The following is a 60,948-nucleotide window of genomic DNA, read 5'->3' as shown; positions in this document are numbered from 1 at the left end:
CATTAATCAGTGAAATGGTTAGTGGAGGAAGTGATTATTCTAATCTGATCAGAATAATATGGCTTGTAACTGCGTCTGCCGAAGCACCGCATCGTTACTCACTGGCTGCCGGGCCGGTTTGAAGGACGCTGCGCTAACCTGACGTTACCTGAGATATACTGAGCTATGACGCTTCCTACACCAACACTGTGTCCACGGTCCATGTCCATACAGACTCACCAGATAGGCGCCCACGGTGCCCTGTGCCAACATGAGCGCACATTCCGACACAAGGAAAATCTTGATGTTGGAAAAACACGAGTTTTTTTTCTGATTGTCATCCTGCTCCGGTTCGTCGGTGCTGCTCCGCTCTGTGCAGATCTGGTTTTTAACCTGCATCCTTCGGCTCAGGTTCCGGTCGGTTTTGACGGCATGAAACTGAACGGGTCAGGTCCGGCGCAGAGCATTTGATTATGGTGGCGAGCTTCCCTCCAGAAGAAATGCGAATATCTGCGAGTCTGTGGCTCGTCTAGGCTGGAATATACAGCGAGAAATACTGCTGTCCACTCAGCATTACGCACAGTCCGTCAGCGACCTCTCTTCACCGCCTGTCCAGCCAACTACATCATATTTAAATACGTAGGCCACGCATGTGCATGTATGACGGTTTCTAACATCCGACGTAGAAGTACAGCACGCTAGTCTCCTCCTCCGAGATTTAAGACCACATCCCAGGACTGGGTTTGGTGTGTCAGGCCGGTTCGGATCTGCAGCTCTGCGTACTACAGGCGGCGTGATATTTACGCTCCTCCCATCCACGGACCAGCAGGACGAGAGCGGTGTAATCCCTATGTCTCTCTCTCTCTCTCTCTCTCTCCCTCTCTCTCTCTCTCTCTCTCTCACACACACACACTCTCTCTCTCTCCTTCCTGTCTTCTGTAACGTGTTTTCCCACATCATCATTTTGAGCTCAACCATTGCCTCAGAATGGATCCACTATCCAATTTACACAGAAACGTATTGGATATATGGGGTCATAGCACAAATGTTCCCAACTATTAATGTTGTGTCATTGCAAATGTACTCATTTGCTGTGTGATGCTGTCCTGTGCTGCTAATGCTGCTCATACTATTTTGTGATACTCAACACATTCCCGTTGTGAAATTTATTTTCATTACACTATAACTGAGCAGAAAATCTGTGTGAAATGGCCATGCAGCACTTTTTCTCTGATTGTTCATCATCAACAACATTAACAGTCAAATGAAAATGCTTTAATTTAATGCTGTATAACTTTTGATTTGTGATAAATCAAAGTTACGTTCAGACTGTATAAGGAGTCGGGGTAAATCAATAAACAGGCACTTCTGCTGTGTGTCCAGTATGAATTTTGTTTAGGTGTTGTCCCTTAGGCCAACATGAAGGACATTTAGGCACAACATGAGACATGAAAGTGTCCTATATCGGCATAAGCACATTATGATTGGCCTAGGCATGTGCAAGCTAGTGTTATGTTATGCCAATAGTAGTTTCACTTTAGCTAATCTATCTTGACTGAAGTGTATTCTGCCAGATTCAGAATTTTAAAAAAAATTCAACATTTCCACACAAGAACTCAATTACGCACAACAGCAGCCCACAGAGCTGGAGCTGTCCTACATGAAAACATTCACTATGCAGCACATTTGTATCTGTGTGGACAAAGGCTCGGGGAGCACCACAGTCCCAACCATGTTTATTTTATGATTTCTAATCTTCACTTCAAGCTGCTAGATTTTAACACTTAAGGTAATATGAGTCTCGTCCAAGTGATGTTATAATGAGAAGGTGGTGCGTGTCTTGTTAAAAGGCATAGTAATATATAATAAATTTCTCTTATGTAAACTGAATTTTTGACCTTAAGCAACTGCAGAGATGCTTTTGTCCTTGAATGCATAGATTGTTTCCTTAACTTCCTTTAAAAGTCACACTACTGGTATTACTGGTGCAGTGCAAGGTCTCTTGTTACTAGGCAGGTGGTAATAAAACTCTCCATTGTGCTATTTAAAGTGAAGGCCTCCTGGAATTGCAGTATTGATGTAATAGCTCAATTAGAGAAGTAGCACCTCCAAAAGGGCTCCTATGTGTAAATACTCCCATCAGCTGTGACGTCAGCTCGAGTTTTATGTTAGCAAATCTAATAATATACTGGTTGTTTTTAATATTATTTAGACACGTTGTACCTGATAGAATATTTATTCAAGGCCTAGCACAAAATTAGATTTTTTTAATTACATTTTTTTTTTTAGAGACGTCCGAGTTAATGTCTGGTTTGTGTCAGCGAAGCACATACATTCTGTCATACAGAAAAATGCAAATGGCAGCAAAGTGGTGCCACAGAGATGGTAGTAAAAACTAAGAGTGAAAATCTTCCATCATAACTGTGAAATAAAAGAGTACTGAATGCCAAGGTCACTTACCAGTCCCCCTGCAGCTTTTGGCTCACAATATTCCTCTGACCATTCAGATGCTCTATCAGGACCAATTCAATAGCCTCTGAAGCAGCACAATCTATCAGGCAAACTGTGGAGTCAGCAGGAGGCGAGTCCATTTCTCATGGAGTCACTCACAGCACCCAGGGTGATTTAAGATAAACCACAGCGCCTCCTGATGCATCGTTCACAAACCAAAGATGTCATTTGTCTCTTAACCATAAGTCCACTGAAAAAATAATGCAATTATGAAATTCATTTGTAACAAAGAAATAAATTATTACAACAATGATGTCAGCTTATTCTGGATGCCAAAATCTTTCATACTATTTGTAGGTTTTGTTGCTTGGTAAGTGACTGGGACAGCGGATCAGTTTGAAGACCACTTTGATTGTACTGACACCATGCTGACTTTATGCTGAAAATATCTGACCTTTTGTTTGTTTTTACTTTCTCAGTATTTTAGCAAAATTACACCAAGATAAAAATGCACACAAAGGTGCAGCATCAATATTTCTAGACAGTGTGTACCAATTTTCTGTATAATAATGATGCAAAAATAATACTATGTGCATCAATCACATATGTTTTAGGTATGGGTAAGTGTAAAGAAATGTAAGGTACAGAATCACTAATAGGTTTTTTGGGTATATGAGTTTCATATGAGCAGTAGAACATGGGAAAAACGTGACAAATGCTGTGCATGTGGGTATGACCTTGGCTAAATTAATTAGCACACCACAGATCAGTACAGGAACATTGCCTTGCATTGGTGTAAAATGTCAAAAAAACAATTTAAAGTTGCAGCTGAAACCCAGTTTCATTAAGTACGTTTATATTCCCACAAGTTATGGACACCATTTTGGAGCACGCTAGTAACTGTATGTGTAATGTGAACACCACATTCTGGGTTCAAAATGATTAGCGATCACAATGTTAAAACCTAAAGCTCCAGCAGATCCCTGTGACCCTAGTTACAAATAAGCAGGTATAGATAATGGATGGATGGATGGATGTTAAAACCTGAATAAGACATTATGCCAATGTTTGGAAACATGGGTGTTAACGGGAGTAGAAACAATAGAACTGTGGCATAGCAGCTTTCAGATCAGAGTGGCAATGACTTTCATGAAAACCAAAGTGATAATGTACACAATATTTTGTGTATGACCCAGACTTTAAAATCAAATTATATTTAATTTATAGATATCAGATACTGTAAAAGCAGTGATTGTTTCTCACAATGGAAAGAGACTGTTTAGCACCTGGTGGAAAAATGTGTGATTAACTAATTATAACTGATTATTTAAAAAGTTGAAGATTGCTTTTCTGTTGATGTTTCATACAACAACCAGCTCTAAACTTTGTAATGATAGTTTCACTGATTCAAATTTAAAAATAATAGTCTTATTCCTAAGGACAGACCTACGATTTCAATGGAAAATGTATTGCAAGTAGTGTTAAAATTGATAATTGATTGCATCTAAGGTGAATTCTATATACTATGTAAGATGTTTCATTAAATATATTCAACTTCCATCTAATGACCAGTCATAACAAACGCTGTTTAAACTGTAGGTTTGTCCATGGGGCCCTCCCTTCAGAGGTTTACCTAGGCCTAGCTGTGTGGACCCCAACCCATAATCCTCCTGCAGACACACCTGTAGAGGAGAGTATAAAGACCCTGGACTGAACTGAACCAGACATCACAGAGTCTCTCCACAGCAGCTCTCCACAGCTACACAGCCTCCAGACTGACCGTGAAGATGACTGCCCCTGCAGGCCTGTTGCTGCTGCTCCTGCTTGGCCTTTCTCAGGCTCATCCTCTCCAGGAAGGAAGCAGAGAAGAAAACCCAGATACCGTCGACATCACTACCCAGATTCTGATGACCAACAATGGCACCAATGAGATCCTGCTAGAAGGGGACATGCTGGTTCCCAGAACCAGAAACGCCCTGAAATGCTATAACCAGAACTGCCGGTGGAAGAAAGGCTCCAATGGCTTGGTGATGATCCCCTACACCATTAGCAGTGAGTTCACTAGTTCAGAAAGGCAAGTCATCAGCCAGGCCATGAACGCATTCCGCAGCACAACCTGCATCCGCTTCGTCCCCCGTCAGAACGAGAACGACTACATCAGTATCGAGAACCTGTCTGGATGTTACAGCTCTCTGGGCAGAGTTGGGGGCAAACAGGTGCTCTCTCTCAACAGGCAGGGCTGCATCTACCAAGGCATCATCCAGCATGAGCTCAACCACGGCCTGGGCTTCCAGCACGAGCAGAGCAGGAGCGACCGCGACAGCTACGTCAGGATCAACTGGGAGAACATCGCCCCACAGAATGCCTACAACTTCAACAAGGAGGACACCAATAACCTCAACACTCCCTATGACTACTCCTCCATCATGCACTATGGAAGAACAGCCTTCTCCATCCAGGGGATGGACACCATCACCCCCATCCCTAACCCCAATGTCCCAATTGGTCAGAGAAATGGCTTCTCCCAGTGGGACATCACGAGGATCAAACTGCTCTACGGCTGCTAATGACAAAGCTGATGCCAGATGCAACAAAGTCAAACTTTTTCAGTAAACAATCAAAAGTACGTTACAGTAGACAACAGAATAAACGGTCCTAAAATGTCTTTAATAAAGCAATAATGAGCAATGACTGGTAGTTGTGTCATTTATTTTATCTGTGGTTGTTGCTAAAAACCTTTTCACTATTCAAATGTGTTCACTAAACAATGTGATGGATTTTAAAATGATCTCCAAAGTATTAGAAGTTTACAAATTTGGAGCAAATGTTAGGATGTGGTACTAAATATACTGCACAGGTAATAAACTGAGGCAGCACTGACATATTTCCATCCATCATTACCCAAAACACTTCCCTTGGTCATGAGGGGAGAGAGCTGGAGTCAGTCCCTGCCAACACTGGGTGAGAGGTGGGGTCCACCCTGGAAAGATGGTCAGTTGTTCTCAGGTGTGACTCCTAGATACAATCATATATGAAAGTATTGGATCGAAATAAAACTGATAACCAAAGCTGATGCCAAATGCAGCAATGTCCAGTTTTTAAGTTTCCCCTTTTCAGTATTTAATCAAAGCTACTATGATATCTGTAACTAACGGTAAGGATTACAGATCCAGTTACTCTCAGGCAAGAGAATAAATGAGTCTCACATGCCTAAAATAAAGATAAGGCAAAGTGACTGTATCAATTTGTTTTTTATTTGGGGTTGTTGCAACAAAACTTTTAAATTAAAAAAAGAAATGCTACTATGTATTCTATCAGAGTTATAGAATTTAGCTTCTATCACCACTTTTCTACAAATGTACAGACCTAAAATGTGTGCAATGAAATGCAAAATGAGTCTTTTTATTGTTCAACTACTTGTGTGTTCCTGAAAAAATGTACATAATTTGAGCCTGGCACAAAGTTGCAAATTCCAGCAGGTGCTTACAGAGCACAGGAAGACAAATCTTCCAGCTGGAACTGGTTTTCCTGGTGTAAACTACTGCAAAGTAATAGGAACACTAACAGCCTCTCAGAGTGACATCTGAACAGACAATTTATCCTTTTTTTTCTGTTTACCTCAGTGAGAGGCAGCTTCTGCATGTTCATCGCATCCTTTTTCATCTTCATCTGGCACTTCTTACCACAGCCTGCCAACTCTATCTGCCATTACTTGAGCACATTTTTACAGAAGACGCTGCAATAAATATGTGTCAATAATCAAATTAATAACTGAACTCCTTTTATTTGCTTCACTTTAAGGGTCCAGGTATTAATAATTCACTTCATGAACTTCCTTCTTGGTAGCCAAGAAGAGCTCAACCAGAATATCTCTTGTGGTGCATAAGATTAAATAAGAACCTACAAGTTGGGCACAAAAATATGAGCCCAAGAAAAACGAAATTCTGAACTTAAGTCGCACATTTATTACCAAGACAATGACACACCATCCTCAAATTTTAACTCAATTCACAGAAAGTCAGCTGACAATATACTTTTACCATTTCAAATAGTTAAAATAACGCTTCAACCTGTACATTTGACACTAATCAGTTCTTCAGAGCCAGTGCTGTCATCACAACTGGATTGAAAATTAAACTAACACACCCAAACCGAGTGTCCAACAGCTTTTGTCCAGTTGTCTGTCTCTACCAGGCTTGCTGCCCCTCAATAACAGAAACCCAGTCCTGGTTGGTACCGCATCGACCGACACGAATGTATGAAACTGCCCGATATATCCCATCATCAGTGACGGAACGCTTCACAGGGGTGGGATAAGATCCCCTGCTGGGAGGCCTCCCCATGGGTCCGCAAAGGAAACGCAAAGATGGACCTTACCAGGATTTGAGTTTCTGCTTGGGAGTGAAACTAGGCAAAGAGACAACCCAGAGACTGAACCCTAAAGTACAATTATTATAAGTACAATTATTATATTTGTTATATTATAAGATTGTATTTGTATTAAAATTTAGGTGGTGATAGTCAACAACAGGACAACTACTCTGAACATTACAACATAAAGTAACCCCTGCTTTGGAGATTCAAAGTCTGATCATATCAAGATTTCCATTCCAACCCCACCACTTACTAAGAGAAAACTGACCTAGGTCCTGTGTACCTGATACAGAGCTCATATAAACATACAGGCTGTGTTCCACCACAAACATGTCAGCACACATACAGAGTTCAACAGGTGAGCTCAGTCAAATGGATCAGAGCTTCACACACAGGCTACCAACACTTCTGATGGGAGATCTGTAGATGAAGGTGGGCGGGGGGGGGCTTGGTGACAACATTGCCTCCTCATGGGTTTCATTAAATTTGGACAAAGCAGAAAGAAACAATCATGATCTGTCCAAAATTGGTCAGAGACAAAGGCAAGAAAGACCTCAAACCCAGCAAGAGTCAGAAAGACTCAGCTCAGCTAAGCTGTAGTCCTGTACACTATCTCAAACTCCTAATTTTCAACAAAACAAGTCAGTTTCCACAGTTTTTAATGCAGCTCTAACACATGAGTGAAAGAGAGATGAGTGCTGTCCTCTTCACCCAACTCCCTTCAATGTTCAACAACACAACAGACCTACTGACCCAGGCGGCTCCCCAACGATAGAAACCTAGTGCTGCCTAGCTTAGGCTGTCACTCACCTTCCAGGATCAGTTTTCATGGTCCTTCTGAATCTAGATGTGGTCAACCTGGAATCTTTATCAGACCATCCAGCAGCCAAAGCAGGTTAGTGTCTTACCAATTTCATGACGCTTCATTTTCCAGCAACTGCCAACACAGATGTGGACACAGACAGACATCTTTATGCATGCAGACAGTCATGCAGACACTTAGGCATGTTAACATATATATTTATGCACCTTTTTGGACAGACACCCATGCAGCCAGTGAGGTCAAAGTTCAAGCAAGGAGCGAGAGGGGAAATAATAAAAGAGAGAGAGAGATGGAGCAACACCATCACAACCACCTCCCTGCACCAACAGGCCTATTGAAGCCAAAACAGACAGGTCAGACCTCTAAGCACCACAACAGGCAACAGACCTCTCAACACTGCTGACCCATCCAACTCCAATACACAACCACCAATAGGCCTATCAGAACCAAAACAGACAGGTCAGACCTCTAAGCTCCACAACCAACAGGCCTATTGAAGCAACAATAGTCAGACCTAGCATCACAACAGACTGGCCTCTTAGCAGCTCCAAACTCATCAAACTCCAATGCACAACCACCAATAGGCCTTTTGAAATCAAAACAGGTCAGACCTCCTTGTACAAGCCACACAGCCACCTCCAAACCACAAGAACATACAAGGCTATTGGAGGCAAACAAGTCAGACCTCCTTGTACCATAACAGGACTCTCAGCACCACTGACACCATATAAAACAACCAACAAACCTATATGAGCCAAAAAAACGAATGAACAGTTCTTTTGGCCTCACCAGCTCGGTCACCACTAACTAGGTGGAAATTAATGAGAATTAATTCATTTAATAGAAACGAGATAAAAAGCAGTTAAAATGACATATCTGATTATTAATAGAGACATATGAGAAATGAAAAGGCAGTAAAAAAACAACACCAAATTATTGGTAGAGACATGAGATGACAATGCATTCAAAATTACAAACAACTGATTATTGGTAGAGGGGCAGATGAGAAATGACAAAGGAGTCAAAATAAGAAGATTGGGGATTTTTTATGTTTTGTAATTATGATGACATATTTTAAGGTAATGTTTGTTTTGTGCTTCCACATAAGAGCGATGTGAAAGTATGAAACATACCTATCCTGCTGTTCACTTTCTGTGTGTACCTGTTGGAGTGTGAGGTAAGTTGTATATGGCGACCACTGTTGACCCCTCACCTTCACCATCATCATGGTCTGGAAGAGTGAGGGACAGCTTCTTCCTGGACCTGAAAGGGAAAAAACAGGTAAAAACAAATAATTCTCACCTTCATTCACCATATTTCTCTGAGAAACACACTCCATCTTACCCAGCTGGTGTGTCCCAGATATCATCTGCTCTGGAAACACAGAAATGTGCTTCCCTCCAACTCCATGTGTGTGCTGATCCCTCATCAATCAAATCAATCAATTAATAATTGTATTTGTCACCTGCAGCTGTTTACAACCCTGATACATGCATATGAAAACATTAAAATACAGTCAGCACATTGATCATGTTCATATAGCGAAACATTGCACTTGATAAAAAACAGATAATACATTAACATAGAATAGCACAGAGTCATTATTGTCACCTGAACTCTTCCCACTATAAGATGTAGGGTCCAGTGTCCTGAAGAGAAGGACTGTATTTTGCATTAAGAATATTATGATGTAAATGGAACCAAGCTTCTTTTGGAAGCATTGTACTGACTCTAGTGAGTCCATGTGCTTCCACTAGATGGAAGCAAAATATTTAATAATTATGTTACTCTAATATGTCCTTATAATGCAGAGATCTGATACCAACCTTTTAATATCAACTGCACTGTCATTTGTGTGAAGTGCTTACTTTGATTCTATTTTTTCCTATCCTTCTTCTATATGCCTGCTTTATGTACAGTAGGTATTTCAAGAGATCACCTCACATTCAAAGTCTGTCATGTATAAACATTACACTGATGTTACACGGCCAAGGATCTGATTTTTCAAAGAAAATAACAATCATCTGTTTTTCTTGCAACATACAATTTTTCTCATTCAGACGGTTGTAAAGCCAATAGAAGCTTCTGCACATATTTCAGAATATCAGTTTACCAAACTTTTTTTAACAATCTAAGCAGCACGGCACCGGTCTTGGCAATGTCAGTCGGTTTTCTACAGACAGCCATTGTTCCCAGAGGATGAATCCTAATAACTCTGGTGAAAACTTTTCATCCAGTGCCACAATCAAACCAACCTGTGAAAGAGTGTAGAGGCTGTGATGGACCAGCATGTTTTTTGAATATCTAAGCATTAAAGCCTGTGTGTTAAGCATAAGCATTCTAGCAATTGTATTAGGAATCACGTTCATTCGAACGTGTATATAGTCACATAGCTATAATCTGTTTCAATTAACTATTTTGCAATCATTATCAAAAAGCTAAAAATGATCCTCAACATTTCAATAAGATCAGACTCATGATGTGAAATTGCTTTTCTCGTTGAAAAAATAACCAAGTAAATGATTATAACCATTAATTAAGATAGTTGATGATTATTTCTGAGGCGATTGACTGATATATTAATTAACTGGTTATAATTAAGGGTTATACATTAGAAGCACAATCAGTGATCCAAAGTTCAAAACAATGAAGAATGCATTTGAAGCATTGACAAATTTATCAAAAATGTACTTATACTGAATTGAATTGGTTGAATAATATGTAAGACGTTTGGTTAAACATACCTCACTTGGTAAATTAACTCAGGCCTTCCATCTAATGACCAGTCATAACAAACCCTGTTTAAACTATAGGTTTGTCCATGGGGCCCTCCCTTCAGAGGTTTACCTAGGCCTAGCTGTGTGGACCCCAACCCATAATCCTCCTGCAGACACACCTGTAGAGGAGAGTATAAAGACCCTGGACTGAACTGAACCAGACATCACAGAGTCTCTCCACAGCAGCTCTCCACAGCTACACAGCCTCCAGACTGACCGTGAAGATGACTGCCCCTGCAGGCCTGTTGCTGCTGCTCCTGCTTGGCCTTTCTCAGGCTCATCCTCTCCAGGAAGGAAGCAGAGAAGAAAACCCAGATACCGTCGACATCACTACCCAGATTCTGATGACCAACAATGGCACCAATGAGATCCTGCTAGAAGGGGACATGCTGGTTCCCAGAACCAGAAACGCTCTGAAATGCTATTACCAGAACTGCCGGTGGAAGAAAGGCTCCAATGGCTTGGTGACGATCCCCTACACCATTAGCAGTGAGTTCACTAGTTCAGAAAGGCAAGTCATCAGCCAGGCCATGAACGCATTCCGCAGCACAACCTGCATCCGCTTCGTCCCCCGTCAGAACGAGAACGACTACATCAGTATCGAGAACCTGTCTGGATGTTACAGCTCTCTGGGCAGAGTTGGGGGCAAACAGGTGCTCTCTCTCAACAGGCAGGGCTGCATCTACCAAGGCATCATCCAGCATGAGCTCAACCACGGCCTGGGCTTCCAGCACGAGCAGAGCAGGAGCGACCGTGACAGCTACGTCAGGATCAACTGGGAGAACATCGCCCCACAGAATGCCTACAACTTCAACAAGGAGGACACCAATAACCTCAACACTCCCTATGACTACTCCTCCATCATGCACTATGGAAGAACAGCCTTCTCCATCCAGGGGATGGACACCATCACCCCCATCCCTAACCCCAATGTCCCAATTGGTCAGAGAAATGGCTTCTCCCAGTGGGACATCACGAGGATCAAACTGCTCTACGGCTGCTAATGACAAAGCTGATGCCAGATGCAACAAAGTCAAACTTTTTCAGTAAACAATCAAAAGTACGTTACAGTAGACAACAGAATAAATGATCATAAGATGTCTTTAATAAAGCAATAATGAGCAATGACTGGTAGTTGTGTCATTTATTTTATCTGTGGTTGTTGCTAAAAACCTTTTCACTATTCAAATGTGTTCACTAAACAATGTGATGGATTTTAAAATGATCTCCAAAGTATTAGAAGTTTACAAATTTGGAGCAAATGTTAGGATGTGGTACTAAATATACTGCACAGGTAATAAACTGAGGCAGCACTGACATATTTCCATCCATCATTACCCAAAACACTTCCCTTGGTCATGAGGGGAGAGAGCTGGAGTCAGTCCCTGCCAACACTGGGTGAGAGGTGGGGTCCACCCTGGAAAGATGGTCAGTTGTTCTCAGGTGTGACTCCTAGATACAATCATATATGAAAGTATTGGATCGAAATAAAACTGATAACCAAAGCTGATGCCAAATGCAGCAATGTCCAGTTTTTAAGTTTCCCCTTTTCAGTATTTAATCAAAGCTACTATGATATCTGTAACTAACGGTAAGGATTACAGATCCAGTTACTCTCAGGCAAGAGAATAAATGAGTCTCACATGCCTAAAATAAAGATAAGGCAAAGTGACTGTATCAATTTGTTTTTTATTTGGGGTTGTTGCAACAAAACTTTTAAATTAAAAAAAGAAATGCTACTATGTATTCTATCAGAGTTATAGAATTTAGCTTCTATCACCACTTTTCTACAAATGTACAGACCTAAAATGTGTGCAATGAAATGCAAAATGAGTCTTTTTATTGTTCAACTACTTGTGTGTTCCTGAAAAAATGTACATAATTTGAGCCTGGCACAAAGTTGCAAATTCCAGCAGGCGCTTACAGAGCACAGGAAGACAAATCTTCCAGCTGGAACTGGTTTTCCTGGTGTAAACTACTGCAAAGTAATAGGAACACTAACAGCCTCTCAGAGTGACATCTGAACAGACAATTTATCCTTTTTTTTTCTGTTTACCTCAGTGAGAGGCAGCTTCTGCATGTTCATCGCATCCTTTTTCATCTTCATCTGGCACTTCTTACCACAGCCTGCCAACTCTATCTGCCATTACTTGAGCACATTTTTACAGAAGACGCTGCAATAAATATGTGTCAATAATCAAATTAATAACTGAACTCCTTTTATTTGCTTCACTTTAAGGGTCCAGGTATTAATAATTCACTTCATGAACTTCCTTCTTGGTAGCCAAGAAGAGCTCAACCAGAATATCTCTTGTGGTGCATAAGATTAAATAAGAACCTACAAGTTGGGCACAAAAATATGAGCCCAAGAAAAACGAAATTCTGAACTTAAGTCGCACATTTATTACCAAGACAATGACACACCATCCTCAAATATTAACTCAATTCACAGAAAGTCAGCTGACAATATACTTTTACCATTTCAAATAGTTAAAATAACGCTTCAACCTGTACATTTGACACTAATCAGTTCTTCAGAGCCAGTGCTGTCATCACAACTGGATTGAAAATTAAACTAACACACCCAAACCGAGTGTCCAACAGCTTTTGTCCAGTTGTCTGTCTCTACCAGGCTTGCTGCCCCTCAATAACAGAAACCCAGTCCTGGTTGGTACCGCATCGACCGACACGAATGTATGAAACTGCCCGATATATCCCATCATCAGTGACGGAACGCTTCACAGGGGTGGGATAAGATCCCCTGCTGGGAGGCCTCCCCATGGGTCCGCAAAGGAAACGCAAAGATGGACCTTACCAGGATTTGAGTTTCTGCTTGGGAGTGAAACTAGGCAAAGAGACAACCCAGAGACTGAACCCTAAAGTACAATTATTATAAGTACAATTATTATATTTGTTATATTATAAGATTGTATTTGTATTAAAATTTAGGTGGTGATAGTCAACAACAGGACAACTACTCTGAACATTACAACATAAAGTAACCCCTGCTTTGGAGATTCAAAGTCTGATCATATCAAGATTTCCATTCCAACCCCACCACTTACTAAGAGAAAACTGACCTAGGTCCTGTGTACCTGATACAGAGCTCATATAAACATACAGGCTGTGTTCCACCACAAACATGTCAGCACACATACAGAGTTCAACAGGTGAGCTCAGTCAAATGGATCAGAGCTTCACACACAGGCTACCAACACTTCTGATGGGAGATCTGTAGATGAAGGTGGGCGGGGGGGGGCTTGGTGACAACATTGCCTCCTCATGGGTTTCATTAAATTTGGATAAAGCAGAAAGAAACAATCATGATCTGTCCAAAATTGGTCAGAGACAAAGGCAAGAAAGACCTCAAACCCAGCAAGAGTCAGAAAGACTCAGCTCAGCTAAGCTGTAGTCCTGTACACTATCTCAAACTCCTAATTTTCAACAAAACAAGTCAGTTTCCACAGTTTTTAATGCAGCTCTAACACATGAGTGAAAGAGAGATGAGTGCTGTCCTCTTCACCCAACTCCCTTCAATGTTCAACAACACAACAGACCTACTGACCCAGGCGGCTCCCCAACGATAGAAACCTAGTGCTGGCTGGTACATCAACCGATAAATCCGAGTGTCAGTGACAGAACGCTTTACAGGGGTGGGATACGATCCCCCGTTGGGAGGCCTCCCCAAGAGACTGGAAATGAAACGCAAAGTTTGACATCACCAGACACTGAGTTTCTGCTTGCGAGGGAAACTTGGCAAAGAGACAGTGCAGAGACTGAGACTGAACCCTCAAGTACAACCAACATTGGATTTCTATTAGAATTTGGATGGTGATGATTGACAAAACTATTCTTAACATTAAAGTAACAACATAAAGCAAAGAAAAGCCAGTCTCAAACCAATTTGGACAGACAGAATCATGAAACCCAAGACTATCACCATCCTGATTTAGGCCGCATATGCTAATCTGGAAGACTAGTTCAGATGTTAGTAACTAGGCTGCTTACTGTCTAGAACACAAGACAAAAACAGACTCTACAATACTTCCCTTAGAAGGGTGTCTAGAGTCCTGACAATAATCCAGCTCCAGAAGATGGTGGTTTGATGGTCAGCAGCTAAACTGCTCCCCCTGTAAGACTTCAGACAGAGACGAGCAGAGGCATGGTGGTGTTCAACAGCCAGTGCTTGTTGGACGCTGGGTTCTTCAGTCTCAAGGAAGCAAGACTTGAGATTTGGTTGGTGCTCATCACTGCACATGCACCTAGAAGATCCTTTAAAATATTTAGTGCAACATCATTTTCTTAACTGGAATTTTATCCAGAACATCAACTAACATGGTTAATGTTGGATAAAAACCAGGCTTCCCAGAGCGGTCACAACCAACAACTAACACGAGCAGGTTAAGTTTTAGCTTAGGCTGTCACTCACCTTCCAGGATCAGTTTTCATGGTCCTTCTGAATCTAGATGTGGTCAATCTGGAATCTTTATCAGACCATCCAGCAGCCAAAGCAGGTTAGTGTCCTCCCAATTTCATGACGCTTCATTTTCCAGCAACTGCCAACACAGATGTGGACACAGACAGACATCTTTATGCATGCAGACAGTCATGCAGACACTTAGGCATGTTAACATATATATTTATGCACCTTTTTGGACAGACACCCATGCAGCCAGTGAGGTCAAAGTTCAAGCAAGGAGCGAGAGGGGAAATAATAAAAGAGAGAGAGAGATGGAGCAACACCATCACCACCACCTCCCTGCACCAACAGGCCTATTGAAGCCAAAACAGACAGGTCAGACCTCTAAGCACCACAACAGGCAACAGACCTCTCAACACTGCTGACCCATCCAACTCCAATACACAACCACCAATAGGCCTATCAGAACCAAAACAGACAGGTCAGACCTCTAAGCTCCACAACCAACAGGCCTATTGAAGCAACAATAGTCAGACCTAGCATCACAACAGACTGGCCTCTTAGCAGCTCCAAACTCATCACACTCTAATGCACAACCACCAATAGGCCTTTTGAAACCAAAACAGGTCAGACCTCCTTGTACAAGCCACACAGCCACCTCCAAACCACAAGAACATACAAGGCTATTGGAGGCAAACAAGTCAGACCTCCTTGTACCATAACAGGACTCTCAGCACCACTGACACCATATAAAACAACCAACAAACCTATATGAGCCAAAAAAACGAATGAACAGTTCTTTTGGCCTCACCAGCTCGGTCACCACTAACTAGGTGGAAATTAATGAGAATTAATTCATTTAATAGAAATGAGATAAAAAGCAGTTAAAATGACATATCTGATTATTAATAGAGACATATGAGAAATGAAAAGGCAGTAAAAAAACAACACCAAATTATTGGTAGAGACATGAGATGACAATGCATTCAAAATTACAAACAACTGATTATTGGTAGAGGGGCAGATGAGAAATGACAAAGGAGTCAAAATTAGAAGATTGGGGATTTTTTATGTTTTGTAATTATGATGACATATTTTAAGGTAATGTTTGTTTTGTGCTTCCACATAAGAGCGATGTGAAAGTATGAAACATACCTATCCTGCTGTTCACTTTCTGTGTGTACCTGTTTGAGTGTGAGGTAAGTTGTATATGGCGACCACTGTTGACCCCTCACCTTCACCATCATCATGGTCTGGAAGAGTGAGGAACAGCTTCTTCCTGGACCTGAAAGGGAAAAAACAGGTAAAAACAAATAATTCTCACCTTCATTCACCATATTTCTCTGAGAAACACACTCCATCTTACCCAGCTGGTGTGTCCCAGATATCATCTGCTCTGGAAACACAGAAATGTGCTTCCCTCCAACTCCATGTGTGTGCTGATCCCTCATCAATCAAATCAATCAATTAATAATTGTATTTGTCACCTGCAGCTGTTTACAACCCTGATACATGCATATGAAAACATTAAAATACAGTCAGCACATTGATCATGTTCATATAGCGAAACATTGCACTTGATAGAAAACACATAATACATTAACATAGAATAGCACAGAGTCATTATTGTCACCTGAACTCTTCCCACTATAAGATGTAGGGTCCAGTGTCCTGAAGAGAAGGACTGTATTTTGCATTAAGAATATTATGATATAAATGGAACCAAGCTTCTTTTGGAAGCATTGTACTGACTCTAGTGAGTCCATGTGCTTCCACTAGATGGAAGCAAAGTATTTAATAATTATGTTACTCTAATATGTCCTTATAATGCAGAGATCTGATACCAACCTTTTAATATCAACTGCACTGTCATTTGTGTGAAGTGCTTACTTTGATTCTATTTTTTCCTATCCTTCTTCTATATGCCTGCTTTATGTACAGTAGGTATTTCAAGAGATCACCTCACATTCAAAGTCTGTCATGTATAAACATTACACTGATGTTACACGGCCAAGGATCTGATTTTTCAAAGAAAATAACAATCATCTGTTCTTGCAACATACAATTTTTTTCATTCAGACGGTTGTAAAGCCAATAGAAGCTTCTGCACATATTTCAGAATATCAGTTTACCAAACTTTTTTTAACAATCTAAGCAGCACGGCACCGGTCTTGGCAATGTCAGTCGGTTTTCTACAGACAGCCATTGTTCCCAGAGGATGAATCCTAATAACTCTGGTGAAAACTTTTCATCCAGTGCCACAATCAAACCAACCTGTGAAAGAGTGTAGAGGCTGTGATGGACCAGCATGTTTTTTGAATATCTAAGCATTAAAGCCTGTGTGTTAAGCATAAGCATTCTAGCAATTGTATTAGGAATCACGTTCATTCGAACGTGTATATAGTCACATAGCTATAATCTGTTTCAATTAACTATTTTGCAATCATTATCAAAAAGCTAAAAATGATCCTCAACATTTCAATAAGATCAGACTCATGATGTGAAATTGCTTTTCTCGTTGAAAAAATAACCAAGTAAATGATTATAACCATTAATTAAGATAGTTGATGATTATTTCTGAGGCGATTGACTGATATATTAATTAACTGGTTATAATTAAGGGTTATACATTAGAAGCACAATCAGTGATCCAAAGTTCAAAACAATGAAGAATGCATTTGAAGCATTGACAAATTTATCAAAAATGTACTTATACTGAATTGAATTGGTTGAATAATATGTAAGACGTTTGGTTAAACATACCTCACTTGGTAAATTAACTCAGGCCTTCCATCTAATGACCAGTCATAACAAACCCTGTTTAAACTATAGGTTTGTCCATGGGGCCCTCCCTTCAGAGGTTTACCTAGGCCTAGCTGTGTGGACCCCAACCCATAATCCTCCTGCAGACACACCTGTAGAGGAGAGTATAAAGACCCTGGACTGAACTGAACCAGACATCACAGAGTCTCTCCACAGCAGCTCTCCACAGCTACACAGCCTCCAGACTGACCGTGAAGATGACTGCCCCTGCAGGCCTGTTGCTGCTGCTCCTGCTTGGCCTTTCTCAGGCTCATCCTCTCCAGGAAGGAAGCAGAGAAGAAAACCCAGATACCGTTGACATCACTACCCAGATTCTGATGACCAACAATGGTACCAATGAGATCCTGCTAGAAGGGGACATGCTGGTTCCCAGAACCAGAAACGCCCTGAAATGCTATTACCAGAACTGCCGGTGGAAGAAAGGCTCCAATGGCTTGGTGACGATCCCCTACACCATTAGCAGTGAGTTCACTAGTTCAGAAAGGCAAGTCATCAGCCAGGCCATGAACGCATTCCGCAGCACAACCTGCATCCGCTTCGTCCCCCGTCAGAACGAGAACGACTACATCAGTATCGAGAACCTGTCTGGATGTTACAGCTCTCTGGGCAGAGTTGGGGGCAAACAGGTGCTCTCTCTCAACAGGCAGGGCTGCATCTACCAAGGCATCATCCAGCATGAGCTCAACCACGGCCTGGGCTTCCAGCACGAGCAGAGCAGGAGCGACCGCGACAGCTACGTCAGGATCAACTGGGAGAACATCGCCCCACAGAATGCCTACAACTTCAACAAGGAGGACACCAATAACCTCAACACTCCCTATGACTACTCCTCCATCATGCACTATGGAAGAACAGCCTTCTCCATCCAGGGGATGGACACCATCACCCCCATCCCTAACCCCAGTGTCCCAATTGGTCAGAGAAATGGCTTCTCCCAGTGGGACATCACGAGGATCAAACTGCTCTACGGCTGCTAATGACAAAGCTGATGCCAGATGCAACAAAGTCAAACTTTTTCAGTAAACAATCAAAAGTACGTTACAGTAGACAACAGAATAAATGGTCCTAAAATGTCTTTAATAAAGCAATAATGAGCAATGACTGGTAGTTGTGTCATTTATTTTATCTGTGGTTGTTGCTAAAAACCTTTTCACTATTCAAATGTGTTCACTAAACAATGTGATGGATTTTAAAATGATCTCCAAAGTATTAGAAGTTTACAAATTTGGAGCAAATGTTAGGATGTGGTACTAAATATACTGCACAGGTAATAAACTGAGGCAGCACTGACATATTGCAGGTTAGTGTCTTATCTTTTTGGACAGACACCCATGCAGCCAGTGAGGTCAAAGTTCAAGCAAGGAGTGAGAGGGGAAAGAATAAAAGAGAGAGAGAGATGGAGCAAAACCATCATAACCACCTCCCTGCACCAACAGGCCTATTGAAGCCAAAACAGACAGGTCAGACCTCTAAGCACCACAACAGGCAACAGACCTCTCAACACTGCTGACCCATCCAACTCCAATACACAACCACCAATAGGCCTATCAGAACCAAAACAGACAGGTCAGACCTCTAAGCTCCACAACCAACAGGCCTATTGAAGCAACAATAGTCAGACCTAGCATCACAACAGACTGGCCTCTTAGCAGCTCCAAACTCATCACACTCCAATGCACAACCACCAATAGGCCTTTTGAAACCAAAACAGGTCAGACCTCCTTGTACAAGCCACACAGCCACCTCCAAACCACAAGAACATACAAGGCTATTGGAGGCAAACAAGTCAGACCTCCTTGTACCATAACAGGACTCTCAGCACCACTGACACCATATAAAACAACCAACAAACCTATATGAGCCAAAAAAACGAATGAACAGTTCTTTTGGCCTCACCAGCTCGGTCACCACTAACTAGGTGGAAATTAATGAGAATTAATTCATTTAATAGAAATGAGATAAAAAGCAGTTAAAATGACATATCTGATTATTAATAGAGACATATGAGAAATGAAAAGGCAGTAAAAAACAACACCAAATTATTGGTAGAGACATGAGATGACAATGCATTCAAAATTACAAACAACTGATTATTGGTAGAGGGGCAGATGAGAAATGACAAAGGAGTCAAAATTAGAAGATTGGGGATTTTTTATGTTTTGTAATTATGATGACATATTTTAAGGTAATGTTTGTTTTGTGCTTCCACATAAGAGCGATGTGAAAGTATGAAACATACCTATCCTGCTGTTCACTTTCTGTGTGTACCTGTTGGAGTGTGAGGTAAGTTGTATATGGCGACCACTGTTGACCCCTCACCTTCACCATCATCATGGTCTGGAAGAGTGAGGGACAGCTTCTTCCTGGACCTGAAAGGGAAAAAACAGGTAAAAACAAATAATTCTCACCTTCATTCACCATATTTCTCTGAGAAACACACTCCATCTTACCCAGCTGGTGTGTCCAAGATATCATCTGCTCTGGAAACACAGAAATGTGCTTCCCTCCAACTCCATGTGTGTGCTGATCCCTCATCAATCAAATCATTCAATTAATAATTGTATTTGTCACCTGCAGCTGTTTACAACCCTGATACATGCATATGAAAACATTAAAATACAGTCAGCACATTGATCATGTTCATATAGCGAAACATTGCACTTGATAGAAAACACATAATACATTAACATAGAATAGCACAGAGTCATTATTGTCACCTGAACTCTTCCCACTATAAGATGTAGGGTCCAGTGTCCTGAAGAGAAGGACTGTATTTTGCATTAAGAATATTATGATATAAATGGAACCAAGCTTCTTTTGGAAGCATTGTACTGACTCTAGTGAGTCCATGTGCTTCCACTAGATGGAAGCAAAGTATTTAATAATTATGTTACTCTAATATGTCCTTATAATGCAGAGATCTGATACCAACCTTTTAATATCAACTGCACTGTCATTTGTGTGAGGTGCTTACTTTGATTCTATTTTTTCCTATCCTTCTTCTATATGCCTGCTTTATGTACAGTAGGTATTTCAAGAGATCACCTCACATTCAAAGTCTGTCATGTATAAACATTACACTGATGTTACACGGCCAAGGATCTGATTTTTCAAAGAAAATAACAATCATCTGTTTTTCTTGCAACATACAATTTTTTTCATTCAGACGGTTGTAAAGCCAATAGAAGCTTCTGCACATATTTCAGAATATCAGTTTACCAAACTTTTTTTAACAATCTAAGCAGCACGGCACCGGTCTTGGCAATGTCAGTCGGTTTTCTACAGACAGCCATTGTTCCCAGAGGATGAATCCTAATAACTCTGGTGAAAACTTTTCATCCAGTGCCACAATCAAACCAACCTGTGAAAGAGTGTAGAGGCTGTGATGGACCAACATGTTTTTTGAATATCTAAGCATTAAAGCCTGTGTGTTAAGCATAAGCATTCTAGCAATTGTATTAGGAATCACGTTCATTCGAACGTGTATGTAGTCACATAGCTTTATGTACAGTAGGTATTTCAAGAGATCACCTCACATTCAAAGTCTGTCATGTATAAACGTTACACTGATGTTACACGGCCAAGGATCTGATTTTTCAAAGAAAATAACAATCATCTGTTTTTCTTGCAACATACAATTTTTTTCATTCAGACGGTTGTAAAGCCAATAGCATTAAAGCATTAAAGCCTGTGTGTTAAGCATAAGCATTCTAGCAATTGTATTAGGAATCACGCTCATTCGAACGTGTATGTAGTCACATAGCTATAATCTGTTTCAATTAACTATTTTGCAATCATTATCAAAAAGCTAAAAATGATCCTCAACATTTCAATAAGATCAGACTCATGATGTGAAATTGCTTTTCTCGTTGAAAAAATAACCAAGTAAATGATTATAACCATTAATTAAGATAGTTGATGATTATTTCTGAGGCGATTGACTGATATATTAATTAACTGGTTATAATTAAGGGTTATACATTAGAAGCACAATCAGTGATCCAAAGTTCAAAACAATGAAGAATGCATTTGAAGCATTGACAAATTTATCAAAAATGTACTTATACTGAATTGAATTGGTTGAATAATATGTAAGACGTTTGGTTAAACATACCTCACTTGGTAAATTAACTCAGGCCTTCCATCTAATGACCAGTCATAACAAACCCTGTTTAAACTATAGGTTTGTCCATGGGGCCCTCCCTTCAGAGGTTTACCTAGGCCTAGCTGTGTGGACCCCAACCCATAATCCTCCTGCAGACACACCTGTAGAGGAGAGTATAAAGACCCTGGACTGAACTGAACCAGACATCACAGAGTCTCTCCACAGCAGCTCTCCACAGCTACACAGCCTCCAGACTGACCGTGAAGATGACTGCCCCTGCAGGCCTGTTGCTGCTGCTCCTGCTTGGCCTTTCTCAGGCTCATCCTCTCCAGGAAGGAAGCAGAGAAGAAAACCCAGATACCGTTGACATCACTACCCAGATTCTGATGACCAACAATGGTACCAATGAGATCCTGCTAGAAGGGGACATGCTGGTTCCCAGAACCAGAAACGCCCTGAAATGCTATTACCAGAACTGCCGGTGGAAGAAAGGCTCCAATGGCTTGGTGACGATCCCCTACACCATTAGCAGTGAGTTCACTAGTTCAGAAAGGCAAGTCATCAGCCAGGCCATGAACGCATTCCGCAGCACAACCTGCATCCGCTTCGTCCCCCGTCAGAACGAGAACGACTACATCAGTATCGAGAACCTGTCTGGATGTTACAGCTCTCTGGGCAGAGTTGGGGGCAAACAGGTGCTCTCTCTCAACAGGCAGGGCTGCATCTACCAAGGCATCATCCAGCATGAGCTCAACCACGGCCTGGGCTTCCAGCACGAGCAGAGCAGGAGCGACCGCGACAGCTACGTCAGGATCAACTGGGAGAACATCGCCCCACAGAATGCCTACAACTTCAACAAGGAGGACACCAATAACCTCAACACTCCCTATGACTACTCCTCCATCATGCACTATGGAAGAACAGCCTTCTCCATCCAGGGGATGGACACCATCACCCCCATCCCTAACCCCAATGTCCCAATTGGTCAGAGAAATGGCTTCTCCCAGTGGGACATCACGAGGATCAAACTGCTCTACGGCTGCTAATGACAAAGCTGATGCCAGATGCAACAAAGTCAAACTTTTTCAGTAAACAATCAAAAGTACGTTACAGTAGACAACAGAATAAACGGTCCTAAAATGTCTTTAATAAAGCAATAATGAGCAATGACTGGTAGTTGTGTCATTTATTTTATCTGTGGTTGTTGCTAAAAACCTTTTCACTATTCAAATGTGTTCACTAAACAATGTGATGGATTTTAAAATGATCTCCAAAGTATTAGAAGTTTACAAATTTGGAGCAAATGTTAGGATGTGGTACTAAATATACTGCACAGGTAATAAACTGAGGCAGCACTGACATATTTCCATCCATCATTACCCAAAACACTTCCCTTGGTCATGAGGGGAGAGAGCTGGAGTCAGTCCCTGCCAACACTGGGTGAGAGGTGGGGTCCACCCTGGAAAGATGGTCAGTTGTTCTCAGGTGTGACTCCTAGATACAATCATATATGAAAGTATTGGATCGAAATAAAACTGATAACCAAAGCTGATGCCAAATGCAGCAATGTCCAGTTTTTAAGTTTCCCCTTTTCAGTATTTAATCAAAGCTACTTTGATATCTGTAACTAACGGTAAGGATTACAGATCCAGTTACTCTCAGGCAAGAGAATAAATGAGTCTCACATGCCTAAAATAAAGATAAGGCAAAGTGACTGTATCAATTTGTTTTTTATTTGGGGTTGTTGCAACAAAACTTTTAAATTAAAAAAAGAAATGCTACTATGTATTCTATCAGAGTTATAGAATTTAGCTTCTATCACCACTTTTCTACAAATGTACAGACCTAAAATGTGTGCAATGAAATGCAAAATGAGTCTTTTTATTGTTCAACTACTTGTGTGTTCCTGAAAAAATGTACATAATTTGAGCCTGGCACAAAGTTGCAAATTCCAGCAGGCGCTTACAGAGCACAGGAAGACAAATCTTCCAGCTGGAACTGGTTTTCCTGGTGTAAACTACTGCAAAGTAATAGGAACACTAACAGCCTCTCAGAGTGACATCTGAACAGACAATTAATCCTTTTTTTTCTGTTTACCTCAGTGAGAGGCAGCTTCTGCATGTTCATCGCATCCTTTTTCATCTTCATCTGGCACTTCTTACCACAGCCTGCCAACTCTATCTGCCATGAATTCAGGACATTTCTTATAAACTCAGAAAAATTGGAAGAACATTTTCACAGGAGATATGTTGGAATACACAGGTTGAAATAATTAAATTTATGATGACTGAACTTCAAAGTGCTTCACTTTAAGGGTCCAGGCAGTTGTGGTTGCTAAGATTTAGCAGGATTTGAATAGTGCCGAGTCATTGTTAATTTTGTCACCTGAGCCTTTCCCATTATCACACATAAGGCCAATAATATCATGTGGAAAAGAGCTGTATTTTGCTTTGAGGATATTATGCTAAAAATCAGTTCAATCCTCTTTTGGAAGGATTACACTGCACAAGAACTCCCCACTAGATGGAAGCAAAGTATTTAATGATTATGTTACACTCATATGCCCTTACAATGCAGAGATGTGATACCAACCTTTCAATATGAAGCAATCAGGAACATAACACAGACTGACTGACGCTCTCCACCAGTTCATGATAGGCCTGGGCTGACTCCTTATTAGTCTCCTGAGCATGGGAAGTTATTATAGCCACATTTATTTTATACAGGTGTAACAGGCATAAACCTTTGTAGATTCACAACTAAAACTCTCTGCTTGGACAAACATGAAACAGGATCGAATAATAAGAGTAGTACAGAGTAGCAGTGATTTGTTCAAGTCCTTAAAGTTGATGCAAAACATTTGCCAGTAGTCTACAGTCGCCTAGTTCCAAATTGGCAGACTCTGCCACTTTGCTGCTGAGGTTCAACTTTTTGAAATTATTTTTGGGCAGTAGGTACAGAGAAGTGGCAAATTGTCAAATTGTGCACATGGAGTCCGCACCGTAACCACTCACCTTTTAATTCAAGTTGAAACAACTGTTGAAACAAACACATAAAAAGACGGGGTTGTCAAAACATCCATCCTCCATCAGGCCGGAATATGGTTCGATCAGGACATTGGCAGGACGGAGTCTGCCCAAACAAGGCGGCAGGGCAGCGATGACTCGGAACATGCACCGACCGGCTGACAAAGTGACAAAGACTGGTCGAGAGAAGACCCAGGACACCTTTCATTCATTTCATTTTGATCACAGCAGATTGATGACAAATGTACAGTGTTAGTCATGTTCATTGTAGAGTCTGACAGCAGCAGGAAGGAAAGACCTGCAGAATCTCTCCTGCTTCACACAGCGAGGGGGTATCAGTCTGTCACTGAAGTTGCTCACCAGGGCAGACAGGGCCTCCTGCAGAGGGTGAGACTCATGGACCAGCATAGATGTTAGTTTAGCCAGGACCCTTCTGTCCCCCACCTCCCTCACTGAGTCCAGAGGACAGCCCAGGACAGAGCTGGACTTCCTTAGTTTTCTTTGTGATACATTAACTATTATACTTTATAACATAATTACAATTATTTGTGATACATATTTGTCGCTTGCAAGTTGTTACAACCCTGACATATGCACATAGAAAAAATTAAAATACAGCCAGGATGTTGCTGATGGTCCTGAAATGCTGCGCTTGATAGTGAACATGTAATATACTAATATAGAATAACAGAGTCATTGTTATTATTGGTACCTGAGAAGGCCAAAAGGGCTGCATTTTGCATTGAGGATATTATAACAATGAATTCAAGCCTGTTTTGGAAGTTTCGCACTGCACTTGCCACTAGATGGAAGCAAACTATGTCATGATTATGTTACTGTTATGTGGCGTTATAATGCAGAAATGTGATACCAACCTTCTAATATCAAAAGCACTGTCATCTGTGTGTAGTGCTTACTTTGATTCTATTTTTTTCCTATCCGTTCCCATCTGAAATTAGCATAAATATTTGACCAGTTACACCATTTATAGCCAGACCAGCGTTATGTAGTGACTGATATTAATTTAAATTGGTCATAGTTGGTTTATGTATATTTTCACAGCAGGAGAAGCATTGTGTTAATAGTGACATTAGAAAAGTGTCCACTCTCTGTAAGTAGCCTAGTAAGCCCTTAAGAACCATTAATATTAGCTGGGAAAAATGAAAGTGAGTGCATCATCAGTGAAAAGAGTCCCTTATCTTAGAGGTCTGAAACCACTCTGCAATTTATCATTCAATGCAACAAAAACTAACCCACATTCTTCAATTACTATTTTTTTATTAAGTCCACCATTTTGTACACAACAGGAGAGTATGTATTGAATCAACAATATAGACATTCTTGACAGGAGAGAATCAGTAGAGTTCATCTCTCAATATATCAAGTGACCTGGGGAAAAAGGAACAAAAGATCTTTTCAGCCTCATGAAGGTAATACACAATATACGTCACAATATGGCATTGCGGAGGCCAGCATACACATTCAGGGTATAAATTAGTGTTGGACTATATAACTACTTGTGCGTCAATCTATTCTTAGAAGGAGTATGATACACACTCTTACCTTGATTGCCTATAATTTGTCAAGGCCCAGTTCTTCTGGTGTTGAGATGCCAAGTTCTGTCAGGGTAGGCTTCAGTTCTTGAAGCAGGTAGGGATAGATGTCTTTATGAGGGCCTGCTTTGTCCTGCAACACAGAAAAACTAAAATGATAAGCTTTTTATCATAGACAATACTTTCAACACTGGCAATGAGCAGTTAAGTAACTGTCTTAAAAAATATGATCTAGTAAATAATCTTCCTCTAGGGGTGTCACATTTTCTTTTCACCCATATTTTTTTCTTGGTCATTCTATTTCAAGTTGTCATTCTGGATGTGTACCAACTCTCCGACAAAATTTAATGAAACGGTTATGGAAATCCAAAGAGGCACTGTCACCCACCCTGACAGCTTCAAGGATGCGGATAGCGCTGGCCAGGTCATTCAATCTCCGACAAGCTCTTAGTGCTGAATCCAGGATCTTAGCCTCTGGTACCAGGTCATAGCCAATCAGGGTATTCATGCCTGTAGGTTACAGAAGCAGTGATATTACCAAAAATTAACATTGTGACTGAAGGTTATTATTCTCAAATTAACCCAAACTAAAGCCATAACATTGACCCAACTATGAAATGATAAATGCACACAGTCACCTTTCCTCAGTTCCCAAGCATCTATGTCAGGCTTGCTGAAGTAAGTGACCCAGCGGGCATCAAACTCCTCATCTGTCTCCACCTTGCCATGGGAGTAACATCTGGAAGCCAATGGAGCTGAAAAACGTAAAAGACACTGCCCATGTGATACCTGGACTAGGCAAGAACAATGACACAAACCATTTTTATCTATTAACCTAATTCCATTCATGTCAGTATACAGTATACGTGTCTGATACAGTATCAGTGACATCAAAATACACAATATTAATATTTTATGAATCTACTAAGTCTAACTGTGATAACCTCACATCAAAAGGAAGAACTGAGCTTGGAAAAAAACTGTGTATTCAAAAACCTTTTAAGTCATGATATTCTAAGTTAAATATTCTCATTTTAAGTCAGTGAGTGAGGCAACATTTCATCTAATCTATAAACATTTTTGTTAAAAAAGGGAAAGACATGTTTGTAGGCATTTAAACCATGCATCCTGAATTTCCCCTCTGGAATTAATAAAATGTATCTTATCTTATCATAGGCCTTTTAACATGCAAGTTCATACTTTACAATTCACCCTTCTGTGATCTCCCACACCCTTCTTTGATCAACAACTGTATTAAACAGAACAGGAAGTGCATTTCTATAGTAAGACATGTAGGAGTGCTTAAGTGCTGTTCTTAATTTATTTCACAGCAACATATTAACATGATATCCAAACACACACACACATATATATATAAACAGGGATTCACATCATCCTAACTACATTGTTTTCTGTACAACATATCAACACCATCACACTGACACAATCAAATGATCTTAAATCACATTTGAAAAAAACAATACAACAGTGAATAGCAGCTTATCTGCATAAATACATACACCTAACCAGCATAGCAAGAACAGTAGCATTGAATCAGATTACACATTAAATAGATGCAAATTTGTGTAAAAAGTATATATGTACTTTTATATAAACATATATTGTAGATAGTCTGAGTTATAGCGGTATAACATATTGCTATCAGCTGCGTATACACTGCGGCCAGTGACACTCTTCAATAAGGAGGGTCATCACAAGGTCGTGACTTTTACGCTAAAGCGTATTTCGCGCCTTTTCATTTGAATTATATACTGAATGAAAGGTGAAAATACAAGAGAATATTCATTTCAAAACCAGAAAGTTAGCCACTCACAAAATTAATTCAATGTCACCCTACACTAAGCCACACATAAACACACACACGCAGCCGTAGCTAAGCTAGGCAGCTAGCCGAGCAACAGTAGTCATTTTTATTATTAAAGCAGGTACGGAACGGACAGTCCTACCTGAGTAGCTGGGCTGTGACCGAGCCAGGCTCCGGGCCACTGTGACTGGCAGTCGGAACACGGCTCGGAACATGGTACCGCAGGGCAGTTAACCGTGCTGTATGCTAGAGGGAGACTGGGCGGACGAACAAGCGAAGGACGCCGACGACGGTCATGTGACTGCCGGAGATAGCCGAGCGCTACCACGTCCAGCCTGCTGATTGGTCCGTTTGACCACATGCTGCTCTGCCTTATGCAAACCTGTAAAGGTCGTTTTTAATATTTGTTTCTTGCATATTGTATTATTCTGCTTACTCCAACGTCTGTCACTCGATTCACCATTAGCAGAATGAATGTGTTACACAGAGTGAATGCAATTAGTTCTACTATGGCATTATTAAAAAAATGGATAGTCACCATCTTCACTGAGAACACGCTCAGTTATTCTGAGCCTTAAAAGCAGTGGGTGACCAGATTACACATAGCTGTGCTTTATTCAACTCTAACTCTTGAGTTTTTAGACACACAACTGAATTTTATATGAAAAAAAGGTGCCTCACTTAGATGAAATAGTCACCAGTTGAAACAGAAACCCAGTAAAACAAAGTTTTGATAAATTTGCTGAATTTAAATTTGTGAAATAATTATGAACAAATAAATTTTAAAAAAAGTAGTACATGAACCAGCAGAGGGCGCACTTGTATTAGAAAAATACACTGTTTCGTTCACTCACACAACCTGCAGATCAGGTGCAGAACAATTACAGGAAAATTTCATTCCGACACCATGAAATCATAAAATTTTAGAGGAAATACTTTTCTATTTAATAAACCACAAATTACCAGGATTTTTAATGTTAATAATGTCATTAACTTTGCATATATACATACAAATAATATGTATGTAGGGGCAGTGCAATTAATGTAATCAAGGCAGGATTGGTACCTATGTGTTGATCAATGAAGTTGGAATGTGTGTGTTTCCGTGTGCGTGTTTGAGAGAGAGAGAGAGAGAGTGTGTGTTCTTAGTGACGTGGTAAACGCTAATCCTCCCTAAGCCCAGGGCACCACAGTAGACGTCCATTAGTATAATGTCCTCCTGTACCTCTCCTTCTCTGTTTTCTTGCCTCGCTCTCTTTTTCTGTGTTCTATTTTCTTCAATGCCTGCTCCACAATGGTGGTTGAAATATTTGTGTTGACATTGCATTTTTAGCCATTTAGCTCCAGGTCCAAAATGCCTTAAATAGCAGTATAAGCTTTCTGACTTCAGTGTGGAACAGCACAGTACAAGATACATGTTCTTGAGTTAGTAGTATAACTTTATATGACCTTTAGTTTGTATTCCCTTAGTTCTTACCAATATATATATCACCTACATAAACTGTGCAAGTTGAAAAAGCTGCAGTGATTGTGACACACTGGTTGCTTTATCTAAAAATATGTAATGTGACTGTGTGGAAGATGAAGACTGACTGAAGACCATTGACAAACCATCACTTATGTCATCTGTCAGCTGGTCAGATGAACCAGTCACCTCTGATACAAATTAGAAAATTCAACGTAAGTAGAATAAAGACTATAATTGTGATATTCTGCCTTTTTTGAAGAAACAAGTGTCCAGGAGGATTTGAAAAATGAAATGATACCAGTCACCTAATCACATATCTTTTTGCTAATGTTACACAATATAGTACTTATACCACAAAGGGACTGCATATCTGACCTGCATAATTGTGCTGGATTTTTTTTTAAGCGATTTTGTGGAAGTGATGATTTGAAGCTAATTCTCTTAGCCAGCCTTTGCATATTATTTTAGATATAAACATGTACTTACATAAAAATTATTTGGAATAGGTACTGAGTTCATAAAAAACAACTTACTTCACCAGCTAAGGGGACTGTTATTACAATTCAATATTAAATAAACCTAATGACTTGTAATTCTGAAACCATACCATGACTACAAGCACTTTTTTCTCTAGTGCCATTAAAATAGGAAAGAAGCTCAGTGTGGTTCTATAGTTATAATGGTTTTATTGGCATTTACAGTGACGGTCACAGTCTGGAAAGGTAGAGAGACATGAAACAATAAGAGTGGCACTATTGCAGATAAAAATTGGCCTTTCCTCTGTGCGGCCTACATATGTAGCATGCAGTTGCAATGTTAGGATATTTTTGCCTGGATAAATGAATTATTCATCATTTTCTAGCAGCAGATGGACATGCATAACAGACTTAATGCACTACTTGATGCTGCTAGGGTTGAATCATGGGTAAAGCAGTCTGGCTGGGTATTTGAAGGGGTTGTTGCACCCACTTAACTTTGACTAACAGTTGAATTGGTTACTGTTGAACTATGACTTGTAGCAAAGCTCAGTATATTATAATCATCAATAATAAGTCAGTTATAGTTAGTGCCCATTATCTGTCTGATGATGTAACAATAGTTCATCAATAATACTGTTCAAATCACATACGAATGCAAGATTTTATACAGACAGGGAACCTTATAATATACATATTAAGTATAAGCCTTTTTCAATTAGAATGCATAAATCCAGTATTCAATCATTGTGTCTATGTGTTCTAAATGTATCACATCTATGGCATCTGTTTTAATACTGCTCTATCAATGGAGTCATGAGCAAAAAGATCATATTTATCATTCCAATGGATCATATACTTAACTGAGCATCCGTGTATCCTTATAAGATCCTGGTAGTATCTTATAAGTATCTAGTATCTACTACGTCAATAAGATTTGAGCAGCTTCACATCTACATTAAACAACATATTTAAACAATGGCCTTGGTTAAAAGCTGTAAACGGCACTATGTTCACTATATTCACAGCAAATCACTGTGGCCTTATCATGTAGCATTACAACATCTCAACTGATGAATGCATGGTGTGCCTTACATGGACAACACCAGAATATCGACATGGGGAGAAGACATCTTCAAACAAGGTGTACCTAAAATTCATATTATACAAGAGTTAAAAAAAAGAGTGATGAGTAAAACAAGACAAGTAATCTAAATCAGTAAAGACATTTAAGAAGCACTATGTACATTGTGGAAAAGAAAGTCTGAGTGGATGTTGTATAATCAAACTATTATTTCTTAACAAAAATCATGAAGCAACAACACAAAACAACATTGACAAAAAGGGATGGAGGGCTGCGATAGGCAGACCTGGAAGTGGGGCAGAGGAAAGTATGATATGTGTATGTGTGCAAACCTCTACCAGCATTACAATAAAAGCATGTTTTTGCAGCGCCTGCTGTCAAGCAAAGCAAGTTGGAACAGGGTGTTGGTAGTGGGAGCTAGGTTGAGTTTGGTTGGTGTTATTTTTAGGTTGCCTGGGGTTAAATAGGGATGAAAGCACTTCTTGCTGCAGTTTAGCCACTGCCCAACATCTTTGTAGCACGCTGGTTGGCCTCGTCAATCCTGGTCTTGTTGGAGTCAGCCTAGAAGAGAAAAGCACTGGCTGTTACACAGTTCACCTAGCAGCCAATTAAGATATGGTGCTAACCAGAGCTAAAGGGTGCAGAGGAGTCACTTTAAAGAAGACGTATGAACTGGACTGATCAATAGTACATAAGTACAAAATTTGGTACGTGCGTCAGATTAATCAATTAATCTGCTCAAAACAGCACAGCTGCATTCAGTGTCACATAGCATAAAGCTATGTAACCCATGCTGAATACAAGCTAAATGCTCTATAGTTTACGACTGTATTTTTCCAATTTTGTTGCTTTTCATGTTCTTATATTACCCACAAAATCTTACTTCAACTCAGTGTATAAATCGTACCAAATTCTGTCCTCTTCCACAGATGCTTAAACCTTCTCCTAGAATTAACATTTTTCTTTATTCTCACATTGTTTCATAAGCAGTGCTGTAATCAGCTTGTAGTTCCATAGTTCCATATTGCCAATATTTGGATATTGTGGATATCACACTTCAAAATGGAAAGTCTGTTCGCACATTTTTTGTCCAACTTTAGATTAAATCTTTCTTCGCTACTTCAACAACCAGAAGAGGTTGTTTCCTAGGAAAAATTGAAGCTGTCTGACCTATTTTCATCAATTATCAATAATTTAGAATAGTGAAGCAGCTGCAATTCTTTAATAATAATGTGCTCTCTAATACCATTAAAAATCCAATGTTCTCTATTTTTATAGATATAGTACCTTCTCCATGATCCTATCAATCTGGCGGTTCTGGGTGTCGATCTCCTGACCCATGTCTAGGGCCATGTGACGCAGGTTGCCAATGATGCCGCCCACCTGCTCCAGGTTCTCATCCATTTCATTCTCCCGGGCGTCATCTGTTACCCTGGAGCACACAGAAGGAGGAAAGGAGAATAATCACTGACCAGAGAGTGTCAGTGTTATTGTCCTCCCTGGTTAGATCGTGCTAAAAAAAAAAGCCTCACAAACCTGTAGAGTAAGGTAGTGTATAAGGTAATACAAGTATATTCAATATGTTTTCAATACATTTCTGAACATCAATAAAATTAATCATAACATTTAGGTACTGGAACGTTTAAGGATAAAATAATCTGATAAATACTTAAAATGTATTTATCTACCACAGGAATTTCTGGAGATTAATTAGCATGTTTAGCACTTTACATGATTATGAAAGTTTTGTTTTTAAGAAAGCAAAAAAAAAAAAAAAAACCCTAAGAGGAGAAAAGTACCCTAAAAATTCAGTAGAATCTTGGAGGCTTAAATTAGACTTAAATTACTTCCTGATTTCTAACCAGAGGGTCTGGACCCCTACAGTAAGCCACAAAACAGATCTAAGAGAGATAATTAAAGTGAAGCTCTGCTACACAAATCTGATTTTCATTATTTCTTTTTCTTTCTTTCTTGCTCACTTTCTTGCTATCCATCATATATCTGTAGGCTATATAAATATATTGCTCCTATGTAAATATTTTTGTTTCTCAGAAAAAAAAATGACTGCAATCCTTTATTGAAGCCTATTTATTAAATATTTTATCTCAAAGTAATTCCTATTTGATCGAATTATGGATATAAATGCTTTCACGAGCACAAGCAAATATACATCTATAAACAAACATGATGAGCATGATGCACAGAAACAAGCAAGGGTGCCAGCAACACACACACACACACACACACACACACACAGACACACGTGCAAACCAGCGCCTACACAAACACACATACACTTACCTGCGGATGAAACCCCCGCTGATGGCCATCTGTTCACGTTCATCCACCACTCGAGCACCTGGCTGGCTGTTCACCACTCCATCCTGGTTCCCTCCCCAGGCCTGGCCCCCGCCCTTAATCCTGCCCCACACACAGTTTGTTCAGGCCCATGTAACTGTGACACATTGTATGTATTTGTATGTGGTAATCTATGTGTGCATTCCTTTACTTGTTTGTGAATGTAGCCAAAACATACCGTGGGTGTGCATGTGAGTGTATGCTATCTGGGTGTGTATATACTGTATGTGTCTGTGCAAGTGCATGTTTTCTGGCGATCTACTATTAAAACGTTTAGAATCTATTGCATAATATGGTTTCAAATCAATTAGCCTACTAAAAATAATATACCAGCCACATATGAAATTACATACATGCATTTGCAGCCTGTGCATAATTGATCTAACATGCAGATCAATTGAATCTGACGACAATAAGCTTTTGCATGGTTTGTGTTAGAAGGCAATTAATACTCAGAAAAACCTCTCCAACAAGCAGATACAGAAGAGCACAAACACAGAACAGAGTAACCATACTTCAGACAGAGGAAACACACACACATATAGTACACATTTGACACGGGGAAGGCAAAACAAGTAGGGGAACAGGATCAGATACATTCTGTATCTAGTAAAAGAAAACTAAACTTTATATTCATTATGAGAAACCAACCAGAAAAACTGAATGATCATTTTGCAAGACTAAATCATGCAGTAGCTGTGATCAGCCCTTCATTTCATCTGGATGGGTAGATGTAGGATTACACACTGTACACAGTCAAATAAGCAAATGTAATTCTTAGCATTTGTTTTATTGTGCTTGGAGTACCATACTGGTGCACGTTACCACTGAGAACAATGCAGTGAAGCAAAAGTAAGGATATTTCAAAGTTGGTGTTGACTTTTCATTGAATAGCTTCATACTGCATCTCACAGTGTTGTCTTGAGGTGGTAAGTCACATCCACCAGGTGCTCCAGGACAGTTTTTAACAACAAGCAAGAATTATTTTCTTATGCTATTTGACCTAGGGCTGCCATATCAAAAGCCTAAATCAGATGAAACATATGATATAATCACAGGGTTATAACAAGTGGTTCATGGCAGGGAGGAACCAAGAGCTATAGAATAGACAAGACTTGAATCCAAAATGATCCCATTAGAAGTAGAACCAATATGGACCAAATAGTGGTAGCAAACCTCATATAGTACATATAATACATTTATGCAGAACAGTAAAATTAAAATCAAAACTGTTAAGTCCCCAACAAAATGACTGCTGTGCATGTTAGTTACATGTATTAATGTCAAGCTCCTGTTCAGCCCTGTTTTTGAGAATTGTCTGTTGTTAACATTTTACTGTATTGAAGAGCCATGATTGTGAAGTTATACACAGAGAAAGCAAAAAAAAAAAAAAGACTTAGACTTAAGTTAAAACGTATTTTATGTACTGTACTGCATTAAGGCATTATGTAACATAAACTCAGAGGACTCACTGCATAATCTCTACAGACCCAACACCAAATAATGAATATAGGAATTTATTTCAGTTTCTCAGCCACTTGTGTTTTCTATAGCTCTAATCTAGACATCTTACACAGTTCAGACTGTATAATTGTCCCAGAGTATAGTGTGCCCAGACATGACTTAGTGGCCATAGTTTGGCTGTGGAGACCCAGAGAACAGATCACACAGGAGTATGGCATTAGGCATCCATCTTTATATCAAAGTACAAAGGATTTAAGAGCTCAACTGTTAAAAGGGTATTACCCCATGTTAAGTGTGTTCAGACAAACGTTTACCTAGATAATGCATATTTCATCATATAGGACGGTCATTAGCATGCAGAGGAATGGGCAAGCTGTCACGGTCATATATCATAATTATTTCATTAAAGAATAAGTTAGGTATTTTAGTGGTACTGCTTTCTTCAGAATGTACTTTTAATTATCATAAAGTTACTGTACTGGTTACATTGCTTGCTTGCAGGTATAAAATAGGGGGCAGGATGGTGGCTGAGTGGTTAGCACTGTTGCCTCACAGCAAGAAGGTCTCAGGTTTGCAACCTGGCCTTTCTGTGTGGAGTTTGCATGTTCTCCCTGTGTTTGTGTGGGTTTACTCCGGGTACTCCAGTTTCCTCCCACAGTCCAAAAACATGTATGTCAGGTTGATTGGTGACTCTAAATTGCCCATAGGAGTGAGTGTGAGTGTTGTTTGTCTCTATGTGGCCCTGTGATGGACTGGAGACCTGTCCAGGGTGTACCCCTGCCTTCCACCCAAAGAGAGCTGGGATAGGCTCAGATAGTAGATCCCCGTGTCCCTGGTTAAGGAATAAGCGGGTATAGAAAATGAAATGGATGGATGGAAGTATAAAATATAGTTTATATTCAAGAATAAACTGCTGAAAAAACCATCTGATGTCTTGGCAGTAAGTACAAGTTGTGTAACATATATATATGATGTCAAATACTCAATTATAATAGCAAATAGTTTATTATAGTATCAATTTATTATTTATTATAGTTTAATATATATTAAGGATCTAAGGAACCTTAAAAAGAAAACCTTAATAAGAGAATGAGTTTCGTATATACTGGTTATTTAAAACAGATACTTTTCTTTTAATGCACTGCAAGAGGCTCATGATTCTAATTACTTCGTTCATATAGAAGATGAAAACAACCAATATTAATTGGTGTGTGATTGGCTACAAGAGGAAATTTTAGCAGAGGAAACAACTAGTTTGGTTGAACTTTGTACCCAACATGATGTACCAGGGAGTTAAAATGGGTTCTTGAGTGAGGTTTAAGGGAATGGTAAGTGTTGTGGCCCAGATCTCTGCTGATGCTGCTACATGCTGGCAGAGAATCTCTCATCCAACTTGGAATGAAGGGCTTTTGAGGACAACAGCCATGGAGGCTTAAAAGCAAATAAAATGGCATTGAATCTCTTGTGCACATGTGTGTGTTGTTCATGCATGCACTCAATCAGTCCTAACTTAAGCAAACACATCCACATGGCATGCAGTGCTAGTGCCTGTTCAGAGTGTGTTGTGTCTATGGGCCCGACTGCTCACACCACAGTTCACCATGCTCTACACACCAGAAGCAGGCAGACGGTTAAAAAGACAGGCAGGCATTGAAACACATGCAGTCAGGCGATACAGGCAGCACCTACTTGTTACAGGGACATGAACATAGACCACAGAACTGTCCTAGATTGTTCAAATTCTTTTCTGCATCCTTCATGTCCTTATTGATTTGGTCCATCCCCTCCTCGATGCGCTCCAGTTGTTCTGATTACCAACACATTGTCATTTTTCCCAGCAAAAGAACGAAAGCACGTGAGAAGAGAAGAGAGGTGGAAGAAGTTGCAGGTGAAAGGAAGGGAGGGGAGTAGAAGGGGAAAACAAAGGAGAGGAGACAAAAAAAGACATTGACTGTGACAAGAGAGACATCAGACATCACCACCACCAGCACTGGACAGGCAAGAGCATGGAGCTCCTCGCCGGTACCTACTTTTTAATACATGGGCATATCAGACCACAGCATTGTCCTAAATCTTTTAAATCTTTCTCGGCCTCCTTCAGGTCTGCGTTCACCTTGTTCATGCCCTCCTCCACACGATCAAGTTGTTCTGGTGAGGACAAAGGCATGAGAGCAGTGAAATAAATTTGACTGTTATGACTTGTTTTTGAAGGGTTTGCACTCTATGCTACAGTGCAAGAGGCAAAATGTTTTGGCTAGATGCAGAAGGGAAAGCAGGCAACAAGCACTGAGATTATCTGGGCATTTCTGTTTAGACAGCAAATCAAATACAAATTCAACTAATTATTCCCATGGATTCTACATTGTTCCAGCAGTTTTTGTTTCCTACCTCCATCCAGAGGAACATATTTTTTTTTCTGAGTAAATATCCATCTGAGTGGCAGCAGCAGTACCTGCATCAATGGCAGTACGCTTCATCCAGAGTTGCATCTGTTTATAATGCTGTTAATTCTGCCACTGTCTGGAGGAATACCATTACACACCAGTGGGAGCAGAGATGCATGATAGAGAGAGTGAAAGGTATTGATAAGATGAAATGTAAGGCTGCCCTCATGATGCAAGGTTTAGAGGACTGACAGACAAAACTGAAGTGTATTAGAAACCAACTCATGTGATCCAAAAGAAATGAAAAGGCGGAGAGAGATGATTCAAAAGAGAAGGAAACGCAAAATGTTTGACATGTGACAGGAGGAGAACTTAGAAGAAAACAAATTAATAAATGAGCAATCAATAGACGAATCATGTCATTAGTGTGATGAAAAGCATCATTCGAATGAAGTCATGCATGCTTTGTTACTCTGGTGGTCAATAGGCCACAGAGCTATAAAAATGATCTGATCTATAAGTTGTCCGGTCGCCATCAGTTGGCCAGAGTGAGGTTTGAAAACCTCCATCAAACTTAAAATTTTATATTTCTGCCTTATTAAATTTTCAAAATAGACAATGGGAAAAAAACTGTTTAATCATAATAGTACTGAACCTGTTAAAGCCACTAAATGTAATGCAGTGTAAATGAAGCACAACAATACAATGTTATTAGTGTCAGTCATTTGGTTAGCTTGGGCAAGCCAACTGTGTAAGCTGCTGGGTTTTCCAGCAGCTTACACATTTTAATAACAGATAGAGCCTGGTACCAGTACTGGGATTGCTAGAGGGGAAATGGTACGCCAATTAACATTTATCATTACAAACAATAATCAACCATAGTCGTTGGATATTTTCCACCTGTATGAACCCCAGTCAAACCAACTAGTTGTACCTTGAGTTAAAACACAGCAAGTCACTACTCGCTGCTGCCATGTGCTCACTGAAGTGCAGATGCAATCTATCTGCCCTGACCAAGGTGTAAATCAGGTCAATGTGCACCTAACAAGCAGGGGGGGACTCATTAGCTATAATGAGACCTCTGCTACAGGTAATACATCACTGCAAGAAATGACAAATCTCCTCCTATGTTATGACCTGTGTGTGTGTGTGTGTGTGTGTGTGTGTGTGTGTGTGTGTGTGTGTGTGTGTGTGCGTGTGTGATGCGTGCGTGCGTGCGTGCGTGCATGTGTCTGTGTAAAGGGCAGAGCATTTAGTTACACACCAGTTAAGAGCTCAGCAAGAGTGTATTAATTACCACAGGCTTGGAAAGCTATTACTTATGAGTTATTTTTTTCTTCTACAATATAAGAGGGAATTCTTGATGGCAGTAACATAAAAAATATGCCGGTCAAGGAGTTCAGCAGCCACTGTAACCAGGAAGGAGACAGGAAGGCATAAGAGAAAAGGACAGAGAGAATGAAGCCACGAAGGAGGAAAAGAGAGATGAAGTAACATTATCTCCGGGTGAAGGAACAAGAGAGGAAGAATAGTGGATGTCAGAAGAGAAAGGCAGAGAATAAGTGCAGGGGTTGGTGGGAAAGGAGAAGGAACATGAAACAGAGAAAAGAAGGGAAGAAGAGGAAGCCAGAAGTGGACAGACTAGACACAGGATCAAGAAGAGAGGACATTAGCTGAGAGGGAGAGGTAATTTAAAGCAGTGAATTGATTGCTGTCCTATGATAACTGCAGTGAGGTGTGCACTCTGGCAGCTGTTACTCTTTGGGGGAAAGAAGAAAGGAGGAATGACTGAGGGGCTGAAAGGGGGCAGGCTATCTGTTCCTTTGACAGGCCAATTAGGCTGCTCTTTCACGCATGGTACTAAGCAAAGCCTTTGGTATGACACACATATCTTACGCACACTCAGATTCAGCCTGGTCTACATTATCCTTATTTTTTTCTCTAAATTTTATGTTTTGTTAAGTGATGATTCAGACCTGTGAAAATCTTACAAATGAAGCAATCTGAATAGAATAATTAGCTCTTTCTTTGGACTGCTCAAACCCCTTGTCCCCTTGTCCACACCAACGCCAGTATCTTTGATGAGACAAATAAGAGCTATGAATAAAGAGCTATGGAAAAATAGTGTGTTTTTAACAGTCAAATTTTGAGGTTACAAACACTAATGTATACACTTTAAAGTCCTTCATGCACTGCTTAAAAACACCTAACATGGAGTTAAAGTATAACTTGTAAAATTAAATCACACTATATTCATCTGATAAGTAAACATAGAAGTGTAGTAGTAGTAGTAATATGGAGGCAAAGCAGAAGGCTGTCTCAGCAGTCACAGCCAGTATAAACATGTTGGCTCAGACTCCAGCGGATGTTACTTTTAAAGACTTATCAGAGGCTAACAAATAAACTGTTGTTCTCCTTTAGTAATTAGGAGACTATCCCACTATATATAAGAAAGCAGCAAGAGAGACTCAGTAGAGTAGAACAAACTGAAAGCATAAACAGATGGAGAAATAGTGTTTAGTGATCTCTCCCTGCCAACTTACCTCCCTGCTCATCCAACATGACCAGAGTCCTGATGCCAGCATCTTTACTCTAACAGAAAAAGAGGAGAAGAAAGAGGAGAGAGGGGGAAAAGAAGCAAAATGTGACAGATCAGTGAAGGTCAACAAAGCAGAACAGAGCAAAGCTATCAGGAGAGCAGAGGTGAGTCAAATTACAATTTGAAATCACTTTTTCACTGTGACTAATCTAGTCTAGCATTGCAGAAATGTTTTGAGTTTAAAGGAAAAGACTGGAATTTTTGCAGTGTTGCATTACTGCTTTTTGTCTGAGCACATCTCTTTGTCACCATGAAGCAGCAACTTCAGAAAGTCTCTGTCCCAACCAAGATAGTCCAGCACATAATTTGACAAAGGGCTTTTGTACAGATTAAGAAAATGAGATATAGCATGTTAATGAGTGAGTTCTACTGGTAGATGAAGTTTGACACGTGAATGGAGCTAAGTTATGGGAATAATACACTCAAGAAGTAAACAGTGCTCATCATAAGAATATCTGATCACAAAAATATAATTTAGGTAGTACAAGGCCACATACACCATGCCATATTTGTATTAGTGCTACATATAAGATTAAACCACGTTTCAGATCTTTGCTTTCTCACATAAAGTGAATAAATGTGTGAAAACTAATGAAACATGCACCAAGAACAGAATGATGATCAGTATATTGCATATATGCATTATCTCAGTGGGAATAGCTCTGTCAGGGTTAGAAAGTAGTGACAGTCATGTTTATTTCACTTTGTTTAAAAGCATAACTCTTACAAAAACAGAATTACATCCAACTACTCAACAATCAGCCTTAAAACGAAACTCAGAGGAGAAATCTTCAGCGAGAATATTAAAATGCTACAAATATATTCATGCATGATCCTACAAATATTCTTCGGATAAACTCGTCCACCAAATGGCATGTTCTATATTTGTTATGTTCACTGGGCTGCTACCAGATATTTGTTGAAAAAGCTCCAGTAATGTAACATTCTGATTTGGCTTACAGAGTTGGCGCACGCTCAGACACACAAGCACATACACATGTACATGCAGAATATTAACATCCGTGCAGACTCATGAGCTGTTGTTTTTCTTTGCATGGGCTTCAACACATAATAACACACTTCAGTGAGCTCACAATAACCACACTAACCACTGTGCACACAACAAAACAATGGCTCTGTGCTCTCCATGAGCCAGAGGCTTCCTCTGACAGATATTAAAGTCCAAAGGCCGTTCAGTTTATGGATGAGCTATTTTGGATCAAAGTGTGCCCTGACCTTCTTGGAGCAGTGATAGACGAGTGCTGGAGGCTGGTTAGATACACCGCTGATATTAGGACCAATCTAACTCTGACTGTGAACGAGACCCACCAGTGGCCATGGATCAGTATCAGTGTGTAGTTAAATTGTTGTTAGTGAAGGAGAGCTCTGAATCCTTTCTCTGCATGACTTAGAAAATAGGCTCATTTACATAAGCTTCCAGGAGAAATAAATAATTCTTAGCATGGCAACTTCACCATCACTAATGTTTGAAGCTACATGTGCTTAAAACCCTTCAGGTAAAATTGCTTGTTTACCCACTAAGAATCATGGGAAATGAGATTTGTGAAGGAAGTCGCAGCTCATAAACTACAGGACAGGATATCTGACCATGCCAACTGGCACAGTCTGATGTGGTGACATCACTTCTTTCTGCATGGCTAGACACATACACACACACACACACACACATACACACACACACACACACACACACACACACACACACACACACACAGTCGGTACCACGCTTAGCTGTGATACAGTCTCCAGTAAGGACTTGATGATGTCTTAGCAGTTTCTCCCAAAATAATTTTCTGCCCAGGAAGAAATATTGAAGGTGATAACAACGTTTCATGAGAATAATATTGATTAATTCATATTTTAAACTAATATTAAATTAATTTCCTTTAACTTTATTTTTCATGTTTATGCTTAATAAAAGTACCTCAATAAAGCAGGTCTTCCTGAAAGTTGTGTGAATTTACATCACATTTGGTTGACTAATTGGCTTGGAATTAATGTCATCATTTTTTGTTCTTAAATCATATTCCACCCTAAAACCTTTGTTTAATTGTTGTTAAAGATTAAGGGAAATAAAGGCACTGCTAAAAATGAAGGTGATGTCTGTATCACTTATAATCATAAGAATAAGCAGAATCATTTCTGTCTTCATCAGTCTGTTTGCCTTGCAACACTGAAGGTAAGAAAAGCAGTAAAGGCAGGGAATAAATAGTTCTGGGCAAACTGTAAACATGCTTCAGTAGTTTTCATTGGCTCAGTACATATATGACTACACATAGCAGTTTAGCTTAGTTTGGCTTGGCTTTGCATAAGGACTGAAAACAGAAGGAGACCTGTCTGCAAATAATAAAATTCATCCACCACTACTGCTAAAACTCAAAGTTAATGAATTTCTTTAATCTGTCTTGTCAGCACACAGAGAAAATTTTGTTTGATATAGATTAAACACAAAATGGTAAAACTTATTAAATATTGAGCTGTAAGTAAACTTTTTAATCTTAAGCTAAATTATTCCTCCTGTTTCCAGATAACCAGTTGCTGAAAATAGCCTTGTGTTTATGGGGAATAGTGTGTGGCATATAACCAAATAATGTGACACCGGGCAGAATAGTACAAATATTACAACAGCAAACAATAAATTATAAATGACTTGCCATAACATATAGTGATATATGGTACAGCATATAACAGCCCTCATAAATGTAATATTGTGTCCATCTTCTGTGTCTATTCTTCCATCTCTTCCATCTTTCTCACTCGCTTTAATCGCATTTCATTCTGAGCTACCAAGCAGTACTTCATTTCGGTTCCTCACAGATAACAGTTTTCATAAAAGCCTAAATATCTCTGGATCTTTATTGATAAAACCTTTTCAATGTGCTGCAATACAAAGGCCATTCATTTCTAATAATATAATTCATTATGCTACAATTGTTCATTGATGATACACTTTAAATTGGTCTCTTCATGCTGATGTATACATTTTGGGCACCTGAGCCAATATTTTCTGTTAAATTCGAATTTAGAAACAAATATATGATAAAAACATGCTCTGTGAAATTACAATTCACAGAATATATTTAAAACTAATTGTTTTACAAATGTCACTTTAAACATGCAATAATATTTTAAAAATATAATTTTTGTAAATATGCATGTTCATTTAGATAAGGGGATCATACCACTCACATCTATGCCTCAATTATGAAGCCAAAGGCAGGATTTCCCCTGCTTCTAGTCTGTGTGCTCAGCTAATTGTCTGCTGGCTAGCTACATACTTATAGTACAAACATTAGATCGGTGTTGATCTCTCATGTAACTTGAGAGAATAAGTGCATTTCCAGAAATATCAAACAATTTCTGTAATCAGAAAAGTCTGAAGCATTAGATCTTTGCCACAGCAGACATGTCAGTCATTCATCTCTTGCTGTCTTACAAAATAAAGGTCATTTCATACATGTCCGTGAATTATGGGTCACATTTGCATGAGACAAGGACACGTAATATCACTAGCTGTGTTTCTGAACCACTAACTGGCACAGTTCTAGTGTTTTTTTTTTTTGTTTATTGACACTACAGTGATAAAGGCACACTCATTTTTTTCATGAAATGACCTCTAGTGTTTTATGGATTTAATAATCAGTTATTGCAGTAACAGACTTGTACTGTACATGAAGAGGCACTGCATGTAACAGAGGAGGATATTAAAATATTTTAATAAAAGCTGTTGTATTATAAAGCAGAATAGAAGATGAATACATCAGATTCATATACATTGAAGTTGGTGCAGTTGGTTAACATTACTTATTTGTTATTATTATTTCACGTATACACTGAAGCAAATTTTATCTGTTTTTTCTGTTCAACAAGTCTGTTTTTGCTAAAAAGCGACTAATATTCTGGTGCGGAAAATATGGTGCTAAATTTGTGCTAAGACAGGCTAATTGTCTCCCTGCTCTGTACTGCAAAAATGAGAGTGATAACTATCTTCTTCTACATCTACTGGAAATCTCATCAAGTATTTAAAGCTTTAAATTTACAATCTTACAGTAGGCCTATAAGTACAATTGGCATATGTATACTAAAAGACATAAACATAGCATGTAAAAGCACATAATTGTGCTGCATAACAAACACCTGTCTGTGGTAAAACTCTTCTGTTCAGATTCCTAAAGGACTATATCTGGACCTTGCTTTGCGCAAATGTAAATATTTAATCAGGAATGAATGACAATTGCTTCTGCTTCACAGAAGACATACAGAACACCTCAGACTAAATAGGTTGTGTGATATGGTTTCAGTTCAGAATCAAACCTGGACAGGCTTTAACAAACAAGTATTGCTTCACTGACTGCTGGGCGAGTGTGATCTGACCGCTCTCCACTTATTCAATTACTCTAAGCTTCACTATAATCCCTTTTAACACAGAGGTCATGGAGTATTAGCACGTGCTTGCAATTACCTGTGTGATGGCCAGAAATGCATTAATCACAAAATAATGCAAGAACTAAAAAACAACTGCCTCAGTTTCAGAGTTAATATGTAAGGCTACTTACTATTGGCAACATACAGAGAAATGAAGACTTATAAATAAAACAGCCTGGGAGCATCACGAGGAAACACACTTAAAAAACCACAGGCTGTTATCAAATTAGACACTACCAGTTGCAATGAACAAATGGCATTCTCTTGGCATTATCTTCAAAGGTTAAACATCCAGCTACTGTCAGTGAAATTACTTGTCTGTCGAGCAGGTCACCATTTACGTCTGCCTCAGGTCTTGCACTGTCCCTCATGGCTTTGTCTCATTAAGATATGGTGGCCGATGCAGGGTTAGAGTGAGGCCATGTCTCTGAAGCCAATTGGGATGTAAGAGGAAGAAGTTCACTAAACATGGCAGTTTTTTGATAACAACTTCAGTTTAGCTGTTCTTAAAGTAAACTTAATGCTGACTTCTCTTGGCATACAGATTAATGGTGTCCTGCCTCAAATACCTGAAATACCACTTGAGGGTAAAAATTCAGTCACAGTTCAGCAGCTCAGCAAGAGAACACTGACAAAACAAGCTATAACAACACACACTGTATTTCTAGAAAGTTATTTTCCAATTCAGGCAAAGCGAAGAGCATGATTTTTAAAGTGACAGAGTGACCTGGCTTTTAAAGATATCTTTTCTTTAGATAACTTCATCGTCTGCAGGTAAATTCTCACAATTTCCAGGCACAGCAACCTACAACATGACGAGCACACCCCATACAGACACCTGGCTGATGGTTCTACCCATCGTTAAGCTTCTACAGATGGTCACAGTGCTCCTTGTTCACACCCCTCAAACACCAAGCACTTCTCAATGTTCATATCAGTGAGTCAGTGAACATTTGGCTGCAATTCATTTCCACTGAGAAAAAAATATATTTTAAATTATAGACATTTTAAACATGTTATGATGAAAAAGAACATACTGGATCTATGATCCTTGGTCTAAATGTTTTAAACCTGTTACATTTTCTGTCTCTTTCATTTGTTTTTATGCAATGAGACAAAAATTAGACGTGTGTGTGTGTGTGTGTGTGTGTGTGCGTGCGTGCGTGCACATGCGTGTGTGTGTGTGTGCGCGCGCGCGTGCGCGCATGTGCGTGTGCGTGTGTGTGTGTGTGTGTGTACCATTTATAATTCCGGATGATGAATTGTAACCAGGGGTGAAAGTGTTTACAGCTGGGCAATAAATCAAATGGTCAATGATAATTTGATTTCAAATCCTAATTCAGTCTCATCTAGGACTTGCTTAACATCACATCAGCTTCTTAAATGTGTTGTTTAGGTCTCTAATGCTGGGTTACAGAACACACTAAACTATCTAGTTACTGTAGTTACATTAAAATATTTTACTGTATTTACATTAAAATATTTGAGTGATGCTAAAGCACCAACAGTGATATTACACACAAATCACACACAAATCACAGCACTGACTGTGAAGCTCGTCCTATGCTGATTGTGATTTGAATGGTTTATCTACCTAATAATTTTTTAATGTTGAATTACAAGAAGCTCATATTAAAGAAATGAACTTCACATCACTGAATTAAACACATATCTAGTTTGGTTATAAGAGTATATGAAGTCTTACTGATCTTAAGGGTTCCTTGCATTACCAATGACCTGCTGCAACTACACAGAATTGGTTGATCTGTTTGAATATTGTTTTACTTGTTACTTGCCACCACAGATATCAGTATGGGGAAAAGATGCTTTGACTCTCTTTAACCTTGTTCTGCCCCAAATATATTTATGATAAGAAGCTGAGGTCATTTATATTTGGGGAGATTTCAATAGTAAGTTTTCTTTCTTTTGATTAAAAAAAGTGGATGTAGTTGCCCAAAAAGCCTCATTTGAACGATACGCACCCTGAATGGTTCATTAATGACTTCACCTGAGGTTTATATCAGAAAAACTGCAGAAAAAGAGTTTGTTCAACAGTTTCACTACTTCGCACAAGAAAGGTAGAGGAAGATGTCAACAAATCAAAATCCCAATGTAATTTGAATATGCTGTTGTGGCTAAAATGAGATAATGAGATGTGTGTCATTGTGTTAAGACTCACCTCTTCAACCAAAGCCAACATACGCCGAGTGCTCTCCAAAGACTGCAAGAAGAGACAGTGAGAGGGAGCTGATTAATAGAGTCCATGAGTGCAAGAGGCACAGACAGTAGAGCAGCTGCAACAAATCTCACAAAGATACAGTTTCTGCATGTGTTAAGATTGAATATTGGGAGTTTAACAAAGCATATGTTGAAAGGTGAACCAAGGAGAACAGAACACCACTAATATGATATATTCAAACATGTTCCAACGGACAAATTATGGATACTCAGTCATGTAATTAGAGTATTCCACTCTTCTCCTTTGATTCCAGGATTAATTATCTGACTTCTACCTTTGTTACCTTTCTACCCAAAGCAGGATCCCTTTGAACCTCATTCATTTCCTAAGCCAAACACTCCTAATCCCTATTTCACTGTTTCCCTTTGGTAATCTCCTCATTTCCATTCAGCCATCTCTGCCTTCCTTATTTCTCCTTTCTTCCCTTCCATCACAACGGCAGAGCCTCTTGGCCTTGCATTATCTCCTCATGAATGTTTAATAAGGCCATTTGAGCTTCTCGGTTATACTGGTGCACAGAATTATCTCCTCTTCCTGAGCTTCTCTCAACTCATTAAAAAGGGTAAAGTTCCCTTGTATCCAAAAAAAGCACAGTCTTGATGAAAGAGACTTGTTAAAACAAAGGAGGTCACATTAGAGCAGCTGTGTCTGGTAGCCTGGAGGCTTTGGACGTACGTTTGTGTCCATATGAGAACAGGGTGTTTTGAAATGCCAAATTATAATTGCCATGTCACCTAAATCAGATTAGACTGTAGGTCAGGGTTTTCACAAAAGTTACATTATGTTTTTAACTTTATTATTACAAGAAGGTACAACAACAGAAAATGAGTAGCATGTTTTAGCTGTGATGTTAGATGTGCAAATGTTCATGAAGACGATGGACTGAAGACCAACTACCAAGGTTAGCTGCTATTTCCTGAATTCCTGGTTGGTGCTGTGGTTATATGAGTACACTAGAAGCCACTTTTAGTGCGTAACATGGGATCAGAATCTTATTTATTGAGGTAGCCACTATGTTTTTGACAAAAAAAACCAAACATTTTTGCCCTGAAGGAAACGCTGTACAGAAAATTGCAGTGTGATGTATTTTTATCAACAGAGCTGTTGAGTGTGTATCAAAATACAATGTCAGCATCTTTTATCCAGGTATACAGAAATCTTTATTGTATGTCTGTCTTCTATTGTACCTCATCGGCTATCTGGTCTGCACGTGTCTGCAGGTCGGCCAGCTCATTGCGCATGTCTGCTTCGTCCGCCATGATGTCTGTCGAACTTTGACTTCAAACAGGAAAGACTGGAGGACAGAGAAACACATGGGGGTGGGAGACAAGGAGAGGCAGGTTATATTATGAGTGATAATAAATTATGGAAAACAAAAGTTGTTATAATTGTTCTGACCCACCACAATGAAAGGCTGTCCCAGAGAGGGAGGGGCAACAATTATATTTAAATGGGGGCATAACGGTGCACATTTCAGGCCCAGTCACTATGAAGCAAGAGCATCAAAGTTGCTGACTTAGCTAAAGTTAAAAGCAAAAATTTGATGTCATATGTGATACATAGTTTAATGCAAAAAAAAAGGCAGAACAGGTTCAGCTTTTGTTCCAATTACACACACAACCACAAACACACTGAATTGCTTGTCAAAGAAACACTGCAGCTACAGATACTGAGAATTCATCGCTTCACTCTACAGAACCCAAATTTACTCTTCAGGGATCAACAGTGAATGATGAACAAGGAACAAGCTTCATTACTCTTCTGTTAAAAGGCAAAGTAACGGGACAGAGACAGGGGTCTATTTTTGTTCCTCTGACACACTGCCAGACAGTATTTCATATAGCCACACACACACAGGAGCTTGAGGTATGGTCCATCAAAAATGTATGTGGCTGTTACTCTGCAGGCTGACAGAGCTACATGCTGCCCCTGCTGCTCGTAGCGACAGACGTAACGAGGGCTGAGGAAACAAAGAAAAGTGTCTTGGTCTCCTTCCCTCACTGTGCCACTGTTCTCCAGACCTTTAATGAGGCAAGTAATCTGATCTGGTCCAGTCATATCTCTTTAATGTGTCTACTACATTTTTGTTTCTATCGCACAAATCATATTAAAGTATTTTGGTTCTGCTAATGTGGCTTGTTGCTGATATCATTTTAACCACTCAGCAGCTTTCAGCTCAGGGATCATTAAAACTGTATGTAATCTAATTTAATGCAATATACAGTGCAGCAATGGGACTAGGGGACTGCTAACCTTTGGACCAGTTAAATGTTCTGGCTACAAAAGGAGACTGTTGCAATAACATTTCTCAAAACAGCAGCTTTAAATGGATGAATTTGACATTTCTGTGCTATGAAAAAGCATCTGTGTTAAGTTGTTATGGTATATTTGAGTTGTGCAAGTGTTTGATGCCATTCGTCATCATTTAAGCACTGGTATAATCTAAACTTGCTGGAAAAAAAAACAAAAAGCACCTGGTGTATTATGTTGATATACCTGTTTTTGGGACCTAACAAGTGCGTTTACTGCCTGAGTCCAAGATATCCATCAATCAGTTGTCAGAACATTACTGTGATGAACAGACACAAGGTCATTTAGAGTCCCAGCTGCATGCTTGATGAAAGTATCCCCTTGTTCAGCCCTGCCTTTTGCCTGTCTGTCTCTGCCTCCATCCCAGCGGAATCATAGGGTCAGTTAATAATTGAACATGTGCCGGGAAAAGAGATGGAGGGGGAAAAAAACCCCACAGCCTTTTCAAAGTGCTTCTCGTCTTGCATCTGTGTCTGTGTGCGTGTGTTTGTCTGCTATGCTTGGTATGCAGTTGCACTTTAAAATATTTATATTCATGTTTTGAATTTTAGCCATTTGGCTGATGCTGTAATCCAGAGGATCTTACAATGAGTGCAACATCAAAATAAGTTTCAGTTCACAGATCAGCAACATTGCAGGTGAACCACACGGACGAGACAAGGTTTCAGATTATAAAACAGAAAAAGTGGGAAGGAAAAATAAACTAAACAAAGAAGATTTGTAAAAAAATTCGAATGTGCCAGATGCACACAGTCTGAACACAAAACTAAACTGATGAAGATTGTTTATATATTCAGAGTATTACCATGTCTCTCTGTTCCATTTTTTAAAAATGGATCTAAAGTTACCAAAATGGCAGCACACCAGCATGGCTCTTATCCATGGCTGCGCTCACTTCATGCCCACTTGTTGACAGCGTTGCCATGGTTCTGTTGTCATTGGCAACAGTATTGATGTTTCAGTGATGCATGTCTCATAAAAAAAAATCTGTACTCTTTATGTACAGAAATGAAACACATATTACATTTACAAGCTTTTAACAGCAGCAACAATAATTGATCCGAATATAAATAAACAGTGGCTGATTCCACATGCTCCATCTTTTCTTCTTCCTGTTGTTATCACTCAGGGCTGTGTTATTGATCAGTTACTGGCTGCTTATCTCTTTGCAGAGGAGCTGTTTTTGTTCAGTCACACGTAGAGCATCTTATATTAAATGTGATCACCCCTTCAGGCATTGTCTTTATGACTCATTCTTGATTTCAGTCTTCTTCGCCACCTATAAAAATAGGTAAATACAAATATAAAGAACCTTTGATTTGAGCTGCTCACATGGATGTATTAAGGACAAACTACATCCTGTATTTAAAGATGGTGTCCAGCCTCTTGAATGAAAATTGCTCACTGGACACATGGCCCAAGAAGGCTTTGCAGCTTTGCTTCAGCTTTGTGCAACCCACTGCACATTAGTGTTTCCCCCAGTGCACCCGCCTGTGCACTCCCTCTCAGCCCACAGACTTTACACTGGGCCGATGTTAAACACAGAAATACAAGTCACTTTTCTAGGCTCTGGGGAGATTTTACATATATAAACCCTCTTTGGATTAAAAAGCCATAATACAAAGAGTGGTAATTGATCTTAATTTGAGTAATTAAATGCTTAATGAATGCATGTTAATGTCCATACGTAAAGTCCACACATATTTACTGTTAGTGGTGGTTGATGGCATATTGAACTTTCTGCACATTAAAATCATATGCTATGATGATATATTTGTAGTACATAATGAACATGTAGTATGGACTGCCATGTTAGCAGCTCTGTGAGGCAGCACATGTAACTTCAGTGGCCCCACTGAACTGGCTTAACTTGCAAGTTACAGAAACAAAATCCAAAATCAACTGTGTTCTCAGGTCAGCTCGGTTTGCTTTTCTTAGCCACATCTGGTCTCTGGAGTAAAAACACAAGGCTGCAGTGTCTCAGTAAGATCAATTTGGAGAGAAACGCATTGTTATTTACTTCTAACATCACCGAATTGATTTAGATATGGAAGTCACTTTCTCAGTCGTCCCGGTGAAGTTATATAGAGTCATGACTCAGCCTCTAGATTTCTTTTTAACATGTTTAATCAAACATACACTACAGTGGAGCTGACACAAGGTCTGGCCGTCCCCATCCCCCACCCGTGGCCCTGCTGGTTGACGCTCGTCTTGACCAACGGCTGCTGTAAGGCTCAGCCCGTGGAGAGATTAAAGTCAGTGGGGAAAGAGGATTTACTCTCCACGGTTTTCTCTCCTCTTGCACACACTATCTCCTCTGACTCGATCTCCTCTACGTTGATATCTTTGTTTCGCTTCATCCACTTCCCGTTCATGAATGATACAGTCTATATCCAGGAACCAGAATATATTATGTAAGACTTAGGGTATAATCCATAACATTTACATAGAAATGCAGATCTCATCTGTAATGAATTAATTTGCAACTGAATACTTTGCATCTGGCGTCATTTGGTATTTGCCCATGTCAAATCATCTGGCTCACAGGAAACAGGGCACCAGAATAAGGGCAGGACAGTCAGCATGGAAAAACATTAATGCTGATTTTTTTTTTTCACCTACGTAACATAAATCAAAAGATTAAGGACAAAGGACAACAACATTATATGAATTGTGATGTCTTGAAATGAAGGACAAAACACCACAGCAATGACAAAATGAGCAATAAATTAAAGCGTGAGGGGAGAATGCTGACTTAAATTGAGACATTTAAAGGGCACCAATGAATAATAGATCAAAATATTAACAGCATTAATCCTAAAAGCTGTTGAAGGGAAACAGGATGAGAGAGGGAACGAAGTAGGACATCATGACCTCAATGAGGAAAGCAGGTAAAAACCTGAACACAGAAGCGTTTCCCTGGTTATTTTGGACATGCCAGGATGGAAATGGCTGCTGTTGCATTTTGTAATTGGACTTAATCACAGTCTCTCCCACCGAACATTTTATGAACTCCTACGTCTGTCATTCTTTCTGTAGTTCTTTTCTTGGATTTGCTTCTTGTCAGTCTGTCTGCCTCCTACCTTGTCTGTCACATCCATTATCACATCTTTTCCCTCCTAAAAAGCCATCTACAGGCACACCAGGCAGCTACCATCTCATGTCACTTTATGAAGAACATTTGATCCAAGTAAGTTGGTTTGATGGCAGCACAGTAGAACAAAACAGCATATAGTTTTTGCACAGAGCTCCAGAAGGGGACTGGATTAGCACTGTCACAGGCTGACATGATTAACACACAGCCTGAGTTGTGGAAGAATCCAATGACAAGCTATTTGAGGCAACAAAAAGAAATCCTGTCAAAGCAGACAAACGGAAAAGTTCACTCTGAAAACACTGGAAAGGGCAGCATGTGTTTGTATGAACAAGACACTGACTGAACAAGAGGTGTCAGCGATGCAGGAGCGTTGGTAAGAAGATGGTCTTTTATCTCTGGAGATATGACACCTGTTAGTCAGAATAAGCTTGCAATTTGTAAGGTTTTTTTTTTTTTATTATTATTAAAACATCCTGACATGACTGATATATTCAGGACACTACCCTGCAGTTTTTACTCCATAATATGGGACTAGCAGTATATTTTATTACATACATTTTCTGAATTTCGAAAGTATTGGTGTAGGTTTTGGTTCTCAATCTAAAGACATGAAAATAAATAGATGATATCAAAATGTTAATTTACAGTAAATCTCCTTTATAATAATTAAATGATTACACGTCAACACATGTAGAAAGAGAAGAAAAGCCATTTGTTTAGCTTTAGCCATGATAAACTGCCTCTGCTCTGAAAAGACTGCTATCAGTCACACGTCGTGAGATGAGATAAACGATGTTTGTGAGGGAAACAGGATATCAGGGACTGGCTGCTCTGAAATACACAGTCAGAAAAACCAGGTCAGCTTGTTGGTTGTTGAGTTTAATGTTTCTCACGGGTTTATAGAAGTCCTACACTAAATCTGTGGCATTTCAGGATAGCTGGTGCATTTTTTCCTGTCTTGGATTAACTAGAGAGGCTGTGAGAAATAGGACATGGGACATCATGTCGCTGAAAATTAGAATATTCTATATGCTATTCTTGTAATGCTCCTTTTCTGTATACCACTGTGTAGAACAGAATGGCACAAATGTGAACAATCACAGCTACAGTAATAGGTTCCTAAAGAGGGTGACCATTTATCTCAGCTGGAAGACTATGCATGAAGGAGACGGAAAGGAAGGCTGGAAATGAAATCAACCAGGTGATAACTTTTTCTTCTCATTTCACTCAGTTCCTCAGTGGTGTGAATGTCTGCAAACATCCTCTTATTCCCACCCCATCACCAGACTCAACCTCGTGCCACTTAAATTTCTCTTCAATATATTAGTGCAATTCTAAGTAAACCACACTGTGACTATAACATATAATGGGAGCTTTGTAATATCACCATAATCATAACACATACATGTTATAAGGGCGCTTTTGTGCTCCTGTGCATTCACACTGAAAGTGGAGGAGACTGTATATCCAAAATGTCACACTATGAATCACAGTGTATTTGAGCAGGTCTGTGTGTTCTGTGAAGGTTAACACTTCTCTACACTGAGGAAATGAAAAACACACATGGTGACAACTGGTTCAAGGTGTGTGAGAAGGTGAAAGAGTCTTAGAGCAGAATCATGTCTTATTATTTCCTGAAGAGGGCCAATATTATTCATGCAACAGCAGTGTGTGTATGTGTCTCAATATGGTATGTATGTGTTGAAGGTCTGTAATGTGGTTGTTCATTGGTGTGTACAATATATGTGGTCTTGGGTTTTTATATAAGATTCTCAATGGTCCTCAGAAAAAATAAAAAGACAAGCACACACACAGAGTTGTGCAACCCTGCAGATCCTGATCTCGTCCTGGAAAAACACTTAGCATCGGCGAGGCTCTTGTTAAGATGGAGAGGCTGATACTCTTCAATTACACACAAATTCATGTGCAGTGAGTGCAGTGATATGAAAGTTTTCAAACAACCTTCATATCATATTAGGCAGATCAACACAACAGTGAAGCTTCAGGATGTTAGCAGTGAATCATTTCCTATAGATCATTTATCTTTGTTTGACATCATGTTCTTCTGCATCTCTTTTACAGGATTGTTTTAGTGTCTAAGAGAACAAATGTTACCAGTTCATTTACATGTCTGACACCAGGGAGTAGTTTCAAAGTATGCTATGTCTTGAGGTTAGCACTGTTTTCATCTGGTCTGACATGGGCCAAGTAAACATTTATGCCAGGACCAGGCTAGAGAGCCTGATGGGAGCCTGAGGGCTAAACTATTCAGACAGTTCACACTCGACTTCATGGCTGACTGCTTACAGTGCAGCCACAGCCACATACAAACAATAATAATGTAGTAACATGCAACAAACATAAACTGCTTGAATGTCCTAGCTAGTTTACTGGTGCAAGCTGATATAGTATGTAAAAGGAAATTAGACAATAGTAAAGAAAAAACATCTACAATAGTTATGTCATCATTTCATTCACTTCATCGAGTATTTAATAATCAAAAAGCTAAAACTAGGGTATATAGGGTATACAAACTGCAGGTATACATAGATTTAATGTCAAAATACTCAAAAATGAAAAATGAATGTCAAGAGAACAGCTTTATAATTGAGCCTCCTGATGTTCACCCAAGTTGACCACACTGTCTGAACGTGAATGGAACAAGGTAGAAAACCTCATGTAGAGTTGGTTTTCCGCCCACAGCAAAGCCCGTCGTGACAATATGGCCTCACAGAATTAAAACATTCCCTATGGAGCGACAGGAGGGACACACACGGAGAAATGTGTCGTGGAAAATCACAGATGAAACCCGAGGATAAATGCCTGAGTAATTATGGTATTTTCCAGTAAAATGCCACCACATATGAGACATATGACGTTATTATACCTATACTACACTAAAACTTCTCATTTAGTTTTGTAATACCCTAATCAAACTAATTTCTTTTACTCCACAGGACAACTGCCACTCCTTGACTGAGAAAAAAGGTACATGGTCACAACCTGTCAGCGAGTGTAAAAATGCACCATTTAAGATACCTGGCCTGATTCTGACACCTTCACTGTGACACAAGAGTACAAGGCCCCAAATAAATGGAGGAGTCAGGTTCCCAGCATTCAGCCATTTCTGACTTAGCTGAGCAGGGATGATAGAGCAGATTGCATTTCTGACATTTTCTCATTATATAATCCAACAGACAGACACAAAACTATGGCAAGCGGGTTAGGACTGAGGGAGGCAGATTAACCAGAGAAATGGATGGATGGTAAGACAGATGTGCAGAGGTGCAGTGGACAGAAAAGTGAAAGAAAATACACATTAACCCCACATTAAAAACGCTTTTTTGAACCATGTGACCTTTGACCATATCAGGAGAATTACAGTAAATCCATTATAAAATTATATATTAAGCTTTTACAGCCACCTACAAACATTTCAAATTTTGTAATCTGTCAACATTCACTGAACAACACAGAAAGTCAACACGTCCATAACAAATTAGGCAGACAGAGTGAAGTTCCGGCACACAGATTCGCAGGCAGGGAAACATGGTAGTGTGGGATGCTCCGAAGATTCAAAGCAATCATCTGTGGCCTGCAGGGATAATCACTGCAAAGCTCCACTGTCCCATTCACTGAGGATAAAACCCCCAGCATTAATCTGTAGGCCTACAATACACACACACGCACACAAATGCCTCTCAACACTTACATAACACATGGACAACTCTCCCCCTCACTCTCTTTTACTGTCCCTGCCTCATACATGTTTCCCTCTTCTTTCACTTTGGCATTCACAGCCTCTCTCTCACTTCTGCTCTCACTAACACACAAAAAACCTAGAGTGCACACAAACACACAGACACACACACACCATCTTCATCACCTCCTCCTTTCCGTTTCTTTTTCGCTCTCTTCCTGCATGCACACATTCAAATGGACACCTGTCAACACGCTGCACTCTACATGCTGTTCGTTTACACACACACATACTTACACAGCGCAGACAGGCATTAAAATAGATCTCAGTACATATATACATTCTGTACATCTGAATCCAACAGTCACCAACACAGAAACGTTACCTAACATTCAAACATGTCGGCACAAATAATAAGCACCTAAATAGCTGTAAGAGACTTTCAGGGGACCCTGCCATAAAACACAAAAACATGTTTACATATATATTTTCATGCAAAGATATTTAGCAATTCTGTAAACACTTTAAAATCTTACACAGACTAAACCAAAAAATGTAACCTTGCCTTAAGGGTAAGAGAAAGATGATGAGCATCTCTAGAGAGTGTAGCTGTCAGGAATCAAATTATGACAGATCCGCCAGGTCGTCCTGATCAGTCAAGACAATATGTCACACTGTCACACTTTTTTTTCAGAAAGACAAAGGTGTGTGTGTGTGTGTGTGTGTGCGGGTGTGTGTGTGTGTGTGTGTGTGTGTGTGTGTGTGTGTGTGACACAAATAGTGTTAAAGATGTCCTGTAGTGTCTTCTTACCTCAATGTATTGTAGTGTATTCTTCAGGCCCAGTAAATGTGCTGAATGAATTTCTTGCCTCATAAAGCTTTTTCATGAAATCTATTATTTTTTTCTATTGTGCATTCTTTACACTGGATACTTGCTAGTAGTCTTTATTACTGTATCGATGACAGAGCCAATAGTATGAAATCCACAGCTGAACTGTGCCTGCGTTGTTGCGTGTACAACAGTAAGATGCAAATAAAACAGGGACCAACTCTTGAAAACCTTGCTCCATTGTGCTACTAGTGGTCGAAAACTACAGAGTGCCTTTAAGTTGCCAAAGATTTCAAGCATTGTTTTGTAAAAGTAGGTCTTTGCAAAGTCAAGTGCCAAATCCTAAAGTATGTGTTTTAAAAAGTCATGTGACTGGAGCCCACACCTCTCTAATTAATAACTTAACTCTAAATACACACTGGGATGAGACAAAAACAGGGCTGAAGGCTCATGGTTTCTAAGAACATCTGCCCCTGCCAGAAATGATAGAATGAACTACAGATGACAAACTGTGACATATATAACAAGTCTGTGTTGGCAAATGATGTGCCATCCAAACATTATCAGGTTTTAGGACTGCATATCCAAAACAAATCTGTATATAAAAAATCCCACAGTGTAAAAAGAAGCAACAGTTGCCAAGAACAGACAGAAAATGCAATCCCCCTGCACATTTTATTGCTCAAATCTAATAAGTGAGCAATATGTATGAAAAAAAAAGAAGACTGCAATAACAGCGCATTCTTGGATATTGCTGTTTTTCTACCATCTGGCATTTTTATAGCAGATTATACTGAAATTCAACAAGGACAGCGGAACAAAAAGACCAAGATAAATAAATAAGATGAATAAATTAAACTGCTGATGTGGTTTGAAAGAAACAAAAGAAAAATGCGTTTCTCTCTGTGTTTAACAGATGCAGCAGGACGTAGTAAAGGCTGGTGGGAATATCTCACCTTTTGTGGGCAGGGTGACAGGGTGGTGAATGATGGGTGCTGTGGGGAAAGCGAGACGGGGTGGGAATCAGCGCTGTGCCAATTGAAGCTGGAACCATTTTCTCACCAGGAAACCAATTATTTGGGCACCCTGGGTTCAGGTTCCTCAGACTATGTCAGCTACAGAGAATCAGTTAAAGCACCTGTTCTGCCTGCAGCCTGAACAAACTGAAATCATTACTTTGCTAACAAACCAAGGTGTGTTTGGTTGGTTGTAGACTAGCTCACATCCTAAGATTTCAATGCAAGTCAAGTGCTTTGTGATCATCCCCTGCCCCAACTGATCTGTTTACCTCTGGTTACAAACAACACCTGGCTGCCAAACAAAAACAACACACACACACGCACACACACATATGTTGATCTGCTTATGTGCTGGCCTGAGCTCCTTGTCCTCACTGGCATTAACAGGTACAAAGGCAGGAAGGGAAGCAACCACAGCCAATGTTTGTATAAAAACCATTTTTCCTGGCCCTTATTGTACAGTTTCATTACTTCCCATGCAGGTACCTAGAACCCAACCAGTACTGAAATCATTAGCTGATTAATCAATATAACTGAGAGAATGGATAGGTTACCATCTTAATAAGAGGCTAATGCCAAAACTCTATTGTATTGATATTAGATGGAATTCTTTGTTTCAGTCTGTACTGGGTGGAAAATTATATTTGGTCTTGTTAATTATGTGACACAGAGAAAAAAATAATAAAGCAGTTTCATAAAGACATGACCTTTGTCAACAAATTAGCTCAATATAAACTAGATTTTTTCACCCAACAACCGTAGGGAGCGGACCGGTCACAGTTAATGCTGTACTTTGGTGGTGCAAGTTAGAGAATTAGATATCAATCAAATCATGTGGGTTGGTTGGATTGGGGGTCCCTCGAGGTGTTTGGCCCCTGGGCCCTTGCTTGCTTAGCCCAGTATGTATTGCGGGCGTACTGTTCAGTCAGCGTTTCATGAGGTCACTCAGCTCTGGTCCCTTTGAAAACATAAAGCCACAATCAGGCCCATCTTCCACAATCCCACTGTGGCCATGGCCAGGAAAAGTGAACCACCATACAAACGAGCACAGGTCTAAGCAAATCCTTTCGTCCACCAATGGGCCCTCCAGTGACCTTTCCTGTCTGATTTCACAAAGTTTTTAAAAGGGACACTTTCTTCTACAAAGCTGAGATGAATCAAAGCTTCAGGTTCATACACAGTGTGCCTGTTGGTGTCGGTGCGGCGGAGCTGTCCGCGGTGCTGAACTCCTCTCCGACCCGACAAGCCTCCAGAAACACGAGAAACAACTTGATAGACGTCGCATTACGCCTTAATTTAATCCTTTCAACAAACAACTACTTTAATCCTGTAATAACATTAAGTCCAAACACCGCTTTAGTATCCGACGGAAAACAGAAAACGCCAGAAAGTTCAGTCGTTTAAACAAAGAGACCGGTAGAAACAGTAACGACAATAACCCAGAGACATTAGACTGATTTAATGCTGCTGTAAAAGCCCAGACAACAATAAACCAAACACATAAACCCGCAGCTGCGGAACAAAACACATGACCTCTGTTGTAACGTTCATGCAATGGCAGGTTAAAGCTGCAGCAGCGAAACTTTAAAGCCGCGTTTTTAGAAATATTTCAAACTTTAATTTGCGGTTTGTATTTGAAAAGAGCCATAAAACCAAGAAAGAGTCAAACCCACCTGGGAAAGTTTCCTCTGCTCTTCCTTCGCTTCTTATTTCACTGTATTTGTGTCGGCACACGGAGAAATGTCTGTCCGTCCTGCCGCCGCGTTCAATGGGACTGTCCCCGGTAGAAACACACCGCCCTCCTCCCCAATAGACTGTTAAGTCCGATTCACGCAGCACGCACTTCCTCCTGACGGTTTACAAAATAAAACCTCTACGGAGGAACCTCCTGGTTACGTTAGATTCAACATGTAACAACATTTTAAAGGTGTTTGCATCAGCAGAGATGACAGGACACTTTATTAACACAACTACAAATTTATTGTCTCAACAGCAGACTGCTCAGATATATATTTAGAAATGACAAAAGCTAAACCTTTCCTGCCTCGTAAAAAAAACATCTACCAACTATAAAACAAATAAATAAACAAAACAAATCCACTTCAGGAGCTAATATATTAAGGAACAATCTGCTACAACTAATAATGAAATAAGTCTTTACCCATATTAGACTGAATAATGGCAACAACAACAATAAGAAGAAAAATGTATTTATAATTGATTATTAGAATTATTTTCTGTTCTGTTTTTAGCTTGTGGACGATTTTAATTTAATAATGGTGAGATCTTACTTCCTGCCTCATAGTACTAAGTTTGATGGTGCTCACAGAAAGCAGAAAGGCCACACCCTCAGCCGTCATTAATAATTATAAACCAATAACATAAACTTATATTGTTCTGGATTGGGCTATTCTATAACACTGACTTTTGTTTTTGTATTTACTTCAAGTATTTGTTGCCAGGACCTTTGTACTTTTCCTTAAATAGTTTTTAATACAGAACTTTGACGTCACAGGGCGTTTCTGTTATGATACTTTTAGTAGAAAATCTGAGTCTGTCTTCCACCAGTGTTTTGTGGTTCTTTACTCTGACTGCTTCAAAAAATGAAATATAAATAAAGCTGAAGTGGGCCTATGTGCAGATTAATGTCTGATGCAACAGTTCTGATGTTCTACATTAACATTCAGTGTGTAGTGCTCTTCAGTTCTCTCCAGTCCAGCCTCTTGACACATCATTCAGTTTACTTGTGCAGAAAATAAGCTGTTGGTTCCTTTGAGGAGGACTGAGGTCTTAGGTTGACTCAGCTGTACACGTGAGTGTAGTCATGCACGCACACACACACATGCACACACGCACGCACGCGCGCGCGCACACACACACACACACACACACACGCCACGATCACTTATTAGCTTTCATTTTCAGTACACAGACAGTGGGCCCCTGATGGCTAGTGGCATTACACGCTAAGCTGTGTAGATAAAATGTTGTGTTCAATCTACTGTATTTCTCAACTCAACTCCAGTCATTTCATTTTAATTGAATATAAGGTTAAACATCCGTCTTATTATCTATACCCATTTATTCCTTAAGCAGGGTCACAGGGATCTGCTGGAGCCTATCCCAGCTCTCTTTGGGGGGAAGGCAGGAGTACACCCCGGAGAGGTCACCAGTCCATCACAGGGCCACATAGAGACACACAAAGACAAACAACCACACACACTCACACTCACACTCACTCCTATGGACAATTTAGAGTCACCAATCAACCTAACATACATGTTTTTTGACTGTGGGAGGAAACCGGAGTACCTGGAGT

At 39.7% G+C, this 60,948-nt stretch overlaps 6 protein-coding genes across 6 annotated transcripts; 4 read left to right on the top strand and 2 right to left on the bottom strand.

The window, feature by feature from the left end:
* Positions 1 to 4,002: 4,002 nt before the first annotated feature.
* On the top strand, positions 4,003 to 4,997 carry LOC113122284 (high choriolytic enzyme 1-like). The gene has a single exon (XM_026293498.1). The coding sequence runs from the start codon at positions 4,218 to 4,220 to the stop codon at positions 4,995 to 4,997; it is 780 nt and encodes a 259-aa protein (XP_026149283.1). The 5' UTR covers positions 4,003 to 4,217.
* A 5,018-nt stretch (positions 4,998 to 10,015) lies between these two features.
* Positions 10,016 to 11,408, top strand: LOC113122283 (high choriolytic enzyme 1-like). The gene has a single exon (XM_026293496.1). It carries the CDS (start codon positions 10,629 to 10,631, stop codon positions 11,406 to 11,408), a length of 780 nt encoding a protein of 259 aa, XP_026149281.1. The 5' UTR covers positions 10,016 to 10,628.
* A 5,823-nt stretch (positions 11,409 to 17,231) lies between these two features.
* On the top strand, positions 17,232 to 18,932 carry LOC113122483 (high choriolytic enzyme 1-like). The gene has a single exon (XM_026293872.1). The coding sequence runs from the start codon at positions 17,845 to 17,847 to the stop codon at positions 18,622 to 18,624; it is 780 nt and encodes a 259-aa protein (XP_026149657.1). The 5' UTR covers positions 17,232 to 17,844; the 3' UTR covers positions 18,625 to 18,932.
* A 2,473-nt stretch (positions 18,933 to 21,405) lies between these two features.
* LOC113122484 (high choriolytic enzyme 1-like) lies at positions 21,406 to 22,798 on the top strand. Its single transcript, XM_026293873.1, has one exon. The coding sequence runs from the start codon at positions 22,019 to 22,021 to the stop codon at positions 22,796 to 22,798; it is 780 nt and encodes a 259-aa protein (XP_026149658.1). The 5' UTR covers positions 21,406 to 22,018.
* Positions 22,799 to 26,036: 3,238 nt separating this feature from the next.
* Positions 26,037 to 28,454, bottom strand: LOC113122511 (cytochrome c oxidase subunit 5A, mitochondrial-like). The gene is made up of 5 exons (XM_026293918.1): positions 28,299 to 28,454; positions 26,970 to 27,086; positions 26,720 to 26,841; positions 26,342 to 26,464; positions 26,037 to 26,167 (listed from the first exon to the last, which is right to left on the bottom strand). The coding sequence occupies exons 1-4, from the start codon at positions 28,369 to 28,371 to the stop codon at positions 26,351 to 26,353; spliced, it is 426 nt and encodes a 141-aa protein (XP_026149703.1). The 5' UTR covers positions 28,372 to 28,454; the 3' UTR covers positions 26,037 to 26,167; positions 26,342 to 26,350.
* Positions 28,455 to 31,588: 3,134 nt separating this feature from the next.
* Positions 31,589 to 59,393, bottom strand: LOC113122502 (synaptosomal-associated protein 25-A-like). The gene is made up of 8 exons (XM_026293901.1): positions 59,303 to 59,393; positions 47,862 to 47,968; positions 46,615 to 46,656; positions 39,934 to 39,982; positions 36,696 to 36,813; positions 33,486 to 33,605; positions 32,472 to 32,616; positions 31,589 to 31,745 (listed from the first exon to the last, which is right to left on the bottom strand). The coding sequence occupies exons 2-8, from the start codon at positions 47,931 to 47,933 to the stop codon at positions 31,677 to 31,679; spliced, it is 615 nt and encodes a 204-aa protein (XP_026149686.1). The 5' UTR covers positions 47,934 to 47,968; positions 59,303 to 59,393; the 3' UTR covers positions 31,589 to 31,676.
* Between the last annotated feature and the right edge of the window lie 1,555 nt (positions 59,394 to 60,948).

This window comes from Mastacembelus armatus, chromosome 3, assembly GCF_900324485.2.
Source record: "Mastacembelus armatus chromosome 3, fMasArm1.2, whole genome shotgun sequence".
Classification (NCBI taxonomy): domain Eukaryota; kingdom Metazoa; phylum Chordata; class Actinopteri; order Synbranchiformes; family Mastacembelidae; genus Mastacembelus; species Mastacembelus armatus.
This window is presented reverse-complemented; position numbering and strand designations above follow the sequence as displayed.

Coding starts and splice junctions, on each gene's coding strand:
- LOC113122502 (XM_026293901.1), bottom strand. CDS start 47,933: ATGGCGGACGAAGCAGACATGCGCAATGAGCTGGCCGACCTGCAGACA. Junction 46,657..47,861: donor CAGACCAGATAGCCGATGAG/GTACAATAGAAG, acceptor CTCTTCTTGCAG/TCTTTGGAGAGCACTCGGCG. Junction 32,617..33,485: donor AGCGGGGGTTTCATCCGCAG/GTAAGTGTATGT, acceptor TGTGTGCTCCAG/GGTAACAGATGACGCCCGGG.
- LOC113122483 (XM_026293872.1), top strand. CDS start 17,845: ATGACTGCCCCTGCAGGCCTGTTGCTGCTGCTCCTGCTTGGCCTTTCT.
- LOC113122284 (XM_026293498.1), top strand. CDS start 4,218: ATGACTGCCCCTGCAGGCCTGTTGCTGCTGCTCCTGCTTGGCCTTTCT.
- LOC113122283 (XM_026293496.1), top strand. CDS start 10,629: ATGACTGCCCCTGCAGGCCTGTTGCTGCTGCTCCTGCTTGGCCTTTCT.
- LOC113122484 (XM_026293873.1), top strand. CDS start 22,019: ATGACTGCCCCTGCAGGCCTGTTGCTGCTGCTCCTGCTTGGCCTTTCT.
- LOC113122511 (XM_026293918.1), bottom strand. CDS start 28,371: ATGTTCCGAGCCGTGTTCCGACTGCCAGTCACAGTGGCCCGGAGCCTG. Junction 27,087..28,298: donor GTCACAGCCCAGCTACTCAG/GTAGGACTGTCC, acceptor TACGTTTTTCAG/CTCCATTGGCTTCCAGATGT. Junction 26,842..26,969: donor TGCTTGGGAACTGAGGAAAG/GTGACTGTGTGC, acceptor TGTAACCTACAG/GCATGAATACCCTGATTGGC.